This window comes from Rutidosis leptorrhynchoides, chromosome 4, assembly GCF_046630445.1.
Source record: "Rutidosis leptorrhynchoides isolate AG116_Rl617_1_P2 chromosome 4, CSIRO_AGI_Rlap_v1, whole genome shotgun sequence".
Taxonomy (NCBI): domain Eukaryota; kingdom Viridiplantae; phylum Streptophyta; class Magnoliopsida; order Asterales; family Asteraceae; genus Rutidosis; species Rutidosis leptorrhynchoides.
In genome coordinates, this window is record NC_092336.1 from 527,787,864 (window position 1) to 527,859,952 (window position 72,089).

At 35.2% G+C, this 72,089-nt stretch overlaps 2 protein-coding genes and 1 pseudogene across 4 annotated transcripts; 1 reads left to right on the plus strand and 2 right to left on the minus strand.

Moving 5' to 3' along the window:
* The first annotated feature begins 2,326 nt into the window (after window positions 1–2,326).
* LOC139844974 (serine/threonine-protein kinase EDR1-like) lies at window positions 2,327–24,055 on the plus strand. 3 transcript variants are annotated; one of them, XM_071835194.1, is made up of 18 exons: window positions 2,327–2,578; window positions 3,403–3,444; window positions 3,538–3,798; window positions 4,633–4,836; window positions 5,616–5,789; window positions 6,581–6,840; window positions 6,924–7,043; window positions 7,701–7,790; window positions 8,421–8,516; window positions 12,755–12,841; window positions 19,977–20,070; window positions 20,314–20,590; window positions 20,900–21,023; window positions 21,105–21,124; window positions 21,499–21,655; window positions 22,065–22,353; window positions 22,911–22,983; window positions 23,856–24,055. In XM_071835194.1, exons 3-18 carry the CDS (start codon window positions 3,538–3,540, stop codon window positions 23,936–23,938), a joined length of 2,409 nt encoding a protein of 802 aa, XP_071691295.1. In that variant the 5' UTR covers window positions 2,327–2,578; window positions 3,403–3,444; the 3' UTR covers window positions 23,939–24,055. The 3 variants fall into 3 exon arrangements, with proteins under 3 accessions (XP_071691295.1, XP_071691293.1, XP_071691294.1); XM_071835192.1 differs by having other exon boundaries at window positions 3,403–3,798; XM_071835193.1 differs by lacking the exon at window positions 3,403–3,444.
* Window positions 24,056–28,086: 4,031 nt separating this feature from the next.
* On the minus strand, window positions 28,087–34,983 carry LOC139844975 (phosphoenolpyruvate carboxylase 2-like). The gene is made up of 10 exons (XM_071835195.1): window positions 34,773–34,983; window positions 33,682–34,073; window positions 32,648–32,732; window positions 31,632–31,854; window positions 31,431–31,534; window positions 30,869–30,956; window positions 30,472–30,626; window positions 29,102–30,100; window positions 28,644–29,030; window positions 28,087–28,390 (listed from the first exon to the last, which is right to left on the minus strand). Exons 1-10 carry the CDS (start codon window positions 34,947–34,949, stop codon window positions 28,094–28,096), a joined length of 2,907 nt encoding a protein of 968 aa, XP_071691296.1. The 5' UTR covers window positions 34,950–34,983; the 3' UTR covers window positions 28,087–28,093.
* Window positions 34,984–43,880: 8,897 nt separating this feature from the next.
* On the minus strand, window positions 43,881–46,067 carry LOC139842556 (trihelix transcription factor ENAP2-like; annotated as a pseudogene).
* Between the last annotated feature and the right edge of the window lie 26,022 nt (window positions 46,068–72,089).

Below are 72,089 nucleotides of genomic sequence, written 5' to 3' on the forward strand. Positions count from 1 at the left end.
TAAATCGGTTTGTGCTATTATTGGACTTAATAGTATAAACTAGTTGTGTAGCCCTCGCTTCGCGCCGGAGGTTCCGTTTTGAATGCGAGTTAAAAAAAAAGTCTTTCCTTTTGTGGATCTATTTTGTAAAAAAGAATTTTTTTCGACATCTAACATTGAAGAGTTGTTCCTTTTGTGAAAGTTGCTTCTTTTAGCGTTAAAGTTAGTGGATCTATTTTGTAAAAAAAAATATTTTTTGACATCTTTTGGTAGCATTGAAAGGTTGTTCATTTTAAGAAAGTTGATTCTTTTATCGTTGGAGACAAAAAAAAATGTAGCACAGTAGTGGCCTATGTGGGTCCTACTGTTTGAGTGTAGTGTAGAAGCCGGTAAAGCGTGGTGGGTGTATTTGGTGTTAGTGATGGAGTAAATAATAATTTATAATATAGGTATAAAGTAGAGAGTTCGATTTGTATTTTAATGGAAGTTAGGGGGTTAGGTTTGTAAAGAGCGAAAAATTGAATAGTACTATTCATAACAAATAAGACAAATTTTGTCTAGTAGTTATATTGGTAATTTGTGTAGATCTATATATAATACATAAATTTGCTCACAGGAAGATTCCATTTAATTAGTTCGCTAAAGAGTATATTAATATATTCTTATTGTTATTGTTAATTGTCTATGTTACAACATGTGAGAAATAATATAATATAATATATAATATAATACATGATACATATTAATGAAAATAACACATAATATGTATTAAAGTTAGTAGTAATAAGTGACGATCCATTCTTACGAAAAATGGGCACGAACGATCTATCTAGTGTAATATATGCTTGAGATATAATATAATACAACTACAATATGTTTCATTTAAATGCCTATAAGTTACTGTTGTAAAAAACTCAATTACTCATCGATTAATCTCAATTATTCATTTTTAAAAGCAATTCTGATTTTAAAAAAATCATTTAATTGATCGGTCAACGTCTATTGATGGATCAAAATTGAATTTGGTAATCAAAATCGGTAAAAGTCAAAATTGATTAATATTTTTTCATGAATTTAAATTTAAACTAAAGTTTTAGAGTTTTGAACAAAATGAATAATTTTAGACAATTATGTTAATGCTTATAATTTTATTCTATATTTTCACGTACAAATTTTGAAATTTAATATTTAAATGTATAAAGTACAATTCGATTAATCCTGAATTTTTCATTACTCATTTCAAAGTTCCGACCGAACCCCGAATAACGAATTTTACATCCTTGCCTAAAGTTATGATTAGGGATGCCAACAGATGTGTCATCAATGGATATCCACTATATCCAGTTCGGTTATAATGTATATGAATGATGAATGATGAATGATGTAAATAAACGAGTAATGAATGTGGATATAGATATGAATATTGATGATCTAAATATTTTTGTGGATCGGATATGAATAACATATTATCATCAATAGATATGTCCTCACCACCCGAAATACATATATAAATACACATATAGATACTAAAATTCATGCATATGCATCTACATATTGATATACGTATACATGTAACCTACAAAATTTTACATTATTAACGAAAATAAGGGCTATGAAAGTTACAATTATTAAATTGTTATTAATAATATTAAATATTACGGAGTACATATTTAGATTGGTTTAAACATATATTTATATTTATATATATTGTAATGCATTGTGTTCAATTAAAGTCACAATCGGTGGTAAATCACAATCAAAATCAAAACATATACAATAAACTAAAAACCTAAACATTTTACATTTACATTTGTTATAATTTATATTTAATTGTTAAAATCGTAGTTGGATGAATATTATATTTAATATCTAACGGATATTCATTAATTCGCTTAATCAAACAGATATGGATATTAACGAATGAATTGAAATTACCTAGATATAAATATGGTTTAATAAAAATTAAATAGATGAGAATGTGAATCCGACTCATATCTATATCTAAAACATTGCCAACCCTGAAAAAACTATATAATTAACAAGTGTATACGGATTTGTATTTTATAATCACATCTTCACCAATTTTATCAAAGGAATGATAAGATGCATAAATATTAGACATGTAAGTTTGAAGAATTATAAACACAAGTTAATAACACGTATATACGTATTTAAATACTATACACAAAAGTTTAGACGGTACGATAAGATCGTAAAGTAAGATAAGATTAGTAGTAGTGATATTAATTACAGTAGTAACTATGCAAGTTTAGCTAAAAATATTAATATTAATTAAAAAAAATATTGAATCCATCCCCCGCCTCTCTCTCTCATTTTGTCTGTCTGATATTTCCTCATCGTTTGAATCTCTACGTTTTCTCTCTCATCTGTTTGTCACGAGACCTTCCCTTCAAATCTCTACGCGCACACAACTCGTTGTTACAAATTTTACCCGAATTTGTGGATTCAAATCTCACTTTTACGCTTCAGTTTTAACTCTGATTCAATCTGCAATCGGATCCAACTGCTTGTTATTCTCTACTTCACTTGTGTGTCGGCAACTCGCTTCAATTTCACGATTTCCTAGGGTTTTTATCATGTAAGTTTATTCTCAACTTTCAGATTTGATTTATGCAAATTCATTTCAACTTTAATTTACGATTGATCGATTAATGCGTTGGTTGAATTGTAATCTAATGATTTGAAAGATGCAATTTTATTTTGAGCTCCTGATTTTGGATGATGATTTTAATGTGATCTAAAATGTGATGGTTAATCCGTTTTTATCGGTTGAAATGCCCAATTATGGAATGTGATTAGCCTTGTAATTGTATTATGCAATGTGGTGATGTTGTTATGTAGATATACTATAAATATAATATATAATTTAATTTAATTTAATTTCATACTAGTTATTTAATAATTTAATTTTATTGAAGTTGCTGGTTCTACCTAGGGCTGCAGTCAAGTGTGGTAGACCTAGACACCTTGTATGTTGTTATTCATCTCGTTTAAGTCAACCACCTTAGCACACGATGAGTAAACTTGCTGGTTCAACTTTTTAGATATATTATGTTGATTGATAGTTAAATTTCATATATTATACTTATGAACTGTTTGCAGCCCTCTTTCATACAGTTGATCTGACTTCCCTTGTAACTTGTTTTTTTTTTTTATCAATTGTGAATACTGTTTTGCAACTTACCATATGCTTGTTTCAGATCCAATAATTTTTTTTCTAACTTTAACAGTTTAACCATCAAAGCATTACTATCTATTGCAAATTTCGTGTTTTTGTTTTATACTGCACTGCTTCCTGTTGTTATTTGATGTCCTCATATTTTTATTATTATTTACGTTTCCATTTATATGATTGGCTTTACTGAAATTGATAGATGTTAGATCCTCTGTTTTCTATTGCAGGTCGCGTGTCATCTAAATTAAGGGGTCAAAGTGAAATATTTTGTTAGTGAATGAGTTTTTATTCTAACACGGAACTGATCAGTATTAAAGTAAAATAAAAAGCAGAGTAATGTTGATAATGTGATTCATCTTTAGATGGACGCGGAAGAGACACATGATGAAGTAGGGACCTCAGAGCAAGGCCCTTCTAGCAATAGATGGTGGCCTTCGGAGTTCGTTGATAAATTTGAATCTGTTTCATTGGGGTCAAAGAAAGAAACACCAAATCATAGAAGATCTATGAGCAGCACTACATATGACAGGTTTCTGTCACAATCTCAATCAGCATCACAAACGCTTTGGAGCACTGGAGTGCTTTCTGAACCTATTCCAAATGGTTTCTACTCGGTCATACATGTAAGCACTTAGACTTTGATAGTTATTTAGGAATACCACCTGCCAGATATAGATATATCACTTTCATGATTTATGGTAATTTATATTTTGCTACTAGAATATTCTTGTTTGTGGAGGTTACAATGTCATTGACTTCTTAGGCATGTTAACCTAAAGCTGAAATATGCATGTGATGCTCATATTGAAGGAGTTGAGCTTATGTGTACACGAATATATGAAGATGTTATGTGACATATGGCTTCATTTTTTGAAGCTCACGTTTGTTGTTTCCATTAATGAATCTATCCTTTCAGTCTTTCACAGTGTCTTGGTTGGATAATGAGTACTTGTGAATGGGCGGGCATGATACTTAGTTGTATGGTGCATCTTGATTAGGAAAAACGTTCTTATACAATATGTTTATTTAACAAGAGTGCATATAAATACCAGCTCATTCAATAAGACATACAAATAGTACGAAGTCGTAACGGTCGGGGGTATCTTCAATAATACAAGTGAGGTAAATTGGACATCCAACATTTATATTGTCTTGTAGTGGGTGTTTAATGAAAATTATGCTGGAAGATAATAAATAAATGATCTAGCTTTAAAGTTGTCTCATTGAATGTATGTGATATCAATGTTTGGGGTTTCTTGTGAGACTAAATTTATACGATTACAACAAGTGGGCGCAATATTCCCATGCGAGTGATAGCTTGTTGAATACATATTTATAGTTCTATATTCTGTTAGACTGCAGTTATGAAATAATAATTGCAAGCTTCACATTTGCTAATATCGTAAGTATCTCTAAGTATACTTTTGCTAACATCTATTGATTTGTATTGTGTACAGGATAAGAGGCTCAAAGATCACTTTGATGATATTCCTACACTGGAGGAGCTCCATAATTTAGAACTTCAGGGTGTGAAAGCCGATATTATACTTGTCGATTTCCAAAAGGATAAGAAGCTTTGCATGCTAAAGCAACTCATTTCCACATTAGTGAAAGGCCTGAACTCAAATTCTGCGGCAATTATCAAAAAGATTGCTGGATTGGTGAGTTCTTCGTGTTTCGTTTATCTTGCACTATGTTTTAATTTAGTTAAGCTAGCTCTTTCTTCTTGCCTAAATATTTGTTATGTGAGGATTAATGTTTATTCATCATAGTTGAACATATACTCTCTCCATTCTATAGTAAGGATACTGCTACAACTTTCTTACGTTAACAAACCACTCTTAAATTTTCATATCTTGTACAAAATCTATGTAGTTAATAAATGAGGTTGAGGTAATGTTTGCAACACCACCAGTATTTTAAAAAAGTGCACAAAGGCTACCCAAATTGCGAAAACAGTTTCAGGCCACTAAAGTATCAATTTTGGTTACGCATATGCCAATTGCATGCGAAATCCGCTAGAAAAGTAAAAAATTGTTTCAATGCACATCATGGCTGCCCTAGTTTTCTAACAAAATAGAATTTCACTGGTACTCAGATTTTAAGAAAAAAGGCATATTCACTGTGAACATAGCCAAATCAATACTTGGGTGGTCTTAGTCTAAGCTTTTGAACAGTTGGGTAAGTTTTGTATACTGTATACGTATTCAAATAATATCTCAACCGCATCATACAGTACAAGAAATACTAGTTAGAAAGGATATGAAGATGCAAGGAACAATTCATATTAAATTTGATAGTGCTTTATCAAAAAAATTTGATAGTGAAAAGTACTTTGTTTTCTTTAATCTTTGTCCTAATCCAGTTGCATATTTGAAAGTGTACTTGGTTTTTAAGTTGAATAAGTTCTTCATTTTATATTACATGATTTTTTCTGCAGGTAGCTGATGTCTATAAGAGGCCACAGTTTGATAGCCCAATGAAAGCTACACATGATGATGCTTCTCGAGGCGTTCAGTTGCTGGGGCATATTAAAAATGGTTCATGCCGTCCTCGAGCGATACTGTTTAAAGTTCTTGCTGATACTGTAGGTTTTGAGAGTAAGCTAGTAGTGGTAAGCCCTATAATTCATTAGGTTCTATACCTCAGCTTATGTATTATATTACTTACCCTCGACGGATTTGGTATTCAGTTGTACTTGGTAATTATGTGGCAGTTTTAACAAACTTAGTTACATCTGAATCTACATGGGTTGTGTATTATTTTGAACGGTCAAATAACTAATTAGCTAAAAAAAACCAAATGGGTGGTCTAATTAGATGCTTGGAAATCTCCAAAGGAGACCCAGGTTTAATCCCCACTAGCTAGGGCCTTGCCTTAAATTAAAAAAACTTATTAGCTACAAAGGGAATGGGTTAAATGGGATGAACATTACCCGTATCTCGATGTGTATGACTGTATTTCTTTACTTAACCTCCAAAGTCTCATTATTCATTTTTCTTTAAAATAGCTAATTGTTTTATATTATTTCTGTAATTGAAGATATTTAGATTTAGATATCACATTGTATAAAATTTTAACTATATAAAAATGAACCGCTTCTTTATGCTGCGTAACATGTTCTTGCCTGTACCTAAAAATGACCCAACTGGAACCGTTTTGACGTGTTATGAAACCACCATCTTCGAACAGTCAGGCCTTTACATGGTGGCGTATGATCAGAAACAATCCTTTATATACCAATAAATGACCAACCATAATTCGTTTTTTAACATCATAAACCTGCCATTTTCGCATCTCTACTTGGTGGTGTATATGATTATAAACAAGATGTACAATATGAAAATTATTTAGTTTTTTTTTTTTTTTATCTTAATATAAACTCAATCATAATTAATTTTTCAGGGATTACCTAATGAAGGAGTTGGTGAGTGTGCGGATTCATATAAACATATGTCTGTTGTAGTTGTTCTAAATTCAATAGAACTACTCGTTGATCTTATGCGATTTCCGGGACAACTCATACCCCAATCAACGAAGGCGATTTTTATGACCCATATTTCTGGAGCGGGAGAAAGCGATTCTGCAGAAAATGACTCGTGTGATTCACCACTAGAGCCAAACAGCCCATTATATGGGTTTTCAGAGAGGATGGACAATGAGAGGTTATATGCTTTTAGTATATCCACTGTATTAAATTTTTTCTTTCATATAACTAGCAAAGTTCTTATTTATCTGGATTATGCAGTTCTGAGAAAGATGAAAATCTACATCACCAGCGGAGATTGGAATCTACTTTGAATGCGCCCGGACCATCATTAAGGAGTAAAATGATGCGTTCTGCTTCGTCTGTTGACGGAACATGGAGGTTCATTAGTTTATTCTTAATAACTCTCTCATATGCGATTATATTCCTCCTTCGTGAAATGGCAAACAGAATTATGTGTATCCTAAGGCAGTGTTTGGATCTGCATTTTAAAACTGATTCTGTTATACTGAATAATCAGTTTCAGATAATAAGCGGTATTAAAATGAAATGTAGAAACTAGTGTTTGGATGTGCTTCGGCCATTGGGGTTGTAATAATCAGATATTTTTTTACAATGTGTTGCAGATTCTGATAATATAAAATTTGTATAGATAAAATAATCAACACGGACAATCTGCTGAAGAAGTATAGATGGTTTGTGACATGAAATTATAGAAGTTATATATTTCAAATTAGGTTAAATGAAGGGGTAACTAAATTTTTTTATATTATTTATGAGTTATGTTTCAGCTAATGTAACAGATGATTTAATTAAAGTTTGGTAACAAGATGAGGTAATTATGTAATTTTGTTTATAGTTACACTAATGAGAGTATCGGGTAGCCCAACTAAACAGAAATTGTCAAGTGTTTGCATTATAAAATGGCATGCAATGCTCTCCATTTGCCTTTTCATATTTCCTATTGTACCTGGGTTGATCAGATATTCTTGGTTTGTATTTTAATTTTCTTATCTCTTTTTATTTCATATGCATCAGTTTGACCCGTAGTGAACCAGACATTGCTGCTACATTTTGGCGAAGGAGCCGGAGGAAGGTGATAAATGAACCAAGGACTGCAAGTTCAAGGTGAGCTCACTTCTCGTGCTTTATGGTTCTGTAGTATACATGTATACTTGTATGTAATCTTAAACTATTTTTGAAATATTGAATTTGCTATTAGGAAAAAAGGATGACATTGTCATATTTTGGATATGCATTAGGGGATTTTCTTTGTTTCCGTTGGGATATACTTATTATAGTTTGCTATTGTTGGATCTCAATTTTGATGTATAAGCAAACAGTTGTCTCTGAGGAGTGAATGGAATCCACTTTGCCAAATATTTATCGCAGTTCGGGATAATTTTATAAATATTTTATTCTTTTCTTATACAAAAGCTAAGTTACTATATATCATATGCTTTGATTGTAAGAGTTCTGAAACTTACGTAAATCTTACCATGTTGGTCTTTTGTTCAACAACATGAAACAATAGATGTAGGTGTAATATACTCATGCCTTGATTATATAAGCAATGATTCCAAAAAAATCATCAAGATAATTCTTAAATAAAATTTAGAAATGGGAATCATAAGATACTCATGTAACGTAGTCCTTGGTTTTGCTAATGAATGAGTGCCTTGACATTTAATTCTAAACTTCTTTGAAATCTTAGTAAGCCTTTTTTTTAATATTTTATACATGCTTTGGGTATTGCAGTCCAGAGCATCCTTCCTTCCGAGCACGTGGACGGTCCATGCTTGGTGGTGATAGGAGATCATTTAGAGACTATTCTGATGATGTCGGTCCATCAAGGTTTATACAACTTCTATATCCCTTTTGTACATTTTGAGGCCTACTTGACATGCACACGCTAGTATGCTACCATACTTGATTGGACTTTTTTTTTTTGATCATTTTTAATACCATTGGTGTGCATGGCTGTTATTTCAATATCTACCAAATTTTAAAGGCATGATGAGACTCACATATATACCGCACTTGAAGCCTTTATAGGCTGTATTGTCCTCGAGTGTTATTACAGGTGTCTGCAGACATATCTCTAAGGTTGACCTACCCTCTGTTGTCTTAAAACGTCTCCAGTGTTTGTACTTGGGAAATTTTTTCAGTTAAGTAGTGTAGAAGTGCTAAAAATATATATAAAAAAAAAAAAAGAAAAAAAATGCAATCCAATGTTTTTTTTTTTTTGTTTTTGAAAAGCAAGATAATTTTATTGATAAGGAAATAAAACAAAGAGAATTACAACATGAGTAACACTAATTTGAGCGAAACTCGAGGACCTATACTAGATATAAAGTAAGAGACTAACAAGATGTAGAATACCCTGATTTCGGAGCAGTATTATCAAACTTAACATCAATCACCATTACCCTCATCATCTACTAATACATAAAAAGGATTGTTTGTTTCAATTCTATCTTTGGAATATGTCTTATTATTACCTTCACCATCAATGCCCTTCCCTTTATCTCTTTTCCTTAAAACATTATGATTTCGATTTTTCTGGGGCTCCACATTCCAATCTGTTTCCTCCACAGCAATATTGTCTTTAATACCATAATTATTCTTAACTGCATTTTGCTTGATACCTTTTGCTTATGTTGACTGCCATTGACTTTTATTATTATCAAAATTCAACTTATGAAATACCCTTCCTTTCTTACCAACAACTTTAGAGCCGTCCTCAACACACTGGTTATTTAAATCAACTGTTTCACCATCATTGTTGATTTTCAAAGCGTCTTTTAACACTTGAGCAGATCTTCATCTTCTGTTTTAGGCCTAATTTTACAAGTATTAAAAGAGTGCCCAAACACTTTGCAATGAGTGCATAAAGGCGGTTTCCATTGATAAGTCACCTCAAGTTTACCCACTTTGGCTGGAAAAGAACCAATCACAGGATAGGAAAATTCGACAAAGCTAGGAAGGTCATCAGCTGCATTGACTTCAGTCAAAACTCTAGCAAAACCTAGTCTTCCACTTTTACTCAAACATCTCTCTGAAGTAACTTTGTCCATCAACATAGGCCTACCAATACCATTAACAAGTTTACCTATACTTCTGCCACTCCATAGTTCAATGGGTATATTGTGAATGCAAATCCAAATTGGAACTTTTTCAGGTTCAATTTTTTCAAGCCAAACCCCTGATTCCCACTTATTCACGAAAAAAGGAACATTATTAACTAACCATGGACCACTCTCAAGAACCTCCTTCATACCCTTTTCATTTTTAAATTTGCATAAATAAAATCCTGCAGCTGTTTTGACGATTTCTTTAAGGTCATACCTCCGCCACATTCTCCTTAGATGGGCATTAACAACCCTATAATCCATAGAAGTTCCAATAAAATACCCATATAATTGAAGAGAAAATGCACTACCGCCCTTCTTAACCTCCTCAGCGGAGAAAACTACTCTCTTTTGACCATTAGACATTAAAACAGGAGGAATGAACTCCATTTTTAATTCTTCTTCATCTTTGTTTTGTTTTAAGAAGTCAGCAAAAGTGATGTTTGGATTTACCCATGCTCTTGGTGTTTTAGTATTTGTATTGCCTTGCCCATCACTAGCCTCAACCCCTTCCATTGTTGTAGATTTAATCCCAGAAACAACATTATCTTTATCACCACTATTATTATCCTGCGTATTCATTAATGTTACATTGCCACCCAATGTAAATTGGGAGAAATCATCAGGAACAACAATTGACTCTCTAATACCATCATTCTTAAATAACTTAACAGCATTCTCAGCAGCAGCCACTAGGTTTACATCAACCTCATTATAACTACCATCTTTTGAACTCTTAAAGAATACAACAGGACTAGCAGAAACAGTCGGTTTAGCAACAGCAGTTGTTTCACCAATAGATTTAGCAATAATATCATCGTTACTAACTACAATATCATCAATAGAATGATCAGTTACAGCAGAATTCTTGCCACACCCACCTTTCTTCCTGTTACCCTTGCGTTTTTTAATTACTTCAGGGAGTACTTTTTCATTAGCAGGAATAGAAGAATCACCAGCATAAGGAACAAATTGAGCACTCTTCTTTTCTTTAGACGGACCATCCCCAACATCAATCAGCTGGTTCACTTTACCCTTTCTCTTTCTAGAACTATAGGTTTTCAGAATCATCCCCTCTGAATCACGATTATCCTTCCCAGGTTGATCAATTGGCACATCTCCCTCGTTCTTATTTGGCTGATCAACTTCATCTACCATCAGATTGGAACGTACGACATCATCCATAATCTGAGATGAACGATCCCCATCAGAATCAGATGAAGACACTTCTCCACTTTTAGAAGCCGCATTCGCTGTTCCACGACTAACCGATCGGTTTTGCAAAACCCTAGTAGCAGTCGCCGTTATATCTTGGTACTTTTTCTTCTTCTTGGACACCATGATACACCCAGATCAGCTTCTATGAAGTGGCAATAGCAGCAGATAGCAATAGCAGCAGATAGCAAGTATCTCAGAACTATAACTCAAATTTGAAAGCAACAAATCAGACCAATACTCATCAGGGTTTTGGTGGGAGATCCAAGACGTTCGTACTGGAAGAAAACGGCAGCGAACGGCGGTGGAACAGATGCTCACGCGCCGGCGCGTGGAATACCGGCAGCGGAACTAGGCAGCGCGTGGGATGGCAGTGGTGGTCGGAACTGAGTGAAAATTTCAGGGTTTGCAATTCGAGTATGTCTGATTCGATTGGCGGGGGTGGTGAGATGCAAAAATCAAAAGAAAAAACTAAATATTCGAGTGGTGGGAGGCGGTAAACAGTGGCCAGATTCGCCCTTTTAGGAGAGAGAAGTCACATGAAAGTAAGACTTACGTAAATATGAAAAAAATGCAATCCAATGTTAGCATTAATCATTGTTCTATTGTAGTGCAGTGGCAAATATAGTGTTTAGTGTTGCACCAAATTTGGTTTAGCACTAAACACTATTCACTATAGAGAATACAAAATAATTAAACATGTGAATATGTTGCGTTAGTTATAAATTTGGCATTATCATTTTCGAAACTACTAAATATAGTGTCTGCTATCAGTTTTATTCAATATACCCTATAGTTTTTATAAATTAGTTATTTATATGTTGAAATATATATTCTAAATCATTGAAAAAGCTTTAGTGCAACACATTTAAACAACTTTTTTTAGTGTTAAAATATTCCCAAACTATTCTCACTTGCACTAAATTAGTGTAATTTGCCACACTAAGTTAGCGCATACGTATGAGAGGCTTTGTGTGTTTGTAGATGCATCATTTAAGAGACTCACCACTGCAACAAACGAAAGTGTGAAGATTTGGTGTGTTCTCTAGGGTTTTCAACTTTTTACTGAGATCTGTAAACACATTACTATTTTTGTAAACGCATTACTATTACCAAGTTTCTCTTGAATGGAAGGTCTTTGTTACTAAAACGTAATACCAGATCTCCCTTTCCCTACAGAAAACATATAGGTTCGGATTTTCGTATTCATTAAGCAATAGTTTGCCATAAACTTTATATACCTGACCGGCACTAGAGACTAATGAGCAAGGTTTAATATAACTCAAGTGATGGAGTTTGTTCCAGATTAGAACCTCCATTGGGATCCATATAAGCACACTTATGCGCAGGAGATTGTCAGTCTAGGTGAAAGTATGGTTAGTTGGCAAGATATTTCAGTTGTGGGTGGATGGGTAATCAAATAGCTGGTGATGCATGTTTAGGTAAAAAGAGTTGGCAGCCTATTATTCTTGAAAGGCTTAGTATGATAAAACATCCGAACAAAGGACATTGAAAGATACCTTTGTTATTCGGGTGGTTTTAAGTGCCAAGTGCTTTCAAGTAGTAATTCAACAATTCCAGTTATGCAACATGCTAAAGAGCCAAAAATAATTCTTTTTTATTTTTCTGCTGTTTTTGGCAATTGCTTGCGGTATTCTTTTTGTGATACTTTTGAAAGTTGAAGCTGGAATATCTTTCATTAGTAAACAAACTAATCCAAAGTATGACATTATGTGTATGTGGCAGGTCAGAAGGCACATCAACTTCAGAACACCGTAGAAATCGAAGAAGAAGCGTTAGTATTACTCCAGAAATTGGCGATGACATTGTAAGGTTGGTATATTCTAGTTTTTTGCTGAGAGGTTATGTTGTTACATTAGTCCCTTTGTTTCACTTATGTATTTACGTTCTTATGTTGTTGGGTAATAGGTGATTATACATGTGGTTCTAGGGTTGTATACGAGCCGAGCCGAGCCCGAGCTTGGCTCGTCTAAATTTTCAAGAGCTCGAGCTCCGCTCGATTCGAGCCTAATATCTCAAGCTCGGCTTGTTTGATATTTTACGAGCTCGAGCTCGAATTGTTGTTTACATCATATTATTTTCTTTATATTATTTAATATAATTAAATTGTATTTCATATTTATTTTTTACGTAATTTTTTTTCACTTATAATTATATTCAATATTTTAATATTATTATGTACTCCGTATATAATAGTAATTATTATTATTATACACTTATATATTACGGAATATATTATTACAAAAATAATAGTTAGTGTCTATAAATAAAAAGCTCGTTTAGGCTCGGCTCGAATCGAGCTTTAATGAGTCCAGCTCGCAAGTAGCTCGTGAGTAGCTCAGCTCATTTATAGCCCCTTGTGGTTCCATTGATAAGTTAGAGAATTTTATGCTTTGTCAAGTCTACTAGTTTACTAGTACATAATAATAGTATTAGCTAACCGTTAATGAACTTGAATCGTCTATACAATAAAAAAAATTAGTACTTTTATCATTTCCAAGGTTGTAATAGTCGGGATTAATCCTCGATTAGTCGGGGTTAATTGGTTTGGATGTAGGCCGATCACTGTCAAAAGTTAGAATTAGTCAGTCAAAGCGGGATTTATTTGGTCAAAGTTGGATTTATTTGGTGATAGTCAGTCAAAGTCAAAGTTGGTCAAAATTTCATATTATTTAAAAGCAGGGTTTGGAGTATCTGAACGATTATGCTTATGAATGATTATGTTTATGCTTCAGGCAATTATGTTAAAGTATATGTTTGTTTATGTTTGTGGTTTTCTTGTATATTTACACATAGTTTTGAAATTTATTACTCCGTATTTATATGTATAAAAAGTCCCTGACTTGGCCGATTATTCCCCACAATGTCCCGGCGATTAGCCTTTGACTAGCTACTGTTAGAACCTTGATCATTTCTCTTAACTTTTATCTAATATGGATTTTATTTAGTTCACCATGTTTTTTTATTCCATATATGGTAAATGCAAGTATCTTGGGAGTAAGGAGTATGCAATCATGCATGTAGAACTCACATTTTTTATTATTATCGGGGTTAAAAATTTGGTGCTGGGAAACCTATATATGCGGGGTGGATAATGAGCTTTTATACTGAAAATCTGAAGAAAATTGATCCTGGATATCTAATTCTTAAACAGTAAAGGTGGTTTTAGTTAATTTAAGATATAGATCATCCTGTGAAAATACATCTCTTAACATGTATTTGAGGCTACATTTAGGCTAAGAGTTGTGCATATAACATATATGTTACAATACTTAAGTCATACGTATACACATTTAATGTTAGTAGGTAATCGATGCAATTAATATAGTTAGTTGAGACGGTGCAATTAATGTAGTTAGTTGAGACGGTGCATTTATTGGGCAGTCAGGTCTTGTATCTGGGTCTATATATATCCTCGTTGAATGTTGTAAATATATATCAATTAAGAGAGATGAGATTACAGAGAGTTTAGATGTGTGTAAACATTAAATTACATGGTATCAGAGCGTACCTATGAGTGTTTGAGTCTGATATGTAAGTCACCACCACCACCATAACCACCATCGAGCCTATATCACTCCTGTCTCCAAAATTGAAACGTTTCGAAGTCATTTTTAGATCTCACAACCCTCGCCAAACGTCCCAGAATGTCCCGAATTGTATTTCTGAAAAATACGAAAAACTTCCGACCACCGTAAGCCACCCACGCGCCGCCTATCACCACCAATCGCCGCCCACTCGCCGGCGCGTGAGGGCGCGTGGACCACTCTCCACCGCCGGTTCTTTTGTCCGATCTTCAGTCTCGTGATTCCGATCATCTTTCCGATTGCTTATTCCGATTGCTTTTGTCCGGTTCTTTTGTTGATTGCTCGCTGAGAAAAGAAAAAAAAAAGGAGGGGATCGATTTTTTTTTTTTTTTAGGTGAATCAATTGTCTGGTTCTCTTTCTATCTTCTATTATTATATCCACTGCTAGTGGAGTAAAATATTTATTTATAGCTTAAAGCATATTTTCCCATATTATTTAATATTCATTTTAAGCTATATTTTAATTTAATTTTATTTTATTTCAAAAAAAAAATGAGCGATGAAAAGAAAATAGATGGTAATTTAAGCGAGACTATTCCTATTGCAGCCCGTTTGACCGACAATAAACTTAATGGGTCTAACTTCTTTGAATGGAGTAAGACAATCCGTGTATATCTTAGGAGCATGGGAAAAGATTCTCATCTTACTTCCGAACCTCCTAAAGATGATACACGGGATCTGTGGCTACAAAATGATGCCAGACTCTTTCTTCAAATTATGAATTCCATTGAATCTTCGGTTACTTCTTTGGTAAATCATTGTGAGTATGTAAAGGAGCTTATGGAGTATCTTGATTTTCTATATTCCGGAAAGAGCAATATCTCTAGAATATTTAATGTGTGCAAATCTTTTCATCGTGGTGAGCAACACGATCGATCTCTAATGGCTTATGTTATGGAATTTAAGAAGATATATGAGGAGTTTAATTCTGTGATGCCTTTGAGTGCTGATATCAAGACTATGCAGACACAACGCGAGCAAATAGCAGTCATGAGCTTTCTAACTGGTTTACGACCAGAACATGATGCTATTAAGTCCCAGTTTTTGAACGAGTCTACAATTCCTTCTCTTCAAGAAACATTTGCTCGTGTTCTCCGTCACGAGGATGTTAAAACACCTCAAGTTTCTGAGCACAACACTGCTCTTATCAGTCGTGGAGGATTTAGAGGAGGAGGGAGGTCTCGTGGAGGCTATCGAGGAAGTTATCGAGGAAGTTCAAGAGGAGGCCATACTGATAGAATAACGGAAGAACCGACTAATTCTGGTGTGGAGTGTTTTTATTGTCATGAACTTGGACATACAAAACGATATTGCAAGAAATTGCTAACTCTAAATATGAGGAATAATCTCTCAGCACATGCTGCATCTTCCTCCACAGTTACTATCTCTGCCAACGAGCATGCTGAATATACACGATTGAAAGAATCTGTGAAACCTACTACTTTAACTGTTGCTTTTGCCGAAACAGGTAATGACACGTGTCTCTTATCATCAGCCTCCAAATGGGTCATTGATTCTGGTGCCTCAGATCATATGACAAGTAATAACCATCTTTACTCTGACTTCAATACCCACTCATCTTATGTCACAATTGCAAATGGTACCACCTCCCCTGTTCTTGGTTCCGGCACTATCAACCTCACTCCATATATATCTTTATCATCCGTTTTATGTCTACCCAATTTCTCATTTAACCTGCTATCCGTCAGCAAACTTACTCGTGACTTAAATTGTGTAGCCTTACTGTTTCCTGACTCTTGTATCTTTCAGGATCTCTCGACGAAACAGATTATTGGTAAAGGACGGGTATCTGATGGACTTTATGTACTTGAAACTACAACAAAAATTCCCCGGTCATTAGTATGCTCAAAGTCATCCTCTCCTCTTATGATGCATTGTCGGTTAGGTCATCCTTCTTTACAGAATTTGAAGAAACTATGTTCCGAGTTTTCCGGTTTATCCTCTTTATATTGTGAGTCTTGTCAGTTCGCTAAGCATCAACGAGTCCACTTAAGTCCTAGAGTCAATAAGCGGGCTGCGTCTCCATTTGAATTAGTACATTCTGATGTTTGGGGTCCGTGTTCTGTGACATCAAAATCTGGTTTTAAATATTTTGTTACTTTTATTGATGACTACTCTCGTGTTACATGGCTTTATTTAATGAAAAGTCGCTCTGAAGTGTTTACTCATTTTTGTTCCTTTGTTGCTGAAGTAAAAACACAATTTCATACTTCTGTTCTAACTCTGAGAAGTGATAACGCAAAAGAATTTTTCTCAGAGTCATTTAAATCATATATGCTTCAAGAAGGTATCTTGCATGAGTCATCATGTGTTGATACACCAGCACAAAATGGGGTTGCGGAACGGAAAAATAGACACCTTCTTAAGGTGACCCGAGCACTATTATTTCAAATGAATGTTCCAAAACCTTTTTGGGCTGACGCTGTATCAACTGCGTGCTTTCTTATAAATCGCATGCCGTCTGAAGTTCTTAAGGGTGATATTCCATACAGTATCTTATTTCCTACAAAATCCTTGTTTCCAATCGAGCCTAGGATATTTGGTAGCACTTGTTTTGTTCGAGACACCCAACCTCACCTAACCAAATTAGATCCTAAATCTATTAAGTGTGTCTTTCTAGGATACTCTCGTCTTCAGAAAGGGTATAGATGCTTTTCACCAACCCACCAACGCTATGTTGTTTCCAGAGACGTCACATTTCAAGAAGAATTACCATTCTTTCCCACAACCATTTCTCACAATCATAAGGAGAGTGATGACTTATTGAGATATAGCATGAAAATACCCACACCAGATCCCATACCAGATCCCACACCAGATCCCACACCATAGCCCACACCATCAGAACAAACTGACCATTTTCAATATATATACAGTCGACGTCCCCGTGCTACATCAGTGCCCGCTCCTGAGCCTCAGTCATCGTCGATAGATCCTCCCGGTGAGTCACCGAGTAATGTTTCTAGTGATATTCATGATACTCAATCTTCCGATTCTGATTCTGATATACCGATTGCTCTTCGAAAAGGTAAACGTAAGCGTACTTATCCTATTGCTTCCTTTGTCTCTTATGATAAATTGTCCGTCTCTTCTCGTGCTTTTGTTGCTACTTTAGACTCTGTCTCCATTCCGAAAACTGTTGGTGAAGCTTTGGCTCATTCTGGATGGCGTGCTGCTATGATTGAGGAAATGAATGCACTCGATCATAATGGCACTTGGGCATTAGTTAACTTACCTGTTTCTAAAAAGGCAATTGGTTGTAAGTGGGTCTTCACGGTAAAGGTTAATCCTGATGGTTCTTTGGCACGGTTGAAAGCTCGTTTAGTTGATAAGGGATATGCTCAAACATATGGGGTGGATTATTCTGAGACCTTTTCTCCTGTTGCTAAACTCACATCTATCAGATTATTCATTTCTTTAGCTGCTACATATCAATGGACACTTCACCAACTTGATGTGAAGAATGCATTTTTACATGGAGATTTGCAAGAAGAAGTCTATATGGAGCAACCACCTGGGTTTGTTGCTCAGGGGGAGTCTGGTAAAGTATGCAAATTACGAAAAGCAATTTACGGTTTGAAGCAATCTCCTCGTGCTTGGTTCGGAAAATTCAATGCGGTAGTTAGAAACTTTGGCCTAAGAAGAAGTGCATATGATCACTCTGTATTCTTTGCCTCATCAAATTCTGGGTGCATCTTGCTTGTGGTTTATGTGGATGACATTGTAATTACTGGGAGTGATAAAGAAGGAATTCATAGGTTAAAAACATTCTTAAGTACTCAATTTCAAACGAAGGACCTTGGTCCTTTGAAATATTTTCTCGGTATTGAAGTCTCTCGAAATAAAAGAGGTATTTTCTTATCTCAGAGAAAGTATTGTCTTGATGTGCTCAGTGATTCTGGGATGATTAACGCAAAAACTTGTGAAGCACCAATGATACCTAGTATAAAGTTAAAACCTGACGAAGGAGAACTTCTTATGAACCCAGAAAAATATAGAAGGATTGTCGGCAAGCTAAATTATCTTACACTCACCCGTCCTGATATTGCTTTCCCGGTGAGTGTTGTTAGTCAGTTCTTGTCATCTCCGAGAACCTCACATTGGGATGCTGTCACTCACATCTTAAAGTACTTAAAAGGTACACCTGGTCGTGGTCTTCTATACCAGAATCATGGCCATCACACTATCGAGGGATTTTCTGATGCTGATTATAATGGTGATCCTGCAACTAAACGGTCTACAACTGGTTATTGTGTCTTCGTTGGAGGAAATCTTGTTTCTTGGAAAAGTAAGAAACAAAATGTGGTATCTCGTTCAAGTGCGGAATCTGAGTATCGAGCCATGGCCCAGACAACTTGTGAACTTATTTGGGTTCGTAACCTTCTTAGCGAGATTGGTTTTGCTTAGTCCGAACCAATGAACTTGTGGTGTGATAACAAAGCAGCCATTCATATTGCAAGCAACCCCGTCTTCCATGAAAGAACCAAACATATTGAAGTTGACTGTCATTTTACTCGAGAAAAGTTAGAAGAAGGAATTATTCAAACACCTCATATCAAAAGTAATGAACAGTTGGCTGACTTATTCACCAAAGCATTACCTAGAAATTGCATCCGTCAGTTTTGTGACAACCTGGGCATGATCAATATCTATGCTCCAGCTTGAGGGGGAGTGTTACAATACTTAAGTCATACGTATACACATTTAATGTTAGTAGGTAGTCGGTGCAATTAATATAGTTAGTTGAGACGGTGCAATTAATGTAGTTAGTTGAGACGGTGCATTTATTGGGCAGTCAGGTCTTGTATCTGTGTCTATATATATCCTCGTTGAATGTTGTAAATATATATCAATTAAGAGAGATGAGATTACAGAGAGTTTAGATGTGTGTAAACATTAAATTACAATATACAAATGGATGGAACAATATTTGGAGGTGTATAAGGGACAAGGATGAGGTATGTTTTTTCACTACATAAGATGTTTGAGGGGGCTTAATCGATACCATATAACACTGTTAACACTACATTTCCCTAAATTTGGAGAGAGCTTATAATGAATCAACTAAGTATTGGATCCACCTGTTTATCTTATATAATAGACAAAATTGAATATATATGGTGCTATATCTGTACATGGTCAGGTACATCAATGAAAATATAAAATCCTTGAATTAAGTAAAGAAGCAGGTACATCGTGATTGAAGATAGAATTTCTACAAATTCTATGGCTTATTTGTGCATAAATGATCAAATAAACATATATGAAGTTTAAAAGCTCACTCTACAGGTGTTTTTTCCTGAAAACAACTTGATAATTATCACCTATGTAACATGCAGGGCTGTACGGGCGATGAATGATACATTAAAACAGAATCGACTGTTGAGAGAACAGGTGGAGAGTAGGTTGCAGAGTACAGACATAAAGAATGATGTGAGTGTTTGTTTTACCATTTTGTGGACTGTATTCATACACCTTATGTATCTATTGCCGTAGTTTCATTAACCTATTAACTCAAATTACTTGCAACAACAGCTGTACAACTGTTGGTATTAAACTTATTGATGGTGACATTCATTATTTGAGTTTTTTTTATGGGATATCATTATTTAAGTTCTTTATGGGATATCTTCTTTTGAGTCTTATTAATGGTTAGTAATATGTTATAATGTTTAGGAGTCGAATGAGCATGATGGAATGTCTCCGTATTCTGTTAAAAGGGAGCAGGTGGCCTCTCAAAAGGCAATGTCATTACCAACATCTCCTAATGAGTTCAGACATCCAGCTTCTTCTAGAAGACCTCCCATTTCAGATGGCATAGTTGGTGATGAAACAGTCTCAACGTGGAACAAAATTTTGGAATCCCCCATGTTTCAAAATAAACCTCTCTTGCCTTATCAAGAATGGAATATTGATTTTTCAGAAATTACAGTTGGCACTCGAGTTGGAATTGGTAATTACTCTTTTACATATTTACATATTTACCCTCCGTTTATTGGTATTTCATCTTTCCATAAGCTGTATATTTTAAACCTGATTATAACCAATCTGGCTGACCTGCCCAATTTGCAATTTTTGGTTCCCACCATTACAGTGACTGACTTTAGCTCTTTGCCACCTACATGAGATATATGTGTGTGTAATCCCTTAATGAAAATCTACATGCATGCATGCGGACATAACTATAACTATATATATTATTATTGTACAATTATTCTTCTTACCTCTGTTAACATAGTTGTGTTGTGTAATATTGTTTCAGGATTCTTTGGTGAAGTTTTTCGTGGCATTTGGAATGGAACAGAGGTAGCCATAAAAGTATTTCTGGAACAAGATCTTACAGAGGAGAACATGGAAGATTTCTGCAACGAAATTTCCATTCTCAGGTATCTATTAGTGACTGTTGGTTTTGACTATCTTTTTAATTATTTTGTAAAATTCTAACTTAACTTTTGTTTATTTGTCAGCCGTCTTCGACATCCAAATGGTATGTCATTCTCTTATTCTGTAGATATGTATATGTATATATTTTTATGTACAAGTAAAATGATTGTGTTATAAAATCCCATGCGTCGCCATATAATATTAAATATCGATCTTCAAGTACAGGAAACGCCTTAGTGGAGAAAGTTAGTAACTATTCGTAGCTAAGATGTAAAATACTATGTAAAAACTTTTAGTTATGCGAATGATAAGATGATTCCATTCCCTTTTTATTTCGTTTTATCATACCAAACAGGCCACCCAACTGTTTAAACATCGAATTCAAGTTAATGAAATGTTAATTACTTGCAATAAACTGACTGAATAATTGAGTGCTTCAGAATTGGAATCTGCTGATAACATTGATAATTTTTTCAGTTATATTGTTTCTTGGTGCCTGCACAAGGCCGCCACGCTTATCGATGGTTACTGAGTATATGGAGATGGGATCGTTATATTACTTGATCCATTTAAGTGGTCAGAAAAAGAAGCTCAGCTGGCGAAGAAGGCTGAAAATGCTTCGTGATATATGCAGGTTAGTCAATTTTGCACTGATATCATATTTTTCAATGACAATAAAATTGACATTTTGGCGGACTTTCAAGAATAGCTGAGTATATACATACAATATTATTATTTTTATTAGATCCTTTTGACATGTTAGAGATGGACATAACATGAATCTTCTATGCTTAAGTAAAGGGTCGAATTTCTGTCTGTAATTCACAGAATTTGAGTTAGATTGCTTGTATATTTTCTGAGAATCGGTAGATGGTGTCATCTCTCTCTCTCTCTCTCTCTCTCTCTCTCTCACACACACACACACCCCTTTTTATTTGCTGGGTAGGTAGGGAATGTCGGCTTCATATAAATGCCAACTTGCGAGTTGACTTCATCTTTTATTTTTTTTTTTCTTTCCCTTTTTGCATTGATCAATTTAAAAGAGGGTTAATGTGCATTCACCGAATGAAGATAGCTCACCGTGATATAAAAAGTGCAAATTGCCTTGTGAATAAGCATTGGACCGTCAAGATATGTGATTTTGGGCTCTCAAGAATGATGACAGAATCTCCCATGAAAGATACCTCATCAGCTGGCACCCCTGAATGGATGGCTCCTGAACTTATCCGAAATGAACCTTTCACCGAGAAATGTGATATTTTCAGTCTTGGAGTTATCATGTGGGAATTGTGCACTTTAAATCGCCCATGGGAAGGTTTGCCACCTGATCGGGTTAGTTTCATCTACTGCTTACTTAATTTCTTATACTTAATTATTATTTACTATAGTTAATAATTATAAAGTTGAAATATGGGCGGGTTGGTATGGTTAGGCTTGGTATCCTGTAAAATAGGACCATGTTGAACCAAAACACTTTTTGTGCGAATATTTAAATTAATATAAGTGTCAAAAAGATAATCACAGAGTTGATATTATTTCGATATTTATGTATTACATATACTTTGGCGGACTTTTACTTTAAAAAGGAAGAGAAGCTCTGTCCTGCTAATGATAATATATTACCCGAATGAACACATTTATATGTAAGTGTGCTGAAGCTACCACCTTTATAAGTTATTGGTCACAATGGTCGCCCGTTTAGTTCTTCTATCAGTGAAGACAAAAGGTTTTAAGCAAAATAGTGTTTTAATCTGTTAGTTTTTTCGGCAATATTTTTTCTATGTAAGCTTTTGTAACTAATGCATCAGTGTTTAGTTGTAAAAATCAACTTATAAAGTTCTTCTCGTGTGTTCTCAAGGGAGCCTAATGTTCAATACTACGCTGTTTAGGTCGTTTTTTCTGTCGCCAACGAAGGTTCACGATTGGAGCTTCCGGAAGGTCCCATTGGAAGGCTAATCGCTGGTATGTTTCTATCTTTTCTTTGTTCTATACGTTCTCAAATATTAAGACTTGGCTCTATGATCTAAAAGGATAGATTCTCGTAAAAGTTGCAACATTCGATTTGACGTTATTAGTCTAGGTCAAACTGTTGGGTTGGGTAATGGGTCTAAACCAATGAGAATTTCCTTTTATTGCTAGAACTAAGGGTGACAAGACATTGTTTGATTCACATTGGACTTGTTAAGATTTATTTAAACATTGATCCCGTAGGCGTACAAAAAATGATTCAAATTTAAAAGGGGTAACAAATAAGGTTTTCACTGTTTAGGCTATTCGGAGAGGGGGGAGTAATTTTTACTCTGAGTGGCTGGGTATCAAGTGAACGTTTCTGACCTTTTCCCTAACCACCCCCGAGATATGCTTTTAATGAGGTTTGAAAATTTTAATTTCTATTAGGATATTTGGGATGGTTAAATGATTCAGAATTACAGATATTAATTTCAATTGGCAGTTCTTGCAAAATGTGATTTTGAATTGAAGTTACAATTACAATTATATTGAGTCAATATATGCATATTCATTTTCTGTTTACATTGTTATAATATATCATGTTAAATATGATTAGGAAAAGTTAGTACTAAATTAACGATTCAAGTTTCTAATGTAGTAATTTATAAGAGGTCACGGACCTGTTTCTTTCTTAGCTAATATTTATAAGTCTTCTTATTTGACACATATTCATTAAGGTATAATACACATTGAATTGTTACACGTTCTGAAACCTATCCCTGTATGTAAGTTCAAGATTTTGTCCAAATCTATGTATATTTATTAAAATCTTAAAATAAATAATGCTCGTTTCATATCTTGATTGGGTATAAATAATCTTGCAGATTGCTGGGCAGAACCACATGAGCGACCAAGCTGCGAGGACATCCTCACTCGTCTACTTGACTGCGAATACGCAGCTTGTTGATTTATTTAAATTGGAAAGAGGATATTTATATACATAAATCTAAAAAAGACATAGTAGAGGTTTTACATAACATTTATCGGCTAGTTTACTTACTTTCTGTATAAATCCAGTTACTCAGGAAAAATCTATTGTTACTGGTAGAATTCTAAATATCTGAACATCTTTTGTCCCTTTTTTTTTTTTCAAAATATTTTTGAAATGCCTTAAACATCTATGAATTTTCACAAGCACTTCGTATGTCCATCAAATGCCCACTTACTCAGTCACTGTGGTAGAATTTCATCTCTACTAGTTTCAGGTAGATTGCTAAGTATCTCAACCGAAATTCGTGTTGTGAAGGTTTTGCATGTCGAGGTGTGGAAACTTTAAACAAGTAGAAAACTGATTCTGGTGATAGATGCGGCGCATCCAAGGGTGGATGAGGCGCATTCATCAAGCGTTTTTTTGCCGAAGGTTTTAGATGCGGCGCATCCGGATCCAGATGCGGCGCATCTGGATCTATTACTTGAACCTGCATCGCGATTTTGAATCTGTAAACATGGAAAGCAAGAGGGATGCGGCGCATCTCATCCAGATGCGGCGCATCGCCTGTCTGGCAGCAAGTTGTCAACTTGCACACTTTACAACCGATCTTGTTTGGTTCAAGTTGCACTTTAGGTGCATGTTGGACTACTTTACACCATCAAAGGTGGCTGTGATCATGCCATAGCATGGGTGTAAAGGCTTGCTAGTTGTCCATGTTGATTACTTGATTGTGATCTTGAAGATCAAGTTGCAAGAACACTTGTGTTCTTAGTTTCCTATAAATATAGCCTCATGTAACTCATTGTAGCTCACCACCACGAAATTAATCAATATAGAACACTCTTTGGTTGGCCGTGGACTAAAGCAATCATAAACGATTGCATATAACCACGTTAAATTCCCGTGTTTTTATCATTCATGCTAGCTTTATAATCTTTTCACTATATTTTCGTTTATTGGAAGTGGGTTGATAACTTGGGGTTATCTAGTCTTGTTTGGGCTCACCTAGTCGGGTTTCCTAACAAGTGGTATCAGAGCTCTCGGGTTTACGAGTTTTTCGGGAACAATGGCGGAAAAGAGTGATGTGAAGATTGATCAGTTTGATGGAACCGACTTTAGTTTTTGGAAGATGCAAATGGAAGATATGCTCTATCAAAAGAAGCTTTACCAACCCTTGAAGGGTGTTAAGCCGGAAGGAATGGATCAAGGCGAGTGAGATTTGTTGGATAGGCAAGCCCTAGGAGTTGTTCGGCTTTCTTTGGCCAAGAACGCCGCTTACAACATTGTGGGTGAAACCACAACTGCGGGATTGATTGCGGCTTTATCTAACATGTATGAAAAGCCATCCGTTTTGAACAAGGTTTTCCTAGTTAGGCATTTGGTGAACGCTAGAATGATTGAGGGGTCCTCGGCGGCGGATCATGTAAACGAATTTAATTTGATTTTAACCCGGTTGAAATCGGTTGATATTAAATTTGATGATGAGCTAGAGGCGTTGTTTTTACTATCTTCATTGCCCGATAGTTGGTCCGGTTTAGTGACGGCTGTTAATGGTTCATCCGGAACTACTAAACTCACTTTTGAAGGAATTCGTGATTTGATTCTTAGCGAAGATATTCGTAGGAAAGATTCGAATAGGAGTTCGGGTTCGGTTCTAAGTGTTGGTCGGGGAAGAGCTAAGTCGCGAAGTCCGTCAAAGAGCAAGGGTGTGGTGTGTTGGAATTGTCAACAAGTCGGTCACTATAAGTCTAAGTGCCCGAGTTTAATGTCGGGTGGGAGTTCAACGAATATGGTGATTGAAGATGCGTTGTTGTGCCAAGAAGATGTTCTTGACGAATCTTGGGTTTTAGATTCGGGTGCCTCGTGTCATGCTACCCCATACATGAACGAGATGGTGAATTTCAAGTCGTATTCCGGCAAGGTTCGAGTCGCGAATGGGAGTACACTTGATGTTGCGGGTATTGGTGATCTTGTGGTTAAACATACTTGGATCTTGAGGAACGTGAGGTTCATTCCAATGCTCAAAAGTAGGTTAATCTCAGTTGGGCAATTGGATGATGATAAGTGTCATGTCCTATTTGGAGATCAAAGGTGGAAGGTGTTTAAGGGAGGTCATGTGGTTGCTCGCGGGTACAAGAGGGGGGCCATGTATATGGTTGAAGAATGGCTAGGTGATTTCGTGGGTATTAGAAATCCTAGCATGCTAATGCTTTCCGGGTTTGTTGAGGGATCTTGTTTGAGTGGGAGCTCAAGGGAAGTCGAAGCTAGTGAAGATTCGGGTCGAATTGGTTATACTAGAGCTTTCGTTACTTCAAGTAGATCTTCTCCAATGGCAACTTTGTTGCAATCGGCCGAAGAAGATGAACAAGAGATTTTCTTGAGAGTCACTGTTAATGAAACGTCCGTACAGTGGGAGTTGGCTCGTGGTGAAAAATCGGGTTTGTCAAAAGACATGCGCGCGTATGTAGTCGGTGTTCCAATGGTGAAAGCAAAGGCGGTTATGTGGAAGATCAAGAGTGTGAATGCATTCTCACACGGTTGCCTTGATGGCATTGTCCACATGTTTGATCTACCGGGTGGTTTATTCTATGTTGGAAAGATAAATCGGGTAGATGTTATAGTGTACGGGTGGATCGCTTGGGCGATGGGGTTAATTGGGTCGGGTCGGACTCAAACGACCCATTATCTCCTAGACTAAGGAGCTGGGTGCCATAGCCAAAGAGTTGTTGTTGTTTGTGTTTTATTCTCTCAAGCTAGTAACATGGTGATCAAATTATAGCTCAGCGGAAGGAGGTGTAATTAGTGGGTTAAGTTGTTATTGTGGGATAATAATGTTTGAAGTCTAACAAGTAGCGTTGAAGACCTTATATCGAAAGTCTACTCATCCGAAGTATGTGATGAGGTGCGTGTACTAAACGGTAATTGGAGGACCCAAATGGCGTTTGGCGGTGTGTAAATGGTATTTAATGTTCTTGGTTAGATTAGGCGAGTTTACGAAGGATTGAGTTTGTTCAAAGTCTCCAAGTGGGAGATTTGTTGAGGTGTGGAAACTTTAACCAAGTAGAAAACTGATTCTGGTGATAGATGCGGCGCATCCAAGGGTGGATGAGGCGCATTCATCAAGCGTTTTTTGCCGAAGGTTTTAGATGCGGCGCATCCGGATCCAGATGCGGCGCATCTGGATCTATTACTTGAACCTGCATCGCGATTTTGAATCTGTAAACATGGAAAGCAAGAGGGATGCGGCGCATCGCCTGTCTGGCAGCAAGTTGTCAACTTGCACACTTTACAACCGATCTTGTTTGGTTCAAGTTGCACTTTAGGTGCATGTTGGACTACTTTACACCATCAAAGGTGGCTGTGATCATGCCATAGCATGGGTGTAAAGGCTTGCTAGTTGTCCATGTAACTCATTGTAACTCACCACCACGAAATTAATCAAATTAATCAATATAGAACACTCTTTGGTTGGCCGTGGACTAAAGCAATCATAAACGATTGCATATAACTACGTTAAATTCCCGTGTTTGTATCATTTTTACTTTATAATCTTTTCACTATATTTTCGTTTATTGAAAGTGGGTTGATAACTTAGGATTATCTAGTCTTATTTGAGCTCACCTAGTCGGGTTTCCTAACATTGCAAAGTGCTTGCAAATTTGCAATGCCTCAGGCATGCTTTGTGTTGAAACCTGCTACTCTATTCGAACAATTAAAATCAGTATCATTTTTTTTTTTCCCCCTCTCATGACCAACTCATCATAACTGCATTCAATCTCAACCTCATCATTAGTAACTAATTTACATGAATAATCTAACATTAAATGATATGGTATGCAAATCTTTCTATCCAAATCCACAGATTATGCGTAAGTAATTATGATGCTTTTCTGGAAATGTTATAGCAAAAATTGTACAACACACCATTTAGTATGAGCATACCAGACGCATTCAACTCAAGGCTTAGCTTTTTAAAATTTAGTACGAATTGCGAGCAATTATAAACCACTGTTCGTAGGTGTCTGGATTGCAATCTACTTGTACATGGCCAAATAAACACAACGCTTAGTAAAAATAGATAAAACCGACCCTCTGGTGGACCCTCCTGACAGGCCCCACATAGACTCGGGGCTAACCGGTGTTTTGCATTCCAGCAGCAATCCCCTTCATGGTTAAGATAAGTGTGTCCTCCAACCCAGGTGCATAGTCACTAGCTGGGTTTAGCTTCACAAGCTCAGCAGCCGGTTTAGTTGAATCCATGATCTCCTTGGACAAATGTGGCCTCACCTTCACATCGAAGGTAGGATCACGTATCCGCTTTAACGTGTACGCTTGGAGCACGTTCAGTGTCGTGATGTACGAGTCACGAAGTTTAAGTCTCTGCTTCAGGTAAGGATCCCCTTCCAGAAGATGCTTGTGCCCCGCAATCTACAGAAAAATCGGAGCAAGAGAAATATTACAATAGACCAGGATGTTGATTTGAAGTGGCAATTTGGGCGGGTTGATTTAAATCGTATAGACCTGAAAACACAAGTTTCTTTTTAAAAAATCAATATCTCGAAAACAAATTTTGACCCATTTGTTTTAGATCAAACTAAACCCAAATTGACCCATTTGTAAGTAAATGGGTCGAAACTACCACCTCTGTCTAGAATCATATGATTTGTGCGGTTATAATTACCAGTAAGAGGAGGTTTTTAGTTTCTTCATAATTGGCCCTCAACCGCTCGCCAAATGGTAAAAGTTCCGCATTTACAAGGAGTTTGTCGTATAAGGCAGCAATACCAGGATTTCCCTTTGCGAACACCATTTCGACTAGATCAATTGTTACTCTAAAGAAAGGCCACTCTTTGTACATCGCCCTAAGCATTTCGAGGTTCTTCGAGTCCTTTTGAACCGCATGCTTGAATGCAGCTCCAAATCCAAGCCAAACGGGTAAATGAAACCTTGTTTGAGTCCACGAAAATATCCACGGGATTGCTCGAAGTGATTCGATCCCGCCGCTCGGTTTCCGTTTCGATGGACGACTCCCAATATTCATGCGGCCGTACTCCAACTCCGGTGTTGCCTAAATATTCGATAATCAAATAATAAATCAAACGAAACAACACAAATTTAACAAGTGATCAAAATACTTACTAGGCGAAAGTATTCAACAAAACGGGGCTCCTGAAAAACTATGGAACGATATTCGTTAGTAGCAATAACTGCTAGCTCATCCATAAGTTTACGCCATTCAGGTTTGGGTGAAATAGGCGGATGCATCCCGTGTTCAAGTGTAGCAGCTGTGAACCTTTGTAGTGTTCTAAAACACAAGTGTTCTTCCCCAAACGACTGTTCAATAACTTCACCCTGAACTGTTACCCGTAGTGAGCCATTGATTGTACCAGGCGGCTGAGACAATATAGCCAAATGGGTTGGACCACCACCTCGGCCTACGGTCCCACCTCGTCCATGAAACATAGTCAGCTTTACACCAAATTGTTTAGCAGTTAGCATTAGTTCCTCTTGTGCCTTATACAACTGCCATGCCGCCGAGAACCGACCCGCATCTTTTCCCGAATCCGAGTACCCGATCATAACCTCTTGCTTGCCGTTGATTCGATCTTTATACCAATCAATAGAAAAAAGGCGGGCCATGGCAGACGGTGCAGCTTTAAGATCAGCAAGTTTTTCGAATAAGGGTACAACTCTTAAAGGCTTTTGAATATTGCATTCGCGTTGTAAAAGTTCAACCGCAAGCACATCGGAAGGTGCCGTTGCCATTGAAATGACGTATGCCCCGAAGTTGTCTGAAGGGAGTTCAGATATGACCCGAAATGTGTCTAAAACATCCAAAATTTCTTCGGTTTTGGGAAGATCAGAACCAAATAGAGGCCGTTTTCCCTTAAGTTCGGATAAAAGCCATTCTTGCCTTTGTTCTTCGGACCAATTTTTATAGGAACCGATTTCTAGGTGGGTTGTTATAGCGTCGATAACATCGGTGTGACGGTTGGATTCTTGGCGGATATCGAGTCTAACAAGTGAAAGTCCGAACGTGGAAACTTGACGTAGAAAGTCAAGAAGGCTTCCGTCAGCAATAGGCCGATCTCCACAATCACATAACGATCTGTAACACAGTTCAAGAGGCTCTAGAAGCTACACCAAAACGGTATCACACATATTAGCATGCTGGAAATGAAATAACTGAATTTAAAGGGTAAAACTGAAAAGTTTTAACAAAAAGTGACCGTCACTTTTTCTTAAAATGTGTGATTTTTGTCCGGGACAATAAAATAGGGACGGACGGAGTATTATATTAATAATGTATTTCGTAATCATAATCAATAGATCAGCTTAATGAAGTGGACCAAAAAGTATTGGCATGTTATGTGACCAAAATAGTTTTGACCGCACCTAAAGTTACCCTTTAACCACCCTAACCATTATGGCTGTTTACCCAACCCTATGGTCCCAACTGTTACACAGCCTCTAAGAGAAGACGTTATAAAGTTACAAGACTAGCGGACCTGTTCTACATTTGTGTAAGTTGCATCTTCGGAGACATCAGAGATACCATTGGCCAACAATTGACGAGAACGTTCGCGTGTTTGGTACAATTTGTCCCTCACATCACCAAGGATAATACGATACGGCTCGTTTGCAGGAATTTTCTTCCAAAATTCTGCATCCATTGCCACCAATATGTCATGTTACAACAATAAGGCTTCTAGATAACTAAAAAATGTAGTAAATTCTGATTCTCTACTAATACCAGTTCATAACAATCACAACTGCAAACTAGCTAAACTTTGTACGTTTATAAGGGTAAACAACATACAAACAATCAGGAGTTATGAGACATAAAAAGAAGATATACAATTGCATATCAATTTAGGGAATTGACAAAAGGTTCAAGTTACATACCAATATAGTGCTTTACATCTCCCTTTGAGGCTCTATGTAGTTCATCAGCACGAGTACGAAGTTCATCATTGCAGCGCCACATCGAGAGCTGCCACAAGTGATAAACATGGTATGTTGATTCAGTTACAAGAGTAAAACCGACCCTTTGGTGGCCACACACAGACGGGTCCCACGGTCAACATTTGAGAGGAAAATCTGGTAACCCGTGCTTAAAGGGACATGAGGATGGGATTGAACCCATGACCTCCGTTTCATGTTGCATGTCCTCCAATCACTAGGCTACCATCGTGGGACAAAAGTTCAGTCATAATGTTTTTCATGTTCGGGTTACCGGGAAGGCGAATATTTTTAACTCTGATGTACGTGCCCGTACACCGTTTCCCAATACTTCCCTGGCCATCCCAAGATTTGAACCTGCGTGAGGCCCCAACAACTGAGCTATCCCCGGATGGTTAGTTTGCAAAAATAAGCGCCCATAGATAGACTGTAGAAGCATATACGCAACATAAAGTGTAGTGGATTCAACCAACCCGACCATAATCAAATTTGACCCGATTTTTACCTCAAACATGAGGTCCTCTATTTGAGAGAAGTATAAATTTGCAGCCATCATCCTGGCAAGCAAACACACATCCCTTGTAACTTCAGGAGTTACCCTTGGATTTCCTACAACATTTACACGAGTTTCATTTCATTTGAAATTATAATGCAAGTAATATTCAGAATAACATTTTAACAAGATATATAAGTTGAAGATAGTAACCATCACGATCACCACCCATGCAAGAAGAGAACTGAATAAGAGGTGCATTATATGGAACCCGTTCACAAATCCCAATATTCTTCAAAGCTGTATCAACTCGACGTAGAAATTTCGGGACACCTTTCCAAATTGTTTCATGAAAATAACTCATTCCCGCTCTCATCTCGTCTTGAGGTGTGGGAGCCATTCTCCTAATTTCATCAGTGTGAAATGCAGCTTGTATCTACAACACAAGAAAACAAATCACACGCTTTCAAGTAACTATCATGATATAAAGGCAGCAAAATTGGGTAAATGATGGCGAGCAGTCGCCCTCAGATTAGTCGGCTCGCAAAGCGAGTCGGAAACTCGCGTAAATTCAAAAATAAAATAAAAATGGGCATCAATTGAAACACTTTTTTGTCTTTCCTTCAATAACTTTTAGAACTAATTAATTTGTTATGTAAGGTATTTAAAATAATTATATTTATTATAAACACATGATTTATGAGGATATATATACTATAATTCTGAATACACTTAGGGTGACTTCCAACCTGTTTGGCCAGCTTTCATTTTAGATAACTTGTCTAACAGTAATACATTTGACACGTTAATCACAAAAAAAAAAAAAAACCAATTGTAACCCATTTATGCATAATTGTGTATAAATTGACCCATATAGAACCAGTGGCTATTCCAGGTTAATTATTCAATGGGGTCCCGAAATTTTGTTCAGTACCAATTATATTATATTGATATTTTTGTGATAGTATACCTTAAAAAAAAAATATAAATTCGAAAAATATATAGGGTCCGAGTAGTATAATTTAGTGATGTCCTATACAATTCAAAAGGAAAACTATAGATTTGAAAAATATATGGGGTCATACATTTAAATTTAATGGTGTCCTATACATAGTATTTTCTTCTAAAAATTTTGAAACTAGCGATGTCCCGTCACCCCACGGGTCTATACATAGAACCGCCTCTCTATAGAACCCAAGTGCATAGACAGATAGTTATAAGTTTTGTACCTCTCTCTGTAGAGCCTCATCAAGCTCTTGTTTATCATCTGGAGTAATGTCTTTGGCATACAACTGTGCTAAACAGTTCCGAATTCTATATAAGAATCAAGTAGTATATCAAGGATTAGTATAAATCATTATAAAGATAACAGAAAAAGTGTATACGGACCAACTACAAAAAACACAAAAAAAAGATCACCCAACTTTGTAACGGTTGTTATATGTATCAAAATCCAGCCAAAAGTGGTGAATACAACCAGACGTATATTAATGGAATGAACATAAAGTTTTATGATTTAATAGTCCTAAAATCCTGTAGTGAAATTGAGACTGCTCGACTTCGGAAGCAAATTCACGTGTTGACCTTTTTCATAACTTTGACTGCAATTTTTGTGTTATATAATACTCGATGAAAGTTATACCAAATGAAAACACATATAAAGTTTAATTAATTCATATAATATAAATTTCATCATGTATTATATAACACAAGAAAGAAAAGTTATTTAAAGCAAGGTTGCAAAAAACGTGAGACGGGGTCGAGACGGTCGGGTCCAAAAAAGGTCGAGACGTTCGAGACGGGGTCGAGACGGGGGTCGAGACGGACGTTGACCAAAGTTGACTTTTAAATATATAAGTATAAAAATGCATATATGTATACATATTTTAAAGCTAAAAACTTTAATTAATTAATTTGTGCCCATAATTGCTATCATCGTTAATTTAATACAAAAAATTCAAACTAAAATACGATATATTTTACCGATTTTGCCGATTTTCTTTTTTTCTAATTTTTGACCGACTTTGACCCGATTTTTTCAACTTTGACCCGAATTTTGACCGTTGACTTTCATATTAGACGGTTTTCTTCAAGACGGGACGGACTAGTCACCAAACCGTCGAGACGGGCGTCGAGACGGCCCGAGACGGGGTGTTTTGCAACAGTGATTTAAAGTCAAAGCTAACGAAAAAAGTCAACACAGAACTCTTAAATTGAGACATTGGGAGATATTTTGAGATTTGTGTAATAAGTTAGTACAAACCTTCCATGTTTCTGAAGTAGAGACCTACGAACGGACTGAGTAGGATGTGCTGTTAACACAATATCAACCGTTTGATTCTTCAAAGAGTCGAAAACTTGTTGAGGGGAGTTATTCAGTTGGCCCACAAGCCTCTTAAAAGTCTCTTCGATATTCGATTCAGTTGGTGCAGATGCCTCGTCAGCTAAATCACCTCTCTTTGATTTAATTCTACGCCTATACGCAATTTGAACTTCTTCGGCCAAATTGGCTAAACTAAGCATCTGGGAAAAGGACTTGGCCATAACAATCGAATCACCCGCATCCAAACTTGTTAGCACTCTACCAAGCTCATCCAATTTGGTGGGGTCCATGTTACTTTCATATTCAGCAGAAAGCTCATAACAGTCTTGTACCTACTCCCCAACACATAGAATTAAATATCATACACAAAAAATTGAAAGTGTGCACAAATAGATTAAACTTTTATCACATTAGAGATATTATGAATATCTCAAATAAACCCCGTTTAAAGTTAAATGAATATGCAACTTTTTTTCTCCATGCACAATCAAGAGAAAACAAGCTTTTTTCCCTGTTTTTTCTTTTTTTCAAGTCCAAACTTTCGAGATATTAGTATATTACCGTTCGAAATGGTCCAACCCATTAACCCAATATTACATATTGGGCAATCGCGGAACTTGAACCTGATGGGGCGGTTGACCTAATCTAAAAAAAATTCATTGACATTTGGTAAATACTAATAAAAAAACTTATTTTATTTTAGTAACTTTTTTAGTGTAATTTTTTTTTTCTTTTGTAAATCCAGAAGGGACGGGTTCCCCTAACTGTCCCTCTGCCCCTGATTATGGGTTTGATTAGGATTTTTATGTAATCTATCTATATAAATATAAATATATTATATCAATAATACAAAAATTCAAGACAGAGCATATGAACAGTGTCCATTAAAAGGTGTTAAGGTCTCTCAAAACAAACACACAACAAATTGTAATTGTAATTTTCAAACAACAAATATAAAAACAATCATCATAAAGTTAACTAAATTAACATTAACAGTTTGATGATTAAAAACAAAAATTAAGATACCGTACCGTTTGACGTATATCATCACCATGCAAGTCTTGAAGAATATCAAGAAATCGATCCAACAAAAGAGCATCATATTCCACCAATTTATCATCATCAGAAACTTTACCAGGTGCTAATAACCTCAATTGTGCATCTATTGATGCCATTTTCTCCAGCCTTATTTTGCTACTTCCCATCATTCTTTCTTTCTTTCAAAATCGATCTTTAATTTAATTAATCGATTATCAATTAATTGGCCGTTTCTGTGTTACTTGTTGCTTTTTATATATGTATCTACTAATATTTTAACTGCATGCAATCACGGGATGTGACGGAAAAGAGGGATTACAGATGAAAAACTTGAATGAATCTCGTGATTAAAGTTTTACATATATTTGAGCGTTTTTAGTATGTGTTTGTGTGTTTCTTTGTTTGGTTGTTTTGATCAAGATATATATACGTGTGTAAGTCCCTGTTTGAGTGGGATTCTATTTCTCTATCTATACTTGATTCGGAAACCGTACGTGGTTCTTGAAACTTCCTACTTTTATATTTTGAAATTATTAAGTGGATACGTGTTTAAGTATTTTGTTTGTTCGTGCTTCAAGAATCAACAAGAGTCCGAAGACATATCAATTTGCTAACTTGAGATGAAAAATGTTAAAAAGGAATTAAAAGATAGAAAACGTAATAATTGATGCAATACTTAGGGAGTAATTAGTAAAATTACTGTATTTGTTTTAGCGTATAAACTAGAAAAAAATTTGACCGCGCGTTGCTGCGGTTGTATTCGACGCGCGGTCGAGTTTAGATATACGTTGTTTGGTACCTAATATATCTAGTATGTTGGATTCTTTGTTGGACGTGTATGTATATGCATGTAATATAAGCCGAAATATTTAGTGTTTTTTAACGATGTTCGTGTCACGTATAGTTAGTCGCGTTGTGTTCGTAAAATTATTTTGAGTTAAACGGTGGTCTCGGCAAAATTTAACTGGCACCGAGCGAGAATATAGGGTCCGTTATCTAATGTTTTTTTAACGATGTCCATTTCGCGTATATTTAGTCCCGTTGGGTTCGCCTGATTTTTTCGAGTTGAACGGTGGTCTCGGGAAAATTTAACTCGCACCGAGCGAGAAGATAGGACCCGTTAAAAATTCGGGTGGAATTAGTTTATTTTATTTTAATAAAATTATATATTTACGCTTTGTATCCTGAAAAAGTGTAAACTTGATGGGTCGTTTTGTAAATTGAGCCGAATTTGAGGGACCGTGTGTAGTGTGAACCCAAACGCAAAACGACAGTTCGTTAAAGCTGAAACTACCATAATTTGGGCGACATTTAGTATGTAGGTAAAAATGTTATCTAATGTTTTTTTAACGATGTCCGTTTCGCGTATATTTAGTCCCGTTGGGTTCGCCTGATTTTTTCGAGTTGAACGGTGGTCTCGGGAAAATTTAACTCGCACCGAGCGAGAAGATAGGACCCGTTAAAAATTCGGGTGGAATTAGTTTATTTTATTTTAATAAAATTATATATTTACGCTTTGTATCCTGAAAAAGTGTAAACTTGATGGGTCGTTTTGTAAATTGAGCCGAATTTGAGGGACCGTGTGTAGTGTGAACCCAAACGCAAAACGACAGTTCGTTAAAGCTGAAACTACCATAATTTGGGCGACATTTAGTATGTAGGTAAAAATAAAAATAAATAAACAGGCCAGTTGTGGTTTAGCATACAACTAGTTATTGAACCCTCGCTTCGCGCCGGGGTTTCGATTTTTAATGTATTTTATTACGTTTAGTAAAATTATTTTGTGGCTAACGATGATGTCGTTGAAGCGCAACTCGAGTCGAACTAAAAGGTATAACCCGTGAGAGATTTAAATGTTATTTTAAATTAACAATATATGTGCATCTCCGCGTTTCGCTATGGAATTGTCGACTTTTAAAAATTTAACGCAAAATCAACGTGTATGAAAAGTACCCCAAATATTTAGCGTTTTTAAAAAGCGTCCTTTTTGCGTATAGCTAGTGACATTGTGTTCCTAAAATTATTTCGAGTTTAACGATGGTGTCGAAAAAATATAACTCGTTGCGAGCGAGAAGATATGACCCGTTGAATATTTGGGTGGAGTTTATTTAAGATTTTTTATAAAAATGGTTATTTGACACTTTACCCCTTGTTTGGGGGGTCGATTTGAATTTTTCAAAAAAGTAAAAATGAAATTTAGTTAAAGCTAAAAAAAAGGTGAAAAGTCTAAAATGCCCCTGATACTATTCGTAACTTTTGTCTATTAGTTAATGTGTAAATATATACACATTAATCAAATAGATTATTATTAAATACTTAATTATAAACGCTGTCAAATCTATATATATATATATATATATATATAGAGGAGTGATATGTACACAACCTTCATGCATTACAGTGTTGTACTATACAACACTGTAAAGCATGATGGTTGTGTACATAACAAAATTAGATTGTATACATATCATCACCCATATATAAAGCTCTAAAATGATAATTATCCTTCAATTTTGATAATGATGATGTCATAATTTTATATTAATTTAATTAAAAAATAATATGAAATCTTTTATAAAAGGAAATACTAATATCTCCTAAGTTATAAGATCTTCTACAGTACACCCAAATTTTATAGCATATTGTATAACTTTTATATAATAATTATATTTTAATTTTCTAAAAAAATTTAAAAGACATTTATTATTACTAATAATAATAATTATTATTATTAAAAATATAAATACTCAACTTTGAACGAACTTTATTATTATTATTTACTTTTGATATAATAATTATAATTATAATTATTATATTATTAATATTCAAATATGGATTCTTTTTACAAAATTAATTACGTTACATATGTATGCGAAAATACATGTCTCTATATATTTGTAAAAACAACGACAAGTTTCTTCGTCAAACGGGTCATTAAAATAAATGGCTTTAGCATTTACATTCACTTAATACCTAAAACATGACATTAAATTGTTTCGTTTAAACAATAACGGGTCATTTCACTAGTTTAATATACATTTCATACATATTATTCGTATATATGATACCTCTAGGATTTAAATTTCGGGATTGACTAAGTATAAGTAAAAATTTATTAATTTCTATAACACTTTCCAAGTATATCGCAAAAAAATATTTAAGTATCAAACTATCTAATTTTCAATTATATATCTTTTTTTTTTGAACGGTGATATAGCCATTATCGGGGACTTAACCACCTTCGTAATTATATGTCACTCACACACACGTTAGAAGGAAACTCAATTCGCGACGATATTGACAGTATCATCGAAGATTGGGAAAACCCCGAGACCCTCCCAAAAGTTGCATTGATGTTAGCACGGGGGTAAACTAGCGTCTGACTGGATGCCATACGCTGGCGGACAAAAAAAAATCATTTAATGATTTCAACGTCACTGACTTTGATTTATCAAAGTTGAACAAGTACCTCGAATAAGAAATACCGATCGTATTTTTGAATATTTTGTATTTCGATGAAGACAAGAAAGAATTGTATATCGACGAATACAAGAAAGAATTGTTGTTTCTGCTTGTGGATATCGTATATGATGCTTAAAAAAATGAACCAAGACACGACCTTGTCGAATTCAGTCGTATCTTGTACAATTAGGTCACTCGAGTTATAATCGGGTCCTTTCCGATTCGAGTAGTCTCGAGTCAGGCAACATGAGTCTGGTTTCATTTGACGGAAAATACTAGATTTATTTATGTAATCGTCGTATTAGGACTTTTAATAAAGTAGTAATTGTATTAGGAGTTTTAACTGTTGCAATTTTCTATTTTTAAGAGGTTTTTATTTTTTTTATTTTTTATGGCGTTAATAAATTGTAATCGTATTATTAATTTTAATTTAAGCGTGTTTTATTAATTTAACTTGTTTTAGTAACTACAAAATAAAATGTTTAACTAATTAAATAAAAATTAAAATAAATTATACAATAAAAAAATTAAAAGGAAATTAAAAATAATCACTCATACCCCCAACAAGCTACTCAACATGCCACTCAATTATTTTGCAGTTAATCAACACGCCTGTCGCATTATCGTCAAACACCCCACTCTACCCCCAACATCCCACTTTTGTCCAATTGGTAATTATTTACTTGAATCATGAAATTGAACCATTAGAACACATATTGACTTTAGACTTGGGATACATGCCACATAAAATTTGATGTGATTAGTACTATTTTAGTATTCATTATTCTCTCCAAATTTTTATATAAGAAAAACATGATATAATATAACACTAAGATTAATCTAATCCATAACATATGTCTTCACAATTACATTGTATTACATCAACGTCACTTAAGGTCTTTCTTTCTATTACTAACCAATTACACTAAACTAGCATCAATGACATATACCTTTACAACCACACTTACACTAACATCCATGACATATGTTTTTACAACCACACTTACCCACTTCTATTATTTTATCATCATTATACTTATTATTATTAGTAGTAGTAATTAATAATTTATATTAATTTTTCACACAATTATTTATAATTAATATTATTATTAATTAATATTACTATACTATCTAAAAGACAAAACCCTGTAGCACTATTCATCAATAGTAACCAGGGGTATTTTTGTCATTTCACTTTTTTTTTTGTCTCCAACGATAAAAAAAGTAACTTTCGTAAAAGAATCAACGCTTCAATGTTACCAAAAGATGTCGAAAAAAATTCTTTTTTACAAAAAAATTCTTTTTTACAAAAAAATCAACTACCTTTTTTTTTCTTTTTCTTTTCAACGATAAAAGATGCAACTTTCATAAAAGGAACAACCCTTCAATGCTACCAAAAGATGGCGAAAAACATTCTTTTTTACAAAATAGATCAACTAACTTTTAAAAAAAAAGGCTAAAAGAAGCAACTTTCACAAAAGGAACAACCCTTCAATGTTAGATGTCGAAAAAAGTTCTTTTTTTACAAAATAGATCAAGACTTTTTTTTTAACTCGCATTCAAAACGGAGCCCCCGACGCGAAGCGAGGGCTCCACAACTAGTTATTACTAATATTATTATTAATATTTTTAGTTTTAATATTATATTATTATTATTATTATTAACTATTATTATTATTATTATTATTATTATTATTATTATTATTATTATTATTATTATTATTATTATTATTATTATTATTATTATTATTATTATTATTATTACTATTACTAGCTTAAGACCCGCGATTTCGCGGGAGTTTTTTAAGGACGAACCAAAACTCGAATTGTTAGAATAATTATATTTTATTTATTAGGTTGTTAAGAAACCAAAACAGTTCATGTAATAAATGTTGAAGTAATGATAATAAAGAACGCAAGTTGTAACCTGAATATATATATATATATATATATATATATATATATAACACAAAGTTGAAAACACTAATACTTGAAAAAAGGTTTCCTTTGTATCTAACATTTTAGTCGAGTTTTAGACAGAGTACTCCATGATTGTAAGCTTTTAACATGTTGATGAATAGTATTTAGTTGGAAGGCTGGTTGTTTTATTAGGAGTATTAGTGTTAAAATAAATAGCATTAAAACATTTTATGAAATAAATAGATCATGTGTGTATAGAAAAAAAAAACATATGAAAAATACAACAGATGCCAAAATGAAAAACTAAACCTAAACCTTAAACTCTAAAATCTAAACCCTATACCCTAACCTAAACCCTAAATCTAAACCCTAAAATCTAAACCCTACACCCCAAACCCTAACCTAACCCCTAAAAACTCTAAACCCTAAAAGATAAACCCTAGAATCTAAACCCTAAATCTAAACCCAAAACCCTACATCCTAGAATCTAAACCCTAACTTAAACCCTAAATCTAAACCCAAAACCCTAAACCTAAACTTTAAACCCTAAAATCTAAACCCAAAACTCTAGATCTAAACCCTAAACCCTAACCTAAATCCTAAACGGTAAATCTAAACCCTAAACCTAACCTCTAAACCCTACACCCTAAAGCTTGAACCCTTAACCCTAACCTAAACCCTAAACGGTAAATCTAAACCCTAAACCTAACCTCTAAACCCTACACCCTAAATCTATACCCTAACCTAAACCCCGAAAACTCTAAACCCTAACCCTAAACCCTAAGCCCTAAAATATAAACCCTATACCCTAAATGTAAACTCTAAACTCTACACTTTAAACCCTAACTTAACCCCTAAAAACTCTAAACCTAAACCCTAAGCCCTAAAATATAAACCATAAACCCTAAACCTAAACCCTAATTCTAAACCCAAAACCCTACACCCTAAAATCTAAACAATAACTTAAACCCTAAATCTAAACCCTAAACTCTAAACCCTAAAATCTAAACCCAAAGCCTTAAATCTAAACCCTAAACCCAAGCCTAAGACTCGAATACTAAGCAAAACCGATCCATTTTGACCCATAATGGAAAATTACCCATTTTGACACCCGACCCATCTACTGACCAGATTTGGGAACGCTGCAGCTAAACTATCCGTTCGGATTTTCCCACCATATTTCACCTGCAGCTATATATATTTGTATATTTTGATCAACTCTGGATGATCTTAAAATTAAGTAGTTTCTTCTGATGTCGTAGGACACAACCCTTCTTTTATTTTAATATCTGAATCGATTTCTTTCTCTTTCCATCATGGATACGCATATCTAACAATTTTAAAAACACCCCAGATGAGAAATAATAAAAAAACTTAAACGAATAATAATAAAAATCAAATCTTTTTTTAAATAAAAATACCTCATTCTTGTTAATTCTTCTACTTCTTCATCGTTACAGTCTTTTGTGCATCCCCAAAAGCCAGCATATCCATTAACACAGATTATCAGTTTAAACAAATGTTGCTTCATTTAAGAACATGATCATTTAACCACAGCTAACACACAAATTAGATAATTCATAAGTCAATAATGTAATAATATGAGAAATAACTAATGCAATAAAAATTCTCAATCAATACACCTATAACGTGCAAGTTCACCTATTTCAATAAACATATGCAGAAACGCATTCTAGGTATTGAACATCAAAGATGTACCAACATGGTATAACATTATAGTGACTAAAGTAAAATATTATAGCAATAGTCAATGCAAAGATGCGTTTAGCGTTTTCATTATTTTTGGATGGGACCTGGATGAACAAATAACAAATACTCAATAAACTAACATACACATCCCACAATAGAGAAACTGATATACCCTTAGACACCATAAGTGATCCCTGTTAATCCATAAGATATAGTGTAATTTGTATCTAGACAAAATTTTGCAAGTGTCAAGTAACCCCTTCTGTCTATAATACAAGCTCTGCATACGCTCTTCCATAAATTTATATCCTAACTTTTACTAATATTGTTTATTGTGTATATCAGAGCTTAAGCATCTTGCGACTTTCTTCACGTTTGTAATATGAAAAATTCATACTTTATAACGACAACTGAAAATATTGCAACATTATGTTTCATACCTTAATTGATAGGCGAGATGAAATTGCAGACAAAGACTTTAACGCAGGAAACCCTATATCCAACGAAATCGACCCATCAGGTTTTACCTCCAGCACGCATCAATCGAATCAAATAATTCATCCATTTGTAATTTGATTAAAATTGGTTTCTCAACTATCCGATTTGGTGGTTCCTCAGCAACCATTCGTTATTAGGGTTTCTTAAACCTAATTCTACTCCGTATGTTTTAATTTGTCTATAATATGGACTCCGTATTTTTGACTCCTTATTAAAAATAATTATTAGAAGGGTGTTTTAGTAATCAAACAATTCAAGGCTAGAATTATGAGGTCATAAGCAAGATTAAGAGAAAATTAAGGGTCTAGATCATTAATGATTAATTTAATGGATGACTAAGATTAATTTTGCTATCTAAAAATAATGGGTGGTGATCCTTACACCACCTATTTTTTTCCATTCACCACCAAATTAATTTTTTAGACCATTTTACCCCTTCTTCACAAAGCCAATAAAATTAACCCACACAAAAAAAACTTAGGAAACACACATGTGTACACGAACAAAAACTCGTCTGACTATAATCATCTACACTCATTTTTTTTTCACTAATTATTCTTCTGCCACTGATTCAAAACACAACTCCATCACACCCACCACCATCATCAAGGTCAAATCACCAGATTACATAAGATTAAAATTAAAAATCGTAGTATATACTATGGAGCAGTTTTATGTTCCTGAAATTAATTTTATTTTTCTACACATGTGTACAATCGTTATTGAAATTTATGTCATATTGAATGTGTTTGGATACTAATAGATTTTTCATGGATAATATTAATATAAAGTAATAGCATTACATTACAATTACAAATAACGATGAAACAATAATAAAAAAATATAATGACAAATCAATAAGGAGTTTATGTTAGTCTATATTCCGGACTTAGATACAAATATGAACAAAATTTGAAGATCAATACCTCCTTTTCCATTGTTATAACTGAGAAGTAGTAACGAATTTTTTTTAAGGCCACGAGAGCCGTAGAAAAAAATCAAATCAATTGTTTTGAGAAGGGTTTTGGTTTTATGCAAATAAAAATGTGTGATATTATTTAAAGAAGGGAGGGGTAAAATAGTCCAGAAATTTGATTTAGTGGTGGATGGACAAAAAGAGGTGGTGTAAGAATCACCACCCAAAAATAATCTATTTTAACTTTTTATTATATATAGAATAAATAGATAGATAGATTTTTAAATTAATATTGTTTAAGTCTTCAGATGAAAACTTTTGGATTGTGAGACCATATATGTGTGTAATTCGTTTATTTATATATTATATGATTCTATTATTATATGTCATCCGAATGGTTACTGTTTAACGTCTTCAAATATGCCTAGCAACCGCATATACTACCACAGTCAATAAACCACGCACACAACCACGCTTGCTAGTTGCTAGTACTGGTGCCGTTTAACGGCGGTAGCAACCACGCAACCAACGGCTGACCGATACTAGCGGTCTATATGACAAAATGACGAATCTCAAAAAGAGCGAATGAGCGATAAGAATATTGATTATATTTTCAACTCCTAGTATCATTCCTTCATAACATAACATAAACAGAAGCTTCACAAAATTCTAAGCTAAGCTTTACCTTCTACTTACCTAATAAGCATTGCACGCACACTACTTTCAAGGTGCCCCATATGAACCATTTTGTTTACATATAAGTAAGCTTTATCTGTGTAACCAAAACTAAACACAAAAGTTATCCAATTTTCCATAATCGTCAGTTGAAGTTATCAGAGAGTTGATCTCCATCATCGCTTGCGCAAAAGTCTGTAGAGCAACAAGGATAAAATAACTGCATTAGGGATTTGACTTCACCATTGATATAAAATAGTGACATTTCATAGAGAAAGTTAGCAGAATGGAGTTCTTGCTTGCATACAATTTATATTAACGTGGCCCCATTAACGAGCATTGCCAAAGAGTAGAGGTGGCAATTTTGATCCTTCTACTTGATTTAAACGGGCTGAAAGTCGACCTAAATCTATTTTTCTTGCACAACATTATAATACATTTAATTTTGAAAAATTGTATACATTGTAACACAATTGTTTTATTTTAATCAAAGTTAGTGCACAATCTTTCTATGAGAACTTATAAATATTATTTAATATTCACGGGTCAACTTACAACTTGTACTAGTCTGCTGACTTTCAACCCACACCTGAAAATGAGTAATTACCCAACTTACCCATCTTGCCACCTCTACCAAACAGATGACAACACAGATTGATATATACCAATATAATAATACCCTTCACATAAAGAATAACCTATTTCGTAACAAAGTTATGTACACTTAGAGCTTTACAATCTTACGCACGTTAACAAAATATTAGTAATGTCACCCTCGATATGTCATGGTTTATAACCAGATTCAAAGATTGCAAGTGACGTTTTAGGCAGATATGAGACAAACAAGATAACATATTTAAAGTGGATCTATGATTTTGTGAGATTGAATCATTTGGCAACAATTGAAGGGATTCTGTATCTTAAATTATAAAATTCGAAAACAAGATAAAAAAAACATTTTAATGACTGCTATAAAGAGCTAGAACAAGTCCATAAGCATCTTAAAAGTGATACATTTTGTATTACCGATAGTGTAATATTTGACCATGAATCCATAATGCAATACCCAATCAATTTCATATATCATAGATTCACAATTCAATTATTGCTTATGAAACATTTTCCTGATACGGAGTATTAACTAAGCAGTTAATATAATATGAATTACTACTAATTATTAATCATCATTTAACCAGACATATAACATATAATTAAAATTAAATAAATACTTGATTTCGAGAAACTATTACCAGATATCGAATCGGTCTTAGAACGCTGCAATTTTTCAAACTGGACTTGAGACTCCATCAACAACTTCAACCTTTGAAGCTCTAAATCCTTAGCAAACTGCATTCTCTGTTTCTCCAATTCAACCATCTGCCGTTGTTTCGCTTCTTCAACTCTCATACACCTTCGCAAACCGCCCTATCGCCTCCACCAACTGCCGATACGGATCTCCGTCTTCTTTCTCCATTCGCAACCGCCGTGCTCCATTCGCATTCCCATTCCATCCGCCAGACCACGACGTATCGCTATCCGAACTGGCACCGTCAACTGCAGCGGCGGCGGCCGCCATCACCGAAAAATTCCGCCGTGAAAACGACACGTCCGTCAACGGCGGCGGCGGCCGTTTCGACCGGCGACCGACCGGAACCATTGACGGAGGGGGAGGTAGTGCGAGCATTGACGACCTCGTCGGAATCCGTTTCCGTAACGGAATCGGTGCCGGTGCCGGTGTCGGTGTATGTGACGAGGGTTTGAAAAGAGTTCCGATGAGTGAATCAAGCGGTTGAAAAAACGGCCATGAGGAAACGTAATTAGGATTAAGAGCCTTTTTAGTTTTCTCGAGCTTGTATCGTTTCTTTAAAGTATCGATACGGTTTTTACACTGAACATCAGTCCGGCGGTTTTTTTTAACGTTGGGGTGACGGGCGTTAACGGCGTCAGCGACATGTTGCCAGTGTTTTTGACGGAGGTTACCGCGGTTAAGTTGGAGGAAGTTATTACCCCAAGCTTTGATTAAGGTGAAAGTAGCGTCTTCATGTCAACAGTCTTCTCTGATGTGGAATGAGGTGGTTTTAGGAGGAGATGGTGACGTGGCGTACATGGATGGCTGTGATTGGTTGATGGTTGTGACGTGGACGTCGGAAGAGCGGTGAGGCTTGAGAGAAGGTGAGTAGGTGTTGGATTCTGAGGACATGAGTTTGGGCCGGCGGTGGCCGGTGACGATGATATGAGGGGCTAACCGGGTCCGATCGGAATTTTTTTTGAATGATTTCGAGTCGTTGTAAAATGTTAAATAAGCCCTCCCTTTTTTTCAATTCTATATTGTATCATTTTGAAAACTTGAGCCCGTAAATGAAGCCCAATAAAATTAAATTAAATATTAAATTATTATTATTAAATAATACTATAATAAATAAATATGATACTCCGTAGTTATTCTACATTTACAATAAGTATATCAGCGGGCAAGTAGGAATAGTACCCGGCTGACGTCATGTTGACGTCATCATGGCGCCAGCAAATTCGTCCTTTTTTTTTTTTTTTTTTTTTTTTGGGTTTGTTGACTTTGTATTAAAAATGTATTATTTTCTATAGCGATTGGGCCATGGCCCAATATGACCTAATTACTAGTTGTGGTTATTAGGGATGTCAATTATTTGATATGAATAGAGTGAGACTATGTTCATATTCATATACGGGACTTGCTGAAATGCTTATGATCCGGTGCTGCTCTTTGTGACAGGTTGAAGAGGTAGTGATTTGGGGGGCTTTTTCGAGCTTGGTCGGGCTTGGGGGTCGTATATCGATAGGTCTGGATCGTGGCAGAGTTGCAGCTTGTTTGTTTTAGCTGCTCAGGTTTTATTTTGTATTGGTGATGTTAGAATTCAATTCGATGCGCATATGTAACGTTCAATGATTGTAGGTTTTGTTGTATGTAGGGTATCAAGCAATAGATCATTAGATGTCAAGTGCGCAATTATGTAATCTGCTTGATCGTTTTGATCTATTTATATATATACATATATATATTTTCGCCAAAAAAAAATGTTCATATTCATATTTATTTATTTTTCTAAATATATTTATATCTATATCTATTTAAATATAATTATCTATCCAAATTCATATTCGTTGGATGTAGCGGGTAGATAGATATATGCTGGATGTTAAGTTTTTTTTTAAAAAAAATTCTTATTAAATGAAATCATCAAATTATTTTTAACAAAGATATACAATATATGTAATATATACGAATTTAATATTATTCATATAGTTGTATCTTCACACTTTTTATTTTCGATAACATTGTACTATACATATATAAGGATATGTAAATGTAAACGCATATATTTAAGTAAATATGTATATATTTATATGTATATATGTATTTCGAGTGATAAATGGATATATTCATGGATGAAAAATTATCATCCATACCTGATTCACTACTTTTTCACACCATCCATATCCACATCCATCCACTTATCATTCATTTAGATCATCCATATCAATTTAAATGGATTGGATCGGATGGATATCCGATGGACCGAACATCCATTGTCATCCCTAGCGGTTATTAGTCATTTCACAAAGGCAGTTATCAAAATGTATAAAACAAACGAACATTTATTGATGTATTAGTGAATTTTGTTTGGGCAAAGAACAACAATTTAATTAAAGAACGAATTTAAATACTATAATAAATAAAAAAGATGGATTTTTGCTAACGACAGTCTTACGGTGCCGTTAACATTTATTAAGTTAATGTACATGGCGGTTACGGTTATTAGTCATTTTGTAGGTGGTTATCAAAATGTACAAAACAAACAAACATATATTGACGTACTAGTGGATTTTTCTGACAAATGACAACAATTTAATTAAGAAACGAAATTCGTCAAAATGATTAAGAGATAGAAGCGGCTTTGATTAATGGGTGTTGATGTGCAGGCTATTGAAAGATAATAAGAGTTGTTGCTTATGCATTCAATATATTAGGTTTTTTAGGTTTCAAGATGTGATCCCAATAGCTGTAAAAAAAAAATATGTACAAGTTTAACCTAAAAAACAAATAAAATGAAAATAAAATAAACAAGTATTCTAATAATAGTCTTTAGGACAGTCATTAAGAATTAAAATTTGTAAAAATGAATTGTACGTTCAAGTGGTTGAAGGAAGTTATTTTCATACGATAGTCGACTATTTTCAATGTAGAAGGAAATTTAGCATGTTTGACTATCTTAATGACAACACTTAAGGCTGTCAATAGAATATATATAGACCATCGATACTTTATCATTATACTACGTATTAGTTAGAAAATTTTGGTTTTCACCAAAATCGAACTAGAATTTAGTTCAATTTTAGGGTTGAAGTCTAAATTCGGGTTTTTGGTACATTAACATATGTTATTTTAAATTGTTGACTTATTGAGCTGACGAATTAAAGTGTTGTTTTTTATTTTAACTTCAACGATTAGACTTATTGTAGTGCGCATGTTCGAGAAATTTTGTGAGTTATAACGCTTCTAGCACGCCTGTATTAGTAATGCAGGGTGCTGATCAATACTAAAGGTGGCGTGCTGCATGCGAGCATTGGAGCTTTCACGAGCTTGGAAGGTTTTTTTTCTATTGTTTTGTTCTTTCTTTTCTCTAACTTTCACCAAGCCATAAATCGTATGCTAACGTATCACTCGTATCCTTTACACAACCCTCTCAACCACTTTTCTCACTATTTTCCTTCATCCAACGTTTGCCACATCACATGCATCATCTAAAAAAAAATCTCATCGCCTTGTCACGTCACCCCTACAAATAATCTTATAAGTTATAATTATAGCCATATAATATCTTCTTATAACCTTTGATAATACCTTATCCTTCTCAAATTAAATATTCATCTTATTATTTATTGAAACAACCCAACCCGTATTAAAACCGACCCATAAATTTTTTTCCTTTTAATACGCGTTAAATAACACCTTAGGTCCCAATTGTGTTTCCATAAACATCTTTAATACAATAATAAGTTTAATAACTTTAAAACATTTAATACATTAGTTAATTGTCCAAACGGACATACACGACCCGACTAGTTTAGTTTCCAACAAAATCGAGCATGGTGATTTGGGACTACGCAACCCAAATCCTAATCGAGTACAAAAGCAAGATCTCCTAAGCAACCTAGCCAAGATCTCTAGTTCCCAAGCTTACCCGAGCCGCCAAGCATGCAACCGGAGCATCCAAGTGTAAAGGCAAGCTAAGCTAGGCATACCATACGATCACTAAGCAACAAGTTAATAATATCAACAAATATAAGTTCACCCACGACAATGTGAACAATGCCAAGAAGCTACACCCGGAGGGTTAGCTACAACACAACAATACATTAATATATATAACAATATAAACGAATAAGGTTACCAAACTACAAAGTTAACCCCTTAACCTCAATCATACGAACATTGGCCGAACAACCCGAGCCTTAGTAAATTCGCACAACCCGAAATTCACTTTTCCACCAATTCAACAACCGAGGTTGGCCGAACTACCCGAGCCTCAATGAATTCGAACAACCCGAAATTCATCACCTCATCAATAAGAACACCGAACAACCCGAGTCATCATGAGTCCGCACTACCCGAGATTCACTTCCCAAATCAAAACCCACATCATCGGGTTATCCAAAACGCAACACAATACTAACCCTTCGCCATTGGGGTTATAACATCCACATCACAACCACGTGTGATAACATACACACAAAACGTGTACCTCGCCAAAGGTGGTCAACCAAAACGCACAACCGTGCCAATTGGACTCATACAAAAGTCCATCAAATCCACCTATATGTGAAGTGAGCTCTATAGCCGAGAATCACTTCACCCGACCCGCACCCATCCTACACATACATATGCACATAGGATATTAACACTCACCTTGTCGCCTTGAAGAAATGCTTCCAAGTAATCCGCAACTCGTCAATGGAAAGTACCTAATCCATTATCACAAATTCAACAACACACTTAGATTGGATCTACAAACCAACCCAATTCGACACTTAGTGCAATTTCGACCCAAATGCACTTCCAAGGACAAACCGCGCCCAAACTACCCAATAATCACTAACACAAGTGATAATGGTCCTAATATGCCAATTAAATTCGAACACAAGTGTTAAACACTTATCGTTCTCAAAATCGCCCATAAACCCTAATTTTGACCCATAAGGTCAAAATCTCACCATTTACAAGTTTTGACACCAAAACATGTTTAACTCGGTTTTATACTTCAACTTAATCCATTTTAAGTTTACAAACCGCATCGAATCGACATTCGGGTCATAATTCTCAACAAACCCTAATTTTGACTCTAGTCAAAATTAGTCAACCACGAAAACCCTAAAAGTCTCCAAAACACCAATAATCACTAATGCTAGTGATTGTACACCATTTACAAGTCTTAAACATGGTTAAATCATTAACTAACCCAAAACCCGCCTTTAACACTTATAAACCCGAATCTTGGTGTTAATCTCCAATTAACAACTAAATGGGTTCCATCTATGAATCATACAATCAAAAGCCCCAAATTTGAATGATGAACACGAAAATGAAATTCGGAGTTAGAGCTTACCACTAGTATCACCGTGTAGCTAGGAACGAGGAGAACAACCTAGTCAACTACGCCAAAGATCAAATCCCGCTTCTTCCTTTCCAAAAATCCTTTTGAAATCAAGTGGGTGTTTGAGTTTGAGAGGAAAAATGAAAAGAAAAGGAAAAATAAAATGAGAAATGAAATGGGTGGACCAGATTTAAGATCCCCATCTGGCTCAAACGTGAAATGACCAAATTGCCCTTGAACTTCATTTAAAATTACAAGAATCTGGTGCCAGTTCGCACAGTATGCCGCGCCGCGGCCTAATTCGTCGCGCCGCGACCTATAACTAGGTCTGGGATCATTTTATATCAAGCTTCTAATCTGGATTCTTTCGAAACGCCGGGCCGCGGCTTCATTTGTCGCGCCGCGACACTCTGCTTTCCCTGATTCATTTTTATCGCGTACTAACTTCAACATGCGAGTACGCCTTGAACCATCCGTAAACTAGTCGTACGCACACTTTACACCTATAAGTCATGTACGGGGAAAACGGGGTGTTACAACTCTCCCCCACTTAAATTCGATCACGTCCTCGTGAACCTAATCACAAACCCAAACGGACCCACACTCAATGGTCCTCGAACATGTATTTCAAACCGATTTCTACCACAATTTCACTAACCCGAAGGTTAATCCAATGACAAATTACACATTTGCTCGCACCCCGAGACGTACAATACATGCAACCACGAAGTCTACAACGATCCCTTAGACAATTTTTCTCAAAGAGTTACCCTTAACAACTAAATCGTCACCCGCGATTTATCAAATTCTACAATTTCCGAGCATTAGCACTAACTCAATCCCTCATATCGGGAAAACTCAACCAATCTCGTACCGAGATATCAACCCCTAGCGTACCATACCAAGTACATCGCTAGTAACAACCGCACATCAGAATAAAGTCAACCATCTAAACCGACGAAGACCGATCCAAACGATTATGGCAATGCTAATCCTAAGGTATACAAAATCGACTATCGTCACACCCGTAACAACACGTGAGCGAAACACGGCTATCGCACCACTAATCATACAACATGGTCCTCAAGACCCCACCATCGATGTATAAAACAACTGATAGATCACACCACACGGTCCTTACGACCCCACCATTGGTGTATAAAATAACCAATAGATCACAACACAACATGGCCGAAACAACCCGAGCCAAAACACATATGGAGGATGGTCGAAACAACCCAAACCTTAGTGAATTCGCACAACCCGAAATTCACCAACCCAATCCATATTTCCCACAACAAAATGACCGCACAACCCGAGTCATTGTGAGTACGCGCAAACCGATACTCACTACCACCACATAGTATAACCGAGGATGGCCGTACAACCCGAGCCTTAGTGAATCCGAACTACCCGACATTCACTACCTCAAACCATGTGTCCAACCAACAGGGACAATCGTACTACCCAAAATATTGTGAATACGAACAACTCGTTATTCACGTCCCACAACACAACTCAAGAATGGTACTCTCATTTCCCACCGGTACTCGCATTTCCCGATAATGTTATGCCATGCCGACGTAACACTACTCCCTTGATGAAGTCAGCGGACCCCGAAGGTCATGCTCCACCAATCTCAACACCGGATGAAGTCAGCGGACCCCGAAAGTCATGCTTCACCGATATAACACCACGCTCATGATGAAGTCAGCGGACCCCAAAAGTCATGCTCCACAAATCACGTACTCCCATGATGAAGTCAGCGGACCCTGAAGGTCATGCTTCACTAATCAACAATATCCATTAGTGTACTTAACACCTCGTACACTAATCCTCGGGTGGCATCTTAACACCTCGATACTTCACCCCCATGACAATGTGGTGTCTTAAACACCGCAACAATACCACTCGTTACGTACACGCGAACATTGCTAACACATTCGAGCAAGAACCACCCATATCGAACATAGGCACAAATCAGCAATTCTTCAAAGAGAACCCGATACACACACATCCCTTAACCGAGGGATTTCACCTTGCTCGCCAAACACATCCATTATCTCTCAACGAGATTACCACATTATCACCTCAGTGATAATTTACATCCCAAAATCATAAGTACAACTTAACCAAAATTGTACTTCACCACAAATCGACCAAAACTAGGTCTCAACTCAAGTTTCGGATCTACTAATAACGTCATCCGAAATCTCACCCTAAGGTCTCCTCGTGCGGGAGTGTAACTCCCCCATTTGGAACTACGTTCCATATCCACAACTCGTACAACCGTACAATGCTACCAAAGGTAGACTTTACCAACAATTTGGGTTCACACGACCCATCACCATATCTTGCTCCAACCTTGAGCATACTAAGGATCTTAACCTATCCTTAAACACTTTGAACGAAAAGTGTACCACAATTACACAAACTATACCCTCGCAATCATCCAATTGCTTTAGTTTGTCAGAGTTCAACCCAGTCACTCATGTACCTAAGGGTTTCTCCGATACCCTAAGTACAACGTAACCGCATCACCATCGGAGTCGAACACCACGCTAGTAGGTATGAAAGAGGCACCTAATGTCGCGTCACGTAGACTCCTTCACCAACATACATCGAGATCAAACACTCGATCTTTTTCAGGTTCCAATTCACCCTACGAACCTCATGGTTCATCAACTTCAACACGAAAGCGAACACGCTCTTAACAATCGAACACCAAAGCCCATTCCCGAGGCTTGGTAGAAACTTCCCAATACTAAGGAATGCTTGGTTGCACTAAGTCTTATGCCTTTCGTCCAAAAATCAAACATCACCATAGGGTACTTCCATTAGGAACGTCACCCATAACAACACTATGCACAACATAATGCATTTAACAAATCCGAACTTAAACGCCACATAAATAAATATTTAAATGACATATTTATTAAAACGAAACGTACCTCAACGTCTCCTTGCGGCATTCGCCGCCAACTCGGGACAATCCGACTTGCGATGCCCCCTCCTTGTGACAATAGTAGCACATCCCGTCATCGCTTCTCGGCATTGTGCACTCCCACAACTTGTGGCCCCTAACACCACAATTGAAACATCTATGTGCACGAGAATCCACCGTGCCTTTTCCCACATTACCCGTACTCGCACTTGCACCTTTATTTTTCTTACCCGGGGAGCCGTACGAATCAACCCTCCTCTTACTTGAAGGTTCACACATCTTTGATCGCGTATACGACTCGAAACCTCTAGCCAAGTTGAATAATTCCGCAAACGATTTCGCTTGACCCCGACTAATTTTACTTTTCAAGTCATCATTCATGGTCCGATAGAAATCCCCCATTAACAAATGATCATTTCCCAAATACTCCGGGTAAAAACGAGCCTTTGCCATAAAGGTCGTCTTGAGAGTATTCAAATCCATAGATCCTTGTCGCAAATTTCGCAACTCATTACGCAATTCCCACAAATCGGCCGAAGTCCGGAACTCCTCGAAGAATTCCTCCTTAAACTCGTTCCACGATAAGGCCATAAACGTTTCGCCACCGACAAGATCGATCTTACCATCCAACCAATTCCTCGCCCTACCCCGCAACAAACTAGTAGCGAGTCTCGTCTTTTTCTTGGGAGGGCATTCAATAGTACGAAAACACCCTTCGACATCCGAGATCCATGTGGTGCTTACCAAAGGATCTGGTTTCCTATCATACATCGGGGGTTTAGTCCTCATGAAGCTCTTAAGACAACGCTCCATTTCACTACTACCCCGAAATTCATAATACCTCCTTTCCATTTCTTCTCGAAACGTACTCATTTGCTCCTTAACGGCGACCGCAACTCTAGAGTTAAAATCCTCATCATTCGTCTCGATCTCATTTCGCGTCGTCATTCTAAAGAATGCAAAACGATTAGTCCACGAACGTATAAAACAACACGCATAACACCGCCTCATCTTGCTCAACACTCGTCGTACATCACTTGTTAGACACGATTTGCACCCGTAATAAGGTTTGCAAGTCCTTATTACGCACACACGCCGTATCGACTCGTTAGTACAACGACCGCCTCGCTCGATGATATAAACAAACACAACAAAAATTCTACGCGATATAAACACACGCGAGAATTATTATCACAACACAATAACATATTAATAATGTCCGCATTACTAATATAAACGTTAGTCCACCTACAAACAAGGCACTAACTATAGCCCATTCTGACCCGTACTCCTACAAGTCCCGCAAAAAATTTAGCACACACAAAAGTCTAAGTCTAGGCACCTATCTCAAGTCAACTAAATCCCTTAGACCATGCTCTGATACCACTTGAAACAACCCAACCCGTATTAAAACCGGCCCATAAAATTTTTTCCTTTTAATACGCGTTAAATAACACCTTAGGTCCCAATTGTGTTTCCATAAACATCTTTAATACAATAATAAGTTTAATAACTTTAAAACATTTAATACATTAGTTAATTGTCCAAACGGACATACACGACCCGACTAGTTTAGTTTCCAACAAAACCGAGCATGGTGATTTGGGACTACGCTACCCAAATCCTAATCGAGTACAAAAGCAAGATCTCCTAAGCAACCTAGCCAAGATCTCTAGTTCCCAAGCTTACTCGAGCCGCCAAGCATGCAACCGGAGCATCCAAGTGTAAAGGCAAGCTAAGCTAGGCATACCATACGATCACTAAGCAACAAGTTAATAATATCAACAAATATAAGTTCACCCACGACAATGTGAACAATGCCAAGAAGCTACACCCCGAGGGTTAGCTACAACACAACAATACATTAATATATATAACAATATAAATGAATAAGGTTACCAAACTACAAGGTTAACCCCTTAACCTCAATCATACGAACATTGGCCGAACAACCCGAGCCTTAGTAAATTCGCACAACCCGAAATTCACTTTTCCACCAATTCAACAACCGAGGTTGGCCGAACTACCCGAGCCTCAATGAATTCGAACAACCCGAAATTCATCACCTCATCAATAAGATGACCGAACAACCCGAGTCATCATGAATCCGCACTACCCGAGATTCACTTCCCAAATCAAAACCCACATCTTCGGGTTATCCAAAACGCAACACAATACTAACCCTTCGCCATTGGGGTTATAACATCCACATCACAACCACGTATGATAACATACACACAAAACGTGTACCTCGCCAAAGGTGGTCAACCAAAACGCACAACCGTGCCAATTGGACTCATACAAAAGTCCATCAAATCCACCTATATGTGAAGTGAGCTCTATAGCCGAGAATCACTTCACCCGACCCGCACCCATCCTACACATACATATGCACATAGGATATTAACACTCACCTTGTCGCCTTGAAGAAATGCTTCCAAGTAATCCGTAACTCGTCAATGGAAAGTACCTAATCCATTATCACAAATTCAACAACACACTTAGATTGGATCTACAAACCAACCCAATTCGACACTTAGTGCAATTTCGACCAAATGCACTTCCAAGGACAAACCGCGCCCAAACTACCCAATAATCACTAACACAAGTGATAATGGTCCTAATATGCCAATTAAACCCGAACACAAGTGTTAAACACTTATCGTTCTCAAAATCGCCCATAAACCCTAATTTTGACCCATAAGGTCAAAATCTCACCATTTACAAGTTTTGACACCAAAACATGTTTAACTCGGTTTTATACTTCAACTTAATCCATTTTAAGTTTACAAACCGCATCGAATCGACATTCGGGTCATAATCCTCTACAAACCCTAATTTTGACTCTAGTCAAAATTAGTCAACCACGAAAACCCTTAAAGTCTCCAAAACACCAATAATCACTAATGTTAGTGATTGTACACCATTTACAAGTCTTAAACATGGTTAAATCATTAACCAACCTAAAACCCGCCTTTAACACTTATAAACCCGAATTTTGGTGTTAATCTCCAATTAACAACTAAATAGGTTCCATCTATGAATCATACAATCAAAAGCCCCAAATTTGAATGATGAACACGAAAATGAAATTTGGAGTTAGAGCTTACCACTACTATCACCGTGTAGCTAGGAACGAGGAGAACAACCTAGTCAACTACGCCAAAGATCAAATCCCGCTTCTTCCTTTCCAAAAATTCCTTTGAAATCAAGTGGGTGTTTGAGTTTGAGAGGAAAAATGAAAAGAAAAGGAAAAATAAAATGAGAAATGAAATGGGTGGACCAGATTTAAGATCCCCATCTGGCTCAAACGTGATATGACCAAATTGCCCTTGAACTTCATTTAAAATTACAAGAATCCGGTGCCAGTTCGCACAGTATGCCGCGTCGCGGCCTAATTCGTCGCGCCGCGACCTATAACTAGGTCTGGGATCATTTTATATCAAGCTTCTGATCTAGATTCTTTCGAAACACCGCGCCGCGGCTCCATTTGTCGCGCCGCGACACTCTACTTTCCCTGATTCATTTTTATCTCGTACTAACTTCAACATGCGAGTACGCCTTGAACCATCCGTAAACTAGTCGTACGCACACTTTACACCTATAAGTCATGTACGGGGAAAACGGGGTGTTACATTTATACTAGTAAAAGACCCGCAAATTTACGAGCTTCTTTAATGATTTTTGTTATAGTAAAGTAGAATTAAAGCAAAATTTAACACTGTTGTAACACAAAAATTCGTAAGTTCAAGACCCGCAAAATTTGTGGGTTTTTTGATGGATGAATGATTTGTATTATCGTACTTTCAGTTCATTTAGTTTGTAACAGTTTTTTTATGTTGAAGAACAATTGAAAATAGAAGAAATCATACATCAATTTCTAAATTGATAAAAAGAAAATTAACATAAGTAAATTACTAATTTAACACAATGTTCTAAATAATAATAATAATAAATAGGTGGACAACGTAGCTAATTTGTTGGCCGAGCTTCACATTATGATTATAACCTCTTAACATATCTATGAATTGTTCAACTTATTATTTATATTTATGTCAAAATAACTGTTTAATTGCAAAAAATAACTACCAAATATCAATTACTCTCATTTATTATGTTTCAATCCTTTATTATTTAATTTAAATTTAAATAATTTAAAATATATTCAATTAAATTTCAGTAAGATCGAGTTGAAGTCTGAGCTAAAGCCCCTTAGCTACATAGAGTATGACTGGATTTAGGAGTTGATCGATCCTCCAACTAGCATTTATTAGTTAAGGAGTTTGGTTAAACTCGACAATGAATTTAGTAATCCTATGGATAGTCAGAATTTGAAATGTCCCGTTCATATTGATTATAAACGTTCCATATTAATTGATTTCGTTGCGAGGTTTTGACCTCTATATGAGACGTTTTTCAAAGACTGCATTCATTTTTAAAACAACCATAACCTTTATTTTATCAATAAAGGTTTCAAAAGCATTACGTAGATTATCAAATAATGATAATCTAAAATATACTGTTTACACACGACCATTACATAATGGTTTACAATAGAAATATATTACATCGACATATGTTTCTTGAATGCAGTTTTTACACAATATCATACAAACATGGACTCCAAATCTTGTCCTTATTTTAGTATGCAACAGCGGAAGCTCTTAGTATTCACCTGAGAATAAACATGCTTTAAACGTCAACAAAAATGTTGGTGAGTTATAGGTTTAACCTATATATATCAAATCGTAACAATAGACCACAAGATTTCATATTTCAATACACATCCCATACATAGAGATAAAAATCATTCATATGGTGAACACCTGGTAACCGACATTAACAAGATGCATATATAAGAATATCCCCATTATTCCCGGGCACCCTTCGGATATGATATAAATTTCGAAGTACTAAAGCATCCGGTACTTTGGATGGGGTTTGTTAGGCCCAATAGATTTATCTTTAGGATTCGCGTCAATTAGGGTGTCTGTTCCCTAATTCTTAGATTACCAGACTTAATAAAAAAGGGCATATTCGATTTCGATAATTCAACCATAGAATGTAGTTTCACGTACTTGTGTCTATTTTGTAAATCATTTATAAAACCTGCATGTATTCTCATCCCAAAAATATTAGATTTTAAAAGTGGGACTATAACTCACTTTCACAGATTTTTACTTCGTCGGGAAGTAAGACTTGGCCACTGGTCGATTCACGAACCTATAACAAATATGTACATATATATCAAAGTATGTTCAAAATATATTTACAACATTTTTAATACGTTTTATTGTTTTAAGTTTATTAAGTCAGCTGTCCTTGTTAGTAACCTACAACTAGTTGTCCATAATTAGATGTACAGAAATAAATCGATATATATTATCTTGAATCAATCCACGACCCAGTGTATACACGTCTCAGGCTAGATCACAACTCAAAGTATATATATTTTTGGAATCAACCTCAACCCTGTATAGCTAACTCTAACATTACTGCATATAGAGTGTCTATGGTTGTTCCAAATAATATATATACATGGGTTGATATGATATGTCAAAACATTTGCATACGTGTCTATGGTATCCCAAGATTACATAATATATTAGAATACATGTATAATACAATATAAGTTAGCTAGGATATGATTTGTATAGATTTGTTAAACATTTCCCGTAGCTAAAAAGATCAAAAATATCCAATCTTGTTTTACCCATAACTTCTCCGTTTTAAATCCGTTTTGAGTGAATCCAATTGCTATGGTTTCATATTGAACTCAAGTTTATGAATCTATACAGAAAAAGTATAAGTTTATAGTCGGAATTACAGGTTACAAGTCGTTTTTGTAAAGGTAGTCATTTCAGTCGAAAGAACGACGTCTAGATGACCATTTTGGAAAACATACTTCCACTTTGAGTTTAACCATGATTTTTGGATATAGTTTCATGTTCATAAGAAAAATTATTTTCCCAGAAGAACAACTTTTAAATCAAAATTTATCATATTTTTTAATTAACTAACCCAAAACAGCCCGCGGTGTTACTACAACGGCGTATATCCGGTATTACGGTATTTTTCGTGTTTTCCAGTTTTAAATCATTAAGTTAGCATATCATATAGATATAGAACATGTGTTTAGTTGATTTTAAAAGTCAAGTTAGAAGGATTAACTTTTGTTTGCGAACAAGTTTAGAATTAACTAAACTATGTTCTAATGATTTCAAGTTTAAACCTTCGAATAAGATAGCTTTATATGTATGAATCGAATGATGTTATGAACATCATTACTACCTCAAGTTTTCTGGATAAAACTACTGGAAATGAGAAAAATGGATCTAGCTTCAAAGGATCCTTGGATGGCTTGAAAGTTCTTGAAGCAGAATCATGACACGAAAACAAGTTCAAGTAAGATTTCCACTCGAAATAAGATTGTTATAGTTATAGAAATTGAATCAAAGTTTGAATATGAGTATTACCTTGTATTGGAAAGATATCTTACTGTAAATAAGAAAGATTTCTTGAAGTTGGATGATCACTTTACAAGATTGGAAGTAAGCTAGCAAACTTGGAAGTATTCTTGATTTTATGAAACTAGAACTTATAGAATTTATGAAGAATACTTAGAACTTGAAGATAGAACTTGAGAGAGATCACTTAGATGAAGAAAATTAAAGAATGAAAGTGTTTGTAGGTGTTTTTGGTCGTTGGTATATGGATTAGATATAAAGGATGTGTAATTTTATTTTCATGTAAATAAGTCATGAATGATTACTCATATTTTTGTAATTTTATGAGATATTTCATGCTAGTTGCCAAATGATGGTTCCCACATGTGATAGGTGACTCAAATGGGCTGCTAAGAGCTGATAATTGGAGTGTATATACCAATAGTACATACATCTAAAAGCTGTGTATTGTACGAGTACGGATACAGGTGCATACGAGTAGAATTGTTGATGAAACTGAACGAGGATGTAATTGTAAGCATTTTTGTTAAGTAGAAGTATTTTGATAAGTGTCTTGAAGTCTTTCAAAAGTGTATGAATACATATTAAAACACTACATGTATATACATTTTAACTGAGTCGTTAAGTCATCGTTAGTCGTTACATGTAAATGTTGATTTGAAACCTTTAAATTAACGATCTTGTTAAATGTTGTTAACCCAATGTTTATTATATCTAATGAGATGTTAAATTATTATATTATCATGACATTATGATATATTAATATATCTTAATATGATATATATACATTTAAATGTCGTTACAACGATGATCGTTACATATATGTCTCGTTTCGAAATCATTAAGTTAGTAGTCTTATTTTTACATATGTAGTTCATTGTTATAACACTTAATGATATATTTAAATATCATTTTATCATGTTAAATAAAGTGTATCAATATCTTAATATGATACATATGTATTTAGTAGACGTTATCATAATGATAATCGTTATATATATCATTTCGAGTTTCTTAACTTAATAATCTCATTTCTTATGCATATCACACATTGTTAATATACTTAGTGAGATACTTACTCATCATAATCTCATGTCAACCATATATATATATATATATATATATATATATATATATATATATATATATATATATATATATATATATATATATATATATATATATATATATATATATATGTGTGTGTGTCTATATATACCACAACATGTAGTTTTTACAAATTTGTAACGTTCGTGAATCGCCGGTCAACTTGGGTGATCAATTGTCTATATGAAACTTATTTCATTTAATCAAGTCTTAACAAGTTTGATTGCTTTACACGTTGGAAACATTTAGTCATGCAAATATCAATCTCAATTAATATATATAAACATGGAAAAGTTCGGGTCACTACAGTACCTACCCGTTAAATAAATTTCGTTCCGAAATTTTAAGCTGTTGAAGGTGTTGATGAATCTTCTGGAAATAGATGCGGGTATTTCTTTTTCATCCGATCTTCACGCTCCCAGGTGAACTCGGGTCCTCTACGAGCATTCCATCAAACCTTAACAATCGGTATCTTATTTTGCTTAAGTCTTTTAACCTCACGATCCATTATTTCGACGGGTTCTTCAATGAATTGAAGTTTTTCATTGATTTGGATTCCGTCCAACGGAATAGTGAGATCTTCTTTAGCAAAACATTTCTTCAAATTCGAGACGTGGAAAGTGTTATGTACTGCCGCGAGTTGTTGAGGTAGCTCCAGTTGGTAAGCTACTGGTCCGACACGATCTATAATCTTGAATGGTCCAATGTACCTTGGATTTAGTTTCCCGCGTTTACCAAATCGAACAACGCCTTTCCAAGGTGAAACCTTAAGCATGACCATTTCTCCAATTTCAAACTCTATATCTTTTCTTTTACTGTCCGCGTAGCTCTTTTGTCGACTCTGGGCGATTTTCAATCGTTGTTGAATTTGGATGATTTTCTCGGTAGTTTCTTGTATTATCTCCGGACCCGTAATCTGTCTATCCCCCACTTCATTCCAACAAATCGGAGACCTGCACTTTCTACCATAAAGTGCCTCAAACGGCGCCATCTAAATACTAGAATGATAAATGTTGTTGTAGGAAAATTCTGCTAACGGTAGGTGTCGATCCCAACTGTTACCGAAATCATTAACACATGCTCGTAGCATGTCTTCAAGCATTTGTATCGTCCTTTTGCTCTGCCCATCAGTTTGTGGATGATAGGCAGTACTCATGTCTAGACGAGTCCCCAATGCTTGTTGCAACGTCTTCCAGAACCTTGAAACAAATCTACCATCCCTATCAGAGATAATAGAGACGGGTATTCCATGTCTGGAGACAACCTCCTTCAAATACAATCGCGCCAACTTCTCCATTTTGTCATCTTCTCTCATTGGCAGGAAGTGTGCTGATTTGGTGAGACGATCAACTATTACCCAAATAGTATCATAACCACTTGCAGTCCTTGGCAATTTAGTAATGAAATCCATGGTAATGTTTTCCCATTTCCATTCCGGGATTTCAGGTTGTTGTAGTAGACCTGATGGTTTCTGATGTTCAGCTTTGACCTTAGAACACATCAAACATTCTCCTACATATTTAGCAATATCGGCTTTCATACCCGGCCACCAAAAGTGTTTCTTGAGATCTTTATACATCTTCCCCGCTCCGGGATGTATTGAATATCTGGTTTTATGTGCTTCTTTAAGTACCATTTCTCTCACATCTCCAAACTTTGGTACCCAAATTCTATCAGCCCTATATCGGGTTCCATCTTTCCGAATATTAATATGTTTCTCTGATCCTTTGGGTATCTCATTCTTCAACTTTCCTTCTTTTACAACCCCCTGTTGCGCCTCCTTTATTTGAATAGTAAGGTTAGTACGAATAATTATATTCATAGCTTTTACCCGTATAGGTTCTCTGTCCTTTCTACTCAAAGTATCGGCTACCACATTCGCCTTCCCCAGGTGGTATCGAATCTTAAAATCATAATCATTCAACAGTTCAATCCACCTGCGTTGTCTCATATTCAGTTGCTTCTGATTAAATATATGTTGGAGACTTTTGTGGTCGGTATATATAATACTTTTGACTCCATATAAATAATGCCTCCAAGTCTTTAATGCAAAAACAACAGCACCTAAGTCCAAATCGTGAGTTGTATAATTTTGCTCGTGAATCTTCAATTGTCTAGACGCATAAGCAATCACCTTCGTTCGTTGCATTAATACACAACCGAGACCTTGCTTTGATGCGTCACAATAAATCACAAAATCATCATTCCCTTCAGGCAATGACAATATAGGTGCCGTAGTTAGCTTTTTCTTCAATAACTGAAACGCCTTCTCTTGTTCATCCTTCCATTCAAATTTCTTCTCTTTATGCGTTAATGCAGTCAAGGGTTTTGCTATTTTGGAGAAATCTTGGATGAATCTTCTATAGTAACCAGCCAATCCTAAAAATTGACGTATATGCTTCGGAGTTTTTGGGGTTTCCCAATTTTCAACGGTTTCGATCTTTGCCGGGTCCACCTGGATACCTTCTTTGTTCACTATATGACCGAGGAATTGAACTTCTTCCAACCAAAATGCACACTTTGAAAACTTAGCGTACAATTTTTCTTTCCTCAATACTTTTAGCACTTTTCTCAAATGTTCTTCGTGCTCTTGATCCTTCTTTGAGGAAATAAGTATGTCATCGATGAAAACAATGACAAACTTGTCAAGATATGGCCCACACACTCGGTTCATAAGGTCCATGAACACAGCTGGTGCGTTAGTCAATCCAAACGGCATAACCATAAACTCGTAATGACCATAACACGTCCTAAAAGCAGTTTTTGGAATATCATCCTCCTTTACTCGCATTTGATGATATCCAGAACGTAAATCGATTTTCGAATAAACCGACGAGCCTTGTAGTTGATCAAATAAGTCATCAATTCTCGGCAGTGGATAACGGTTTTTGATGGTAAGTTTATTCAACTCTCTGTAGTCAATACACAACCTAAATGTACCATCCTTCTTCTTGACAAACAAAACAGGAGCTCCCCATGGTGATGTGCTTGGTTGAATGAAACCACGTTCTAATAGTTCTTGAAGTTGGCTTTGCAATTCTTTCATCTCGCTGGGTGCGAGTCTGTAAGGAGCACGAGCTATTGGTGCATCTCCTGTTACAAGATCTATTTGAAATTCAACGGATCGATGTGGGGGTAATCCCGGTAATTCTTTCGGAAATACATCAGGAAATTCTTTTACGACGGGAACATCATTGATGCTCTTTTCTTCAGTTTGTACTTTCTCGACGTGTGCTAGAACAGCATAGCAACCTTTTCTTATTAGTTTTTGTGCCTTCAAATTACTAATAAGATGTAGCTTCGTGTTGCCCTTTTCTCCGTACACCATTAAGGGTTCTCCTTCTTCTCGTACAATGCGAATTGCATTTTTGTAACATACGATCTCTGCTTTCATCTGTGATGACCCGGGAATTTCCGACCAAATTTAAACTTAATCTTTATATGATTTCGATACGATAAGAAAAGTATGTAATGTTGAGTCTAGAAAACATTGGAACGATGTTCATATATTCAATTGACCTTCGACTGCTCTCGACGATTCACGAACAATTAATTGTAAATAGATATGTGTGTATGTATATATAAATAATAATTCGAAATATAATTTAAGGTATTATATGTTGTTGTTATTAAAAATTAATAAAATAAAAATAGGGTATTATAATAATTATTATTTAAAATATATCTATATATACAAATAAAGTATGTTAAAAATAAATATTTAATGATTGTAATACTCGTTTGATGTCCCGATTGATATTAAGCAAGTTTAATTCAAACTTATATGATTTTAAAATAAACGGTGATCCGAAAATGAGTTATATAAGTTATAGTCTTATTAAAGGTATATTTAGGATCTAATTATTTAATTTTAACACTTTTTATATTTTACTCATAAATGAGAGGGACAGTTGACGTACTTTTTATTTATTAAATTAATGACTAAATTTTATACCATAATGTCCTAAATAAATAAAGACATTTAATTTAAAAGTTTGGGATTTTTCTGAGACCTTTTTATCCGCCACTGATTTAACAACCGGGTACCATATAATATCATAATAAGAGTGTCGGTAGATTTTCACGGGTTGCTCTTAAGTGAATTATCACATGTCCTTTATTATTATTAAATTATTATTATTAATTTATAATTATTATTAATTGTTATTGGATTACAAATATATATATTAATTATGTAGGATGCATTCAATTATCACAATTCAGGTAGACAAATTGATTGATAAAGTTAGTGTGCACTCTATTTTTAATTGATTCATTTCACCCGATCACTTGCTATATGTTAGAGTATAATATATTATTATATTTATATTATTATTAATATTAAGGGTAACTGTATTTGTATGCATATATATGAGAATGCATATTACATTTATTCTTCAACCAACAGCCTTTACAATCTTCACCATCTATTTCGTGAACCATCGGCCATCAACCTTACACACCTCACCACCTCTTTCTCTATATACATATACCTAACGTTTACATAAAACTACCATTATCATCACATCAAACCAACTATCACCTATGATCACCTTCCTCCATGTCATCACCACAACCCACCATGTTAACCATCATCGAATCACTACCCATGAACAACCACCTTGCACCATCCCACCTCCATGATCACAACCACCATCGTGAACCATCACTTCATTGTTGTAACTGTAAGCCACACCCTCGCCACCACCACGAACCACGATCAACCACCATCAAGTAACAACACTTCGATCACCATAACCTATCACGATCCACCACCATAGTCAACTTTCTTTTCGAACCAACAAACAAGAATCATCATCATCATCATCACTGTTACGCTGCAGCTACTTTCTGTTTTCTGCTGTTTCAATCGAACCACCATAATCACCTCTCTCTTCCTTCTCTATATCTCCCTCTTCTCTTTTTCTTTTCTTCTTTGATCGTGAACCCAAACCAACACCCAAAACCTTTGTACCTATTTCCTTTTCTTCACTATATTATACAACCCACGCTACTACCTCTTGTTAACCATTGACCAACCCAACCTAAATCGTTCCATTTTTCCTGTTACATGGATTACGATACTACTGCTACAACAGTTCGAATGTTACAATTGCAGATTATTATGTCATGGTTCGTTCAAATAGCAACCTGCGTTTTATTTATTTATTTATTTATTTATACACTTCTACCTTAATAAGAGAAATGAATACATGTGAAGCATGTTGTAACCTTAGTGGCAGACAATTACTCAAAGTGACCTCCCCACTTGATTTAATAGTGCTCAATATTGTTTGTTATTAAAACGTCGCCAATTCATCATAATTTAAGACCATCGGTATTGTGACAATACCAAATGGAATGGAACTTGGGCTGCCTTCTATTATTTTTATGTGGACTGAGAACTATCAAAATATTGTTGGGCCGAGGGACGGTTTAGGGTTTCTGCTGGGCCGGATGATAAGGATAGTGGTGATACGGGGGATGATCTTAAGAAGGATAATTAGATCATAATTAGTTAATAATAATTAGATGATTATGATTAATGGTGATATTAAGCAATTAAAATGATGATGAAGAGATGATACATAAAATCATGATGATGATGATAACAAGTTGAAGTTGATTAAGAAAAGAAAATAATGATGATGATCGTAATGAAAATTAGCGAGGTGATGAATGATGTTATGATTCTATGTGAATTGATGATGAAGATCATGATGGCGACGGTGATAAGAATAAACGAATAATGTTACTGTGAAGATAACGTAATGTTAATAAAGAAGATGAATGGTAACAGTAAACGGTGACGATACATGAAGAGATGATGAGTAGCTGATGCAACGAGGCAGACGATGATGTATAAGATAATGGTAATGATAAATAAGGAATCGAAGAAGAAGATGATGGTGGTGCCGTTGAAAATGATGAAGAGGGTAATTGATAGATGATGGTGAAGTGGTCACAATGATTAACAATGATGGATGTGATGATGTTCGTTAATATAAGATGATGATAATAGATTATGAATAAGAAGAAAACTGAAAAGTTAAGGTTAACATAGATTAGATTTACGTATTAAACAGAATGACGAGATAGATCAGCTGGTTTGGTGTTCTTTGGTTTAACCGAGAGGTCTCGGGTTCGAGCCCGGGTTGAGGCAGTTTATATTTTTTAAAGCCTATTTTAGTGAGGTAGTAACTCTATTACTTTTATTATTATTGTTTTTATTATTATTATTGTTATTGTTATTATTATTATTTGTAAATCATTATTATTTTTTTTTTTCAAAACTATTATTGATATTAAAAGTATCATTTTTATTATTATTATTATCATTATTAGAAAAGTTATCATTTTTATCAAAATTATTATTATTACCATCATTATTATTATTTTGATATTAATATTATTATTTTTATATTATTAATATTATTATCATGATAACTATTATTATTATTGTAAGATAAAACAACTTTTTATTTATTTTTATTATCAATATTATTCTATCAAATAACTATTAGCTATATAAAACCATATTTACTACATGTAACATAATTATATTAATACTTTTATAATTAACTAGGTTATTAATGAAACACTTAATTAAAAACACAATTAAATCACTAATAATATACAAATTTGTTCGACTACCACTATATGTGTTAATATATATGTAAATGATATAGGTTCGTGAATCCGAGGCCAACCCTACATTTGTTCAATGTCGTCATATGTATTTTTACTACAAAATACAATATTGTGAGTTTCATTTGCTCCCTTTTACTCTTTACGTTTTTGGGCTGAGAATACATGCAAATGCTTTATTAACTGTTTTACAATATTTATATGCATGAGTTCATTTGATTCCCTTTTACTCTTTACATTTTTGGGACTGAGAATACATGCGTTTTTTTTATAACTACTTTATTAAATGCTTTTTAAATATATTTTGAACTGCGAATACATGAAATGCTTTTATAAATGTTTGACGAGATAAACACAAGCAAAACATTCCTCGAATGAATTATTATGCAGACAGAAGTTCTGCGGATTACAGTTGAATTATGTGGACATGATAATTGCCACAGTTGAATTATGTGGACATGATAATTGAATTATGTGGACATGATAATTGCCACCATTGAATTATGTGGACATGATAATTGCCACCATTGAATTATGTGGACATGATAATTGCCACCAATTGATATGAATGTTATGTATCGAGAGAATGATTTTATACACAGGTTATGTGTATGTTATGTTTGTGCACGAGATATGGGTACGGTTACTAAGATTTATGAAAGATTATTTCGTACACGAGAAAGGTGTACTGTATTTAAAAGATATCGCATGTACATTACAGGTGGGTATAGGATTCGGGCCCATTTGTACCATGCAGCATTTAAATCTTGTGGTCTATCAAAATGATGAATTTTATTGTTTTATGATAAACCTATGAACTCACCAACCTTTTGGCTGACACTTTAAAGCATGTTTATTCTCAGGTATGAAAGAAATCTTCCGCTGTGCATTTGCCCATATTACATGGAGTCGTTCATGGCATATAGAGGTCAGAACCTCGCAATGGGACCAACTGTTGAAGACTTCGTCCAGATGGATTAGGACGGGGCATTTCAGTTGGTATCAGAGCGGTGGTCTTAGCGAACCAGGTCTGCATTAGTGTGTCTAACTGATAAGTCGTTAGAATGCATTAGTGAGTCTGGACTTCGACCGTGTCTGCATATCAAAAGTTTTTCTTATCATTTAGTGTCGAAAATTAATTGCTTATCATCCTTAAAGTATAGACACGTCTTACTGCCTCTATTGCATAGACAGTGTATAGATAAATTCATATCTTAGCGTATCTGTTATTGTTATCTTTGCCTGACAGCTTCCGTAGATTCCTCCGTAACTTATGGGATTTTAGTATTATATATGCATATGTAAATTATGTATTGCAGGGTACTAATCTACATCCTATAATCTAATTCTTATCGAAAATCCTTCATCTGATCGTACGAGATGAACCCCTCAACCAGTCCGAGTTCCTCAGATTTCGATAGCTATTCTGATAGTTATTCCGACAGCTATTCCGACATGGATATTCACCTAAGCTCCGAAAGCGGTGTCACCAGAATGAATCAACCAATCATCCATCCCCAATTTATCTGATGGGTTCGTGATCCACTTAATCATTGAAGACAAGAAGAAGGTGATCCTTTCCACCCACCGAATTTCCTTCTTGATGAAGAACCTGAAGCACTTACTGGCGAACTTATCCGAAACACCATTTTTAGCCTCATTTCCACGGTAGCTCGTCACGATTATATTCTATCTAAAATTCTAAACCTTATTCATTCGCTCATTCCTACAGACAATCATCCCGGAGTAATAAGTTAACGAGCTTCGCGCCCGAGTTGTAGCCTTGGAAAATATGGTGCAAAATTTACCAGCTTCAGCAACATCACCAGCACCAACAGTACCATCAATAACAGCACCAGTACCATCAACAATCCATGCCTCAACATTTCATTCTGTATCTCGAGTATAATCATCGTTCTACGTATCGTTCTACATCATCTATCTTCATTCGACATGGCGATTATGTAATCTCTAATGTTTTAGAGATTATATATTCTTGTTCTAACGGTAAATTAGATGATTTAATATCATATTAAATCCATGATTACATCTGAAGAAAATATATATGTAAGTATATTTTCATAAAGATTGTAATTAAAAATTCTTTTGTACAAACTGTTAATGGTGAAAATATTTTAACGGGTAGGTAATACCCGAGGAATATTCAGATCTCACATTAATAAATTACACTGTACATTCTTTGAAGCTGGTTCAACAGTCGTTTACTATCCTACTTACATCCACCGATATACAAATCCGTTCACCAAAGAATAACCATTTTCATCCAATTTCATATTTGGATTTTGATTTATCAGAATCCAACAAGTGGCATAGTGAAGAAAACATTTGACAAAATAAAATTTGTTAGAAACAAACAAATTAACTATGAGAAATTTTGTTAAGAATCCACGCTAACTATTCCTAGCTAATTGTTCCTAGCTAACTGATTACATTTTATTTATCGTCATTTAATTTCTGTTATTTACTTTACGCACTTTATTTATCGTCATTTAAATTTCTGTTATTTATATTATGCACTTTAAATATCGGGACACGTATACAAGGTTTTGACATATCATATCGACGCATCTATATATATTATTTGGAATAACCATAGACACTCTATATGCTGTAATGATCGAGTTCGCTATACAGGGTTGAGGTTGATTCTATAATAATATATATAGTTTGAGTTGTGATCGAGTCTGAGACATGTACACGGGTCACGATACGTATTAATTAATTCGAATATTATATATTAAACTATATATGAATTATTGGACTGTTACTGTGGACTATCGACTGTGGACTAATAGCATTGGACAATTAAAATGAATTAAAATATTGATTATAACATATGAAACTAAACATTTCTTCAAGTTTGCCACTTGATTTCATCTTAAACCTCATTTGTATCTTGACGATTACAATCTGCGTTCAAACCTTTCATAATTCCTGAAAACACCTCAATCGAGAGGATGAACCAACCGCACTTCATCTACGGAAGAAAAGATTGATGCATATAGTTATGCACCTGAAAACACTCGGAAACCTGAGTAAATGTTAAAAACGTATCTGTGCTAACCCTTTGGGAGTTGTAATTACCAAAAATAACTTTGCAATCCCTTTTCAAATTAGCCAATTTTGTCACAGCTCCAACAAGTTAACTTCGACTTTTCATTCGAAACAACCTTATTATAACCTTGATATATATGCGTGCTCATTTATTGTTACCAGAGAACCTTTTATATTCCACCATACTACCATCAGCGTTTAATCATCTAAAAACACAATTCTCCTGAAATCACCTCAGATTGAAAACCGATGATTCAGATATCGTAGCATTGAATGCAGAGGAAACAGAAAAATGGTAGATGGTCTAAACGGTCAAAAGTTTGATGATAAAGAAAGGAGTGTTGGGAACGCTCGGTAGAAAATTTGGTACTGAAAAACGGATTGAGCTAACCATGAAGGAGACAAAAAAAAAACAAATACAAGGACCAAACCCTATATTCAAAGAATCCAGGTAATTCTGAATCCGATGAAATCTTAAGAGAATATCTTGCTCCGAGGTCATGTTAAAATCTTGAGGAAAATTTTTCCTTATCAACCTTCGAACTTAGAAATTCCAAAATATCATCATAAATATCTTCGATATTTCTGAGGATATTTTCATAAATATACTTGTCCGAATTATCTACCTCTTCGTGTTTCTGTATTCCATTATATTGGAAACTTCTGTAAAATCTAAGTATAAATTAGGAATGAATTGTGGAGAAGTGTTGGGAATTGAAGCATGGATTAGTATAATATAATGACGATTGGCCAACGTAATTATATTACAGTAAGTCATGCTGAGTTTCTAATGGGAGGTGATGATTCACAGTAGATCATACCATCATCATGTGCCATGTGACATAACTCTTTCATTCTAATTAATCTCTGAACATATCAAGAAAAATATATTCTTGATAGTTCTACCCTCAGTGATTCTGGTAATTTGACAAATCAAATCGTGCTAATACATTCATTTCTGCTTAGAATACTATAATCATTCGAAACTCCATACTTACGAACTATGAACCATTACTCGCTTTACTAGAGGTCGAGAAGAAAATAAAAAGGCAAAGAGCTCCGAAACATAAGGGAAGATATAAAACTCGACAACAACACTGAAATCACAAACCATGTACATTAATACGAATAGCAATATAAAGACACGTGAGTATGATAAACACAATTACACCAAGAGCATAGTAGGTGTAAATAGATTCCTCTGGTGGTAGATGAAAAAGGAGAATGATCGTTATGAAAGTCAGGAATATATCCAGAAT

Bases quoted from the DNA above. Each gene is read 5' to 3' on its own strand.
- LOC139844974 (XM_071835192.1), top strand. From the start codon at position 3,538: ATGGACGCGGAAGAGACACATGATGAAGTAGGGACCTCAGAGCAAGGC. The intron at 20,591-20,899 runs GTAATTACTCTT...ATATTGTTTCAG, and splicing joins TGGCACTCGAGTTGGAATTG to GATTCTTTGGTGAAGTTTTT. The intron at 21,656-22,064 runs GTTAGTCAATTT...TCAATTTAAAAG, and splicing joins ATGCTTCGTGATATATGCAG to AGGGTTAATGTGCATTCACC.
- LOC139844975 (XM_071835195.1), bottom strand. From the start codon at position 34,949: ATGATGGGAAGTAGCAAAATAAGGCTGGAGAAAATGGCATCAATAGAT. The intron at 31,535-31,631 runs GTTACTATCTTC...TAAATGTTGTAG, and splicing joins CATGGGTGGTGATCGTGATG to GAAATCCAAGGGTAACTCCT. The intron at 28,391-28,643 runs GTAATTATAACC...ATTTTTCTGTAG, and splicing joins CTAAAAACCTCCTCTTACTG to ATTGCGGGGCACAAGCATCT.